Source organism: Triticum aestivum, chromosome 1D (genome assembly GCF_018294505.1).
Source record: "Triticum aestivum cultivar Chinese Spring chromosome 1D, IWGSC CS RefSeq v2.1, whole genome shotgun sequence".
NCBI lineage: Eukaryota > Viridiplantae > Streptophyta > Magnoliopsida > Poales > Poaceae > Triticum > Triticum aestivum.
In genome coordinates, this window is record NC_057796.1 from 441,769,703 (window position 1) to 441,841,791 (window position 72,089).

Consider the following 72,089-nt stretch of genomic DNA (forward strand, 5'->3'; position numbering starts at 1 on the left):
CTTATTTTATTTTTAGAGTTGTGTTGTGATATCTTCCCGTGAGTCCCTGATCTTGATCGTACACGTTTGCGTGTATGATTAGTGTAGGATTGAATCGGGGGCATCACAACTTAGTCTCAGGCTTAGATCCAGACTTGGGCTTCTTCACTTGAGCAGCAACTTGCTTGCCGTTCTTTTTGAAGTTCCCCTTCTTCCCTTTGCCCTTTTTCATGAAACTAGTGGTCTTGTCAACCATCAACACTTGATGCTTTTCTTGATTTCTACCTTCGTCGATTTCAGCATCACGAAGAGCTTGGGAATCGTTTCCGTTATCCCTTGCATATTATAGTTCATCACGAAGTTCTAGTAACTTGGTGATAGTGACTAGAGAACTCTGTCAATCACTATATTATCTGGAAGATTAACTCCCACTTGATTTAAGTGATTGTACTATTCAGACATTCTGAGCACATGCTCACTAGCTGAGCTATTCTCCTCCATTTTGTAGGCAAAGTACTTGTCAAAGGTCTCATACCTTTCGACATGGGCATCAGTCTGAAATACTAATTTCAACTCTTGGAACATCTCATATGCTCCATGGCGTTTCAAAAATGTCTTTGAAGCCCCGATTCTAAGCCATAAAGCATGGTGCACTAAACTATCAAGTAGTCATCATATCGAGCTTGCCAAACGTTCATAACGTCTGCATGTGCTCCTGCAATCGGTCTGTCACCTAGCGATGCATCGAGGACATAATTTTTCTGTGCAGTAATGAGGATAATCCTTAGATCACGGATCCAATCCGCATCATTGCTACTAACATCTTTCAACTTAGTTTTCTCTAGGAACATATCAAGAATAAAACAGGGGAGCTAAACGCGAGCTATTGATCTACAACATAGATATGCTAATACTACCAAGACTAAGTTCATGATAAATTAAAGTTCAATTAATCATATTACTTAAGAACTCCCACTTAGATAGACATCCCTCTAATCATCTAAGTGATCACGTGATCCATATCAACTAAACCATGTCCGATCATCACGTGAGATGGAGTAGTTTTCAATGGTGAACATCACTATGTTGATCATATCTTCTATATGATTCACGCTCGACCTTTCGGTCTCCGGTGTTCCGAGGCCATATCCGCATATGCTAGGCTCGTCAAGTTTAACCAGAGTATTCTGCATGTGCAAAACTAGCTAGCACCGTTGTATGTGAACGTAGAGCTTATCACACCCGATCATCACGTGGTGTCTCGGCACGACGAACTTTCGCAACGGTGCATACTCAGGGAGAACACTTGTACCTTGAAATTTAGTGGGAGATCATCTTATAATGCTACCATCGATCTAAGCAAAATAAGATGCATAAAGGATAAACATCACATGCAATCAATATAAGTGATATGATATGGCCATCATCATCTTGTGCCTTTGATCTCCATCTCCAAAGCACTGTCAAGATCACCATCGTCACCGGCGCGACACCTTGATCTCCATCGTAGCATCGTTGTCGTCTTGCCAACTATTGCTTCTACGACTATGGCTACCGCTTAGTGAGAAAGTAAAGCAATTACATGGCGATTGCATTTCATACAATAAAGTGACAACCATATGGCTCCTGCCAGTTGCCGATAACTTTGTTACAAAACATGATCATCTCATACAATAAAATTTAGCATCATGTCTTGACCATATCACATCACAACATGCCCTGCAAAAACAAGTTAGACGTCCTCTACTTTATTGTTGCAAGTTTTGCGTTGCTGCTACGGGTTGAGCAAGAACCTTTCTTACCTACGCATCAAAACCACAACGATATTTCGTCAAGTATGTGTTGTTTTAACCTTCAAAAAGGACCAGGCGTAGACACACTCGATTCAACTAAAGTTGGAGAAATTGACACCCGCCAGCCACCTGTGTGCGAAGCACGTCGGTAGAACCAGTCTCGCGTAAGCGTACGCGTAATGTCGGTCCAAGCCGCTTCATCCAACAATACCGCCGAATCAAAGTATGACATGCTGGTAAGCAGTTTGACTAGTATCGCCCACAACTCACTTGTGTTCTACTCGTGCATATAACATCTACGCATAAACCTGGCTCGGATGCCACTGTTGGGGAACGTAGTAATTTCAAAAAAAATCCTACGCACACGCAAGATCATGGTGATGCATAGCAACGAGAGGGGAGAGTGTCGTCCACGTACCCTCGTAGACCGTAAGCAGAAGCGTTATGACAATGCAGTTGATGTAGTCGTACGTCTTCACGATCCGACCGATCCAAGTACCAAACACACGGCACCTCCGAGTTCAGCACACGTTCAGCTCGGTGACGTCCCACGAACTCACGATCCAGCAGAGCTTCGAGGGAGAGTTCCGTCAGCACGATGGCGTGATGACGGTGATGATGATGCTACCGACGCAGGGCTTTGCCTAAGCACCGCTACGATATGACCGAGGTGGATTATGGTGGAGGGGGGCACCGCACACGGCTAAAAGATCAACTGATCAACTTGTGTATCTATGGGATGCCCCCCTCCCCCGTATATAAAGGAGTGGAGGAGGGGGAGGGTGCCGGCCTCCTAGGCGGGCCCCAAGGGGAGTCCTACTCCCACCGGGAGTAGGACTCCAACCCTTCCAAGAGTAGGAGTAGGAGGGAAGGAAGGAGGGGAGAGGGGGAAGGAAAAAGGGGGGCGCCGCCCTCCCCCCTTCCTTGTACAATTCGGACTAGAGGGGGAGGGGGCGCGCGGCCTGCCCTTTCCGCCCTTCCTCTTCTCCACTAAGTCCCAATAGGCCCATTACACTCCCGGGGGGGTTTCGGTAACCCCCCGGTACTCTGGTATGTGTCCGAACTTACCCGGAACCCTTCCGAAGTCCAAACATAGTCATCCAATATATCGATCTTTATGTCTCGACCATTTCGAGACTCCTCGTCATGTCCGTGATCATATTCGGGACTCCGAACTACCTTCGGTTCATCAAAAAACATAAACTCATATTACCGATCGTCACCGAACGTTAAGCGTGCGGACCCTACGGGTTCGAGAACTATCTAAACATGACCGAGACTCGTCTTCGGTCAAAAGCCAATAGCGGAACCTGAATGCTCATATTGGCTCCTACATATTCTACGAAGATCTTTATCGGTCAAACCGCATAACATCATACGTTGTTCCCTTTGTCATCGGTATGTTACTTGCCCGAGATTCGATCGTCGGTATCCCAATACCTAGTTCAATCTCGTTACCGGCAAGTCTCCTTACTCATTCCGTAATACATCATCCCGCAACTAACTCATTAGTTGCATTGCTTGCAAGGCCTATAGTGATGTGTATTACCGAGAGGGCCCAGAGATACCTCTCCGACAATCGGAGTGACAAATCCTAATCTCGATCTACGCCAACTCAACAAGTACCATCGGAGACACCTGTAGAGCACCTTTATAATCACCCAGTTACGTTGTGACGTTTGGTAGCACACAAAGTGTTCCTCCGGTATTCGGGAGTTGCATAATCTCATAGTCATAGGAACATGTATAAGTCATGAAGAAAGCAATAGCAACATACTAAACGATCAAGTGCTAAGATAACGGAATGGGTCAAGTCAATCACATCATTCTCTAATGATGTGATCCCGTTAATCAAATGACAACTCATGTCTATGGCTAGGAAACTTAACCATCTTTGATTCAACGAGCTAGTCAAGTAGAGGCGTACTAGTGACACTCTGTTTGTCTATGTATTCACACATGTACTAAGTTTCCGGTTAATACAATTCTAGCATGAATAATAAACATTTATCATGATATAAGAAAATATAAATAACAACTTTATTATTGCCTCTAGGGCATATTTCCTTCAAACTTTGCTGCAGGAAAAGCCTCCAAATCAAACAAAAGCATAGAGGCGGGAACTTACACCGTGTTTGGTGCACTTGTAAAACACCCAGCTATCATGGTCGTCAGTGGGGATGTAGAACTTCACTGGCTTGCCATAGTCAGGGAACACGATGATCGGCAATTCAACTGCCCCGCCGGCGGAGACCTGACTGGATCGAGCTTGAGGAGGACATGGCGAGAATGGAGACGATGGTGGCCGGCGATGGCGAGGCTGGACGAGGCGGTCGACGATGGCGGGCGTCGTCGACTGGCTTAGGAACTAGGGGTTTGGGAGGAGACAACAAATCAACTTTGCTGACCGCAAAAATTTTATTCTCATAAGACTAATGATTACTTCCAGTCGACCAGCCAAAGCCGACAGAGCTGCAACCGGCACGGCACACTGCTACAGGGGAGCGACTTGCCGGTGCTGGAGACGACATGGCACTGCTGGAACACCGCGTAGATGCTACGACCGGCAGACCAAGGAGTTGCAACCAGCGATCTAATTTGCTGGAACCGGCAAACGGTATCGCTAGAACTAGCGAGCGAGCCAACAACGAAGGAGCGCGAGAATGTTGCAACCACGGTGCAGAATTGCTGGAACCAGCAATGGCAGAAGCTGGGCCGGTAGACTTTTTTGCTACAATCATGGAGCGATGTTTGGGTAACAACGGGCGGCGGCGCGTTTTTGCAGCGACCGGCAAACGGAAATGGTACAACCGATGAGCTGTTTTGCTGCGATGGTGACCGTGGGAATGGTGACCCAGGAGACGACGGCGGTGCGTGTGGCGAGCGTCGACACGACAAGGACATGGAGGGTAGTGCACCATGCTGCAACCTTAGGGACGACGAGGTGCAACCGCTGTCGGCTGAGGCTACGTGTCAGCGCCATGCACGGCTAGAGTTGCGGGAGCTGCAAGCAGCCATGGCCGAACCAGCACCCGGCGACAACGGAGTGCTGCAGGGAGGGCGAGCGGGCAAAGAAGATGGATGACAAGGTGAGGGGGAGGGGGCGGCGAGGCACGGGGATCTGGGAAGCTGGGCAGCGCTCTCTCCTCTCCTCTTTTTTTTCCCTTCCTGTGCGCGTCGGGGAAGATGAAGTAAGGGGCGAAAGGATAAATCAGACGGTCAGCAGTTGGTTGATCTGACGCGCGCGATCGGCCTGAAATATTCGGTCGGCCGACCGGCACCTAGCGCGCGCCTTCTCATAACAACTAGCAAGATGCCCGCACGGAACACGAAGATGCATTTTTTTACAAAACACCTGTTGTGATTGACTCATGCGGGAGTAATCCCATGTGTAAAAACTAATGATATCTTGAGAAAGATGAGAGATAAGGTGAGGAGGAGTGGGACGTGGTGGTGATTGGTGGTTGGACTGAGCGGAGGCATGGGATGGACGACACCGGCAGCGGCCATCTTGCCAGATTGTTCCAGAGGCTTCCTTTTTTAATTGCTCAACAATGAGATTGTGTGAGATAAGGATGAACGAAGGAATGCCTTATCTGCAAATGTGGAAAGAGGTGCGGGTATGTTTTTTATAAAATTAACATAGTTTGCTTTCTATCCGTCAGATATAGATCGGACGGTCTATATTGCAAGCTAGCTGGCACACCATCATCATCAACTCGCTTTGTTATAAGAGTAGAGACAGAGAAATGTGTCACGTCAGCCAACGCATGCACATACGCGCGGGTGCTCAGTGACGCCCCGAACACGGCATGGATGCACGTTGCGTACCCGAGAGGGAAAAGCGCGTGTGTGATCCCGGCGCCGCGTCCGGAGCCCGCGGCGGGACGGCGCCAACGGGATCCACACCTCTCCCCCACCGTCTTCGTTCCACCAGGCGTGTGGACTTCGTCGAGCGAGCGCCCGGTCGCCGTCGCGATCGATCAGACGCGCGCGGTGGAATGGAACGGATATATAGCGCCGATTCTCGGGCACTGCTCCATCGCAGCTCTGGGCACGCCTCCTCCTGGCTCTCGCCAGTGCCAGCCGCCACCCACCACCTCGTCCGATCCTACTGTGGACTGTGGTGGTAGTTAATCAATGGAAGAGCTCGACGAGTTCGAGGTGCTCTGGCCGGAGTACTGCGCCGGCCTCGCGCACGCCGACGATGACCAGTACAAGACACCGGCGGCGGCATCGAGCGTGCAGAGCACGGCCACGTCGTGGCAGCGGCGCGCGGCACGGTCTCGGCCGGTGGACGTTCCTCCAAGCAGGGCCGCCGTGCTGTTGCTACGGTGGAAAGACGGTAATACCGAAGATGACTCAGTGGAGAAGGACGGCGGGGGCAAGATCATCGTGCCGCCGCACCTGCTGGTCTCCGGCAGGCGGCTGTCCGACGGGGAGGCCGCCGCGGCGTACACGCTGCTGCGGTCGGGGGCGGCAAGGCACGGCAAGCGGGCGCGCGACCTGCGCCACCTGCGCAACTCCGTGCTGCGGATGACCGGCTTCATCGAAGGATGACACGTTGACACGTAGTACCAGGTCGTCCTATGGTTTGGGGCACAAACACGTGCATAAATTTCTCAAAACTAAATTTCCTTGTGCGCTCAACGAATGTTATCAGAGTACCCAGAAAACGTGTTGCTACTTGCTATAGTACTACCAGTTTGTTAGTATCGGTTAATGAGAATGGCACCAAGTTTCGAACCTACTTGTCTTGCCGTGTGAAAAATCAGTCATCGGTCAAACGAAGCAAGTTTACATGGGAGAGTTCCACACTAAAGCTCATCCCTCTACGCACGTTCTTACTACATTCCAATGAGCACAACAATAGTCCGTGGCTCGTAGGGCTGGAGCGAGCGTGCACATCTGCATCAGCCGGCCCGGCGGTGCACGGTCCACGTGGCAGCCGAGGATAGGGTGCACCGCACTCCAACTCAACCCCTTCCTTCACGGCCACAGCCACAGCCACAGCTAGCAAAGTTTGTCCTAACCCGCCACTACTCCTCCGATCCAGTTGCCAACTCCCCAAGGAAGTCTGCTTGCTCACCAAGACACGCCAGCTTCTCCCTCTTCCGTCCACAGCACACCTACCTCCGCTCGCTATATATCCCGCTCGCCATGGCAGCCCCAGCCCTTGCCTTCCCGGACACACGGCCGGGGAGGCCATGGATCATCAGGAGCTCCAAGAAGCCGACGTCCTCTGGCCACAACACAACTCCGACCACCGCCGTGACGGCGCCGACGGCGACGACGGCAGCAACGTCGACGGAGACATGGCAAAGCTATCCTCGCCGGAGCTGTCTGCCCCGGTCCTCGTGCCTCGCCGGAAGCGGCGGTCTCGCTCCTGGTCGACGTCCGACGGGAGCGGCAGCGGCAACGACGACTGCAGCGACGGCGATGTCCGATGCACCGACGACGCAAAGAGGAACGTGCCGCCGCACGTCCTGGCTGAACGGCGGCGGAGGCTCGCCGGAAGGTCGACGGCGGCCTACTCCATGTGCACCGGCAAAGGGAGGACGCTCAAAGGGCGGGACCTTCGCAACATCAGGAACCTCGTCCTCAGGATGACCGGATTCATCGAGAAATGAAATGGACTCAACACCGTGGGATGTGGATACATTGCTTCGTCGTCCATGGACGTGTGTGAAAGTTTGTGGCAACCTAATTAAAGTTTTCAGTGAGCGCAGAGGTGAAGAAAGATAAGAGATGTAGTAATAACTCTCTGTTTAATTAATTAAATTTGTCTGTTTAGTCGAATTTTGCATGTGTAGTGTGCGAGCAGCTTGCTCAAGAATAAATGTACATTCATACTAAGAAACAGAGCAAAACGAAGGAGGATTAAAATGCTAGCTGGAGCCGAATAACAGATTAAAATGATATGTAAAAGCATTTGATTAGCTTGTAATCCTTATGTAAGCCAATTGTATGTAAGCGGGTGTTTAGTCGTTGCTAAATACCACCACCACCACCCCCCCCCCTCCTCCTAAATATTTGAACTACCACATACGGATGTATATAAACATATTTTAAAGTGTAGATCGTTCATTTTGCTCCGTATGTAGTCACTTGTTGAAATATCTGGAAAGACAAATATTTAGGATCATAAGGAGTATATTGAGAAGGTACTAAGTAGTGTAAAAAAAGGTAATGGCATTCTTCTGTAACATGGCCGATATGTATGTACCTTCATCGGATAGATCGTATCGTCCATGGCACCTGGCACATGGATTTACAGGTCGAGACCTACATTTTTTATAAACGTGACAAGAAAATTATAGAATTTATTACTTGGTGAACTCTATAGAAACTAGAAGACTTTAAAACACAAAGTGTAATTCATAATAGTACTGCAAATTATACCAACAAGTATTTTTTTTGTTACATTCACAAACAAAAAAAGTATTGTACGTTGAATTTGCAGTAAAGTGAAAATTGGTCCTTTTTAATTCCTTGCATTTTCTTTATTATTCTTTGAGAACTACACCTTCCAAAAAGATGTACTAACTGACAAAACTTATATTGCAATTATCTTACTTCCACAAATATGCCAATCGGCACTAAAGTTCCGCTCACGCCCTTTTAAACAGAAGGCAAAGCCACAAATGGTCGGACAGATACAAGGCACAAGAAGATAGCAGACGCAGTACAAGCAACAAAAAAGAGTGCAACTTGACAACACCCGATGTCTTCAAACACCTGAATGTTCATGGACCAAGTTTGACCCGGATGCAAAACCTAGAGGTGGTAGATGGTTGACCGCCGGTCGCCGGAAGAAGGGTTCTTTGTTTGCTTCATGCTTTAGAGCCACCATGTGTTGGACATGGAACATTGAGGATGAAGAACCGGGGAGTATACTGTTGAAATATTATTGTCTGCCTCTCTTCACGGGGGAGCATTCCGCCTTGGAAAGAAGAGCGTGAAAGCGGTTGTCGACGAAGCGGAAGCGAGAATGTCAAGTAATCTGGCACACATGACAATATAATGTTTTTTAATATAATTATGTAAGTTTATATATTGTCATTTTTTAAAATATAACTATGACCATTTTCAGGCAGAGGACATGTTTTGTGAAGGAGAGAATGTTTGCCTGCGAGAGATTTCTTGCGTAGGGCGTGGAGTTCCTCTCCAGCAATTCCGTGTCTTTGTTTGCCTAATAATTGAGGGGGCCAGTCTTTCAGGCAAATAATTTGGGGGGCCGTTGCTTGGCCTTGAGCTAGTGCGGCAGCTTGCGTGTACGAGAGAGCACTCGATATGGACTGTAGATTATTCGTTCAAGGAATATCATGTTACCAGATCGGGACGGAAGCGCGTCAGGTCTTGATCGCAACCGCGCGGACGCAGTTCCATCAGCACAGTCAGATATGTTAATGTTCTGCTGGGTTCTCAATAGAGTGACGCATGACTTGAGCTTTGCTAGGTCACTATCAAGCGCAAGATCACAGAAACCAAAAGCTTATAAAAAAAACAAGGAGAGACGAAAAGCTTAAAAAAAGAGAAAACGGAAGCAAAAAGCATCAAATTAAGACGAAAATTCAAAGCAAATCCAACACAAGAAAGTAGGAAAATGGGGCAAACGAAAACCAAACAAGCAAACAAAAATATTTAAATTTTGAGTTCAGGATCAGATGGTGAATCACGGGGATGCCCCAGTGTCGTAACAGGCTTATTGGGGCGGGCACCCCTCTCGCATAATTAAGCGAGCCTGTACCACTCCTCATTTCCCTTTGCTGCCTGAAGGATCATGCTCTTCCACGGCGCACCCCGTCCCCTCTTTAAGCACCTCGCCTCCACTCGCTCGCCCCCTGCGGGCGAGGTGGGACTAATAATCTTTCCAACCCCGCTGAACCCTCATGCCACGGGCCGTCAAGGCCTGTACAACAAGTCGGAGGATAATCTTGAATCACAGGCTGGCCCATCACCGCGCTTTAGTCCTGGCGTTGCAGCAGTAAATTATGATTAAAAGCTTTTGATCACATGTTCAACCAACGGGGATGTAGCTCAAATGGTAGAGCGCCCGCTTTGCATGCGGGAGGCACGGGGTTCGATCCCCCGCATCTCCAACTTGTTTTTTCGTCGCTGGTCTTTTTTCCTATAAATTTTCTCCTCTTGCCTTTTTTTTTTCATGCCACTGTTAAATTGATTTTCCCTCTTTAACTATTTTTCTCATATCTTCTCATGCCACTGTTACATTTCCTTTTTCCTATCTATTTTCTCATATCTTTTCTTGTCGCATCTCCAACTTGTTTTTTCGTCGCTGGTCTTTTTCTCTATAAATTTTCTCCTCTTGCCTATTTTTTTTCCATGCCACTGTTAAATTGATTTTCCCTCTTTAACTATTTTTCTCATATCTTCTCATGCCACTGTTACATTTCCTTTTTCCTATTTATTTTCTCATATCTTTTCTTGTCACTGTGAAGTTTCTTTTTCCATATCTTTTCATGATACTCTTACAGTCATTCCCAGATAATTTACCTATATATATATATATTTCCCCCTCTTGCCTATTTTATATTTTTTCATGCCACCGTTAAATTGATTTTCCCTCTTAACTATTTTTCTCATATCTTCTCATGCCACTGTTACATTTCCTTTTTCCTATCTATTTTCTCATAACTTTTCTTGTCACTTTGAAGTTTCTTTTTCCATATCTTTTCATGACACCCTTAGGGTCATGTTTTTATTGTTATTAGTGTCATCATTGTTGTTATTGTTCTCTTCCTCCTTTAGAGGTTTTTAGTTTTTACCGTTCGGGTTTCACCTATCTATTTTGTCATTTTTACCATGCCAGTGTCAAGCTTCTCTTTTCCTATCTTTTCATGCTGCCATTAAGTTTTGTTCCATCTATTATCTCATACCTTTTCATCCCACCATTAAGTTTCCTTTTCTCCTTGGTGGAAAAAAGAACTCCTTTTCCGAGTTTTTGTTGTCAACGTTGGTGTCCTTGTTTTCTTCCTCTTTGAGTGGAGATGTTTCCATGGTCTGTGGATCCAAGCCTCCAACTTCTTTCCATTTTCCTGTTGCTATGGCAAGTGATATTGTTTCTCTTCATCATGACATCCTGCATATACATAGGAATTGTAGAAAAGAAATCAATCCACGTATATAGAATCGTAAATTATTTTTTCTATCTCCATCAATACTACTAATAGCCTAGACAAACTAACGTCCAAACAACCATGCAAAAAAAACTAACATCCAAACATGTCACTCCATCACGCTCAACTTTGACTGGATTGACCCAACTGAAAAATATCCTTCTCCAACCACCTATGTCTATTTTGTCATATCTTTTTATGCTACCATTAAAAAATCATATCTATTTTCTCATATCTTATAATGTCACTGCTACCTCTTGAGCACTGCGTTGGTTTTCCCTTGAAGAGGAAAGGGTGATGCAGTAAAGTAGCGTAAGTATTTTCCTCAGTTTTTGAGAACCAAGGTATCAATCTAGTAGGAGATCACGCACGAGTCCCTCACACCTACACAAACAAATAAGAACCTCGCAACCAACGCGATAAAGGGGTTGTCAGTCCCTCCACGGTCACTTACGAGAGTGAGATCTGATAGATATGATAAGATAATATTTTTGGTATTTTTATGATAAAGAGAAATAAAGATGCAAAGTAAGAAGGCAGTAGAAATAACTAAGTGTTGGAAGAATAATATGATGGAAGATAGACCCGGGGGCCATAGGTTTTACTAGTGGCTTCTCTCAAGAGCATAAGTATTACGATGGGTAAACGAATTACTGTCGAGCAATTGATAGAATTGAGCATAGTTATGAGAATATCTAGGCATGATCATGTATATAGGCATCACGTCCGCGACAAGTAGACCGAAACGATTCTGCATCTACTACTATTACTCCACACATCGACCGCTATCCAGCATGCATCTAGAGTATTAAGTTCATAAGAACAGAGTAATGCTTTAAGTAAGATGACATGATGTAGAGGGATAAACTCATGCAATATGATATAAACCCCATCTTTTTATCCTCGATGGCAACAATACAATACGTGTCGTTTCCCTTTCTGCCACTGGGACCGAGCACCGCAAGATTGAACCCAAAGCTAAGCACTTCTCCCATTGCAAGAAAGATCAATCTAGTAGGCCAAACCAAACTGATAATTCGAAGAGACTTGCAAAGATAACCAATCATACATAAAAGAATTCAGAGGATATTCAAATATTGTTCATAGATAAACTTGATCATAAACCCACAATTCATCGGATCTCGACAAACACACCGCAAAAGAAGATTAAATCGAATAGATCTCCAAGAAGATCGAGGAGAACTTTGTATTGAGATCCAAAGAGAGAGAAGAAGCCATCTAGCTAATAACTATGGACCCGAAGGTCTGAGGTAAACTACTCACACATCATCGGAGAGGCTATGGTGTTGATGTAGAAGCCCTCCGTGATCAATGCCCCCTCCGGCGGAGCGCCGGAAAAGGCCCCAAGATGGGATCTCACGGGTATAGAAGGTTGCGGCGGTGGAAATAGGTTTTTTGGCTCCTCTTCTGATAGTTTGTGGGTGCGTAGGTATATATAGGAGGAAGAAGTATGTCGGTGGAGCAACGAGGGCCCCACGAGGGTGGAGGGCGCGCCTGGGGGGGGGGTAGGCGCGCCCCCCTGCCTCGTGCTCTCCTCGTTGATTGCTTTGCGTAGACTCCAAGTCCTCTGGATCACGTTTGTTCCAAAAATCACGTTCCCGAAGGTTTCATTCCGTTTGGACTCCTTTTTCTGCGAAACACTGAAATAGGCAAAAAACAGCAATTTGGGCTGGGCCTCCGGTTAATAGGTTAGTCCCAAAAATAATATAAAAGTGTATAATAAAGCCCATTAAACATCCAAAACAGAATATAATATAGCATGGAACAATCAAAAATTATAGATACGTTGGAGATGTATCAAGCATCACCAAGCTTAATTCCTGCTCGTCCTCGAGTAGGTAAATGATAAAAACAGAATTTTTGATGTGGAATGCTACTTAGCATAATTTTCAATGTAATTCTCTTATTTGTGGTATGAATATTCAGATCCGAAAGATTCAAGATAAAGGTTTAATATTGACATAAAAATAATAATACTTCAAGCATACTAACTAAGCAATTATGTCTTCTCAAAATAACATGGCCAAAGAAAGTTATCCCTACAAAATCATATAGTCTGGCTATGCTCTATCTTCATCACACAAAGTATTTAAATCATGCACAACCCCGATGACAAGCCAAGCAATTGTTTCATACTTTTGGTGTTCTCAAACTTTTCAATCTTCACGCAATACATGAGCGTGAGCCATGGACATAGCACTATATGTGGAATAGAATGGTGGTTGTGGAGAAGACGAAAAGGAGAAGATAGTCTCACATCAACTAGGCGTATCAACGGGCTATGGAGATGCCCATCAATAGATATCAATGTGAGTGAGTAGGGATTGCCATGCAACGGATGCACTAGAGCTATAAGTATATGAAAGCTCAACAAAAGAAACTAAGTGGGTGTGCATCCAACTCGCTTGCTCACGAAGACCTAGGGCATTTCGAGGAAGCACGTCATTGGAATATACAAGCCAAGTTCTATAATGAAAAACTCCCACTAGTATATGAAAGTGATATCATAGGAGACTCTCTATCATGAAGATCATGGTGCTACTTTGAAGCACAAGTGTGGAAAAAGGATTGTAGCATTGTCCCTTCTCTCTTTTTCTCTCACTTTTTCATTTTTTTTATTTGGGCCCTTTCTCCTTTTTTATGGCCTCTTTTTTTTCGTCCGAAGTCTCATCCCGACTTGTGGGGGAATCATAGTCTCCATCATCCTTTCCTCACTTGGGACAATGCTCTAGTAATGATGACCATCACACTTTTATTGCTTACAACTCAACAATTACAACTCAATACTTAGAACAAAATATGACTCTATGTGAATGCCTCCGGCGGTGTACCGGGATATGCTATGAATCAAGAGTGACATGTATGAAAGAATCATGAACGGTGGCTTTGCCACAAATACGATGTCAACTACATGATCATGCAAAGCAATATGACAATGATGGAGCATGTCATAGTAAACGGAACGGTGGTAAGTTGCATGGCAATATATCTCGGAATGGCTATGGAAATGCCATGATAGGTAGGTATGGTGGCTGTTTTGAGGAAGGTATATGGTGGGTGTATGATACCGGCGAAAAGTGTGCGGTATTAGAGAGGCTAGCAATGGTGGAAGGATGAAAAGTGCGTATAATCCATGGACTCAACATTAGTCATAAAGAACTCATATACTTGTTGCAAAAATCTAAAAGTTATCAAAGCAAAGTATTACGCGCATGCTCCTAGGGGGATAGATTGGTAGGAAAAGACCATCGCTCGTCCCCGACCGCCACTCATAAAGAAGACAATCAATAAATAAATCATGCTCCGACTTCATTACATAACGGTTCACCATACGTGCATGCTACGGGAATCACAAACTTTAACACAAGTATTCCTCAAATCCACAACTACTCAACTAGCATGACTCTAATATCACCATCTTCATATCTCAAAACAATCATCAAGCATCAAACTTCTCATAGTATTCAACACACTAATAAGATTTTTTTACTAATCTTGGATGCCTATCATAATTAAAGAAAATTACCATGCTGTTTTGTAGGACTCTCAAAATAATATAAGTGAAGCATGAGAGAACAATAGTTTCTATAAAACAAATCCACCACCGTGCTCTAAAAGATATAAGTGAAGCACTAGAGCAAAAATTATATAGCTCAAAAGATATAAGTGAAGCACATAGAGTATTCTAATAATTTCCGAATCATGTGTGTCTCTCTCAAAAGGTGTGTACAGCAAGGATGATTGTGGTAAACTAAAAAGCAAAGACTCAAATCATACAAGACGCTCCAAGCAAAACACATATCATGTGGTGAATAAAAATATAGCTCCAAGTAAAGTTACCGATGGACGAAGACGAAAGAGGGGATGCCTTCCGGGGCATCTCCAAGCTTTGGCTTTTTGGTGTCCTTAGATTATCTTGGGGTGCCATGGGAATCCCCGAGCTTAGGCTCTTGCTACTCCTTGTTCCATAATCCATCAAATCTTTTACCCAAAACTTGAAAACTTCACAACACAAAACTTAACAAAAAATCTCGTGAGCTCCGTTAACGAAAGAAAACAAAACACTACTTCAAGGTACTGTAATGAACTCATTCTTTATTTATATTGGTGTTAAACCTACTGTATTCCCACTTTTCTATGGTTTATAAACTATTTTATTAGCCATAGATTCATCAAAATAAGCAAACAACACGCAAAAAATAGAATCTGTCAAAAACAGAACAGTCTGTAGTAATCTGTAACTAACGCAAACTTCTGGAACTCAGAAAAATCTACCAAAATAGGACAACCTAGACAATTTGTTTGTTGATCTACTGCAATTGGAATCGGTATTTTATCACGTTCTGGTGATTTTTAACAATTGTTTTCGTGTACAGAAAGTTTCTGGAATTTTCAGCAAGATCAAATAACTATCATCCAAGAAGATCCTATAGGTTTAAATGGCACAAACACTAATTAAAACATAAAAAAAAATCTAACCAGAGGTTAGATTAAATATTTATTCCTAAACAGAAGCAAAAAGTAAAAAACTAAAATAAAATTGGGTTGCCTCCCAACAAGCGCTATCGTTTAACGCCCCTAGCTAGGCCTAAAAGCAAAGATAGATTTAGGTATTGCCATCTTTGGTAGGCAATCCATAAGTAGCTCTCATAATAGATTCATATGGTAATTTTATTTTCTTTCTAGGGAAGTGTTCCATGCCTTTCCTTAAAGGAAATTGGAATCTAATATTCCCTTTCTTCATATCAATAATTGCACCAATCGTTCTAAGGAAAGGTCTACCAAGAATAATAGGACATGAAGGATTGCAATCTATATCAAGAACAATGAAATCTACGGGCACATAGTTCCTATTTGCAACAATAAGAACATCATTAATTCTTCCATAGGTTTCTTAATGGTGGAATCCGCAAGGTGCAAGTTTAAAGAACAATCATCAAAATCACGGAAACCTAGCAAATCACACAAAGTTTTTGGAATCGTGGAAACACTAGCACCCAAATCACAAAAAGCATAGCATTCATGATTTTTAATTTTAATTTTAATAGTGGGTTCCCACTCATCATAAAGTTTTCTAGGTATAGAAACTTCCAACTCAACTTTTTTTTATAAGATTGCATTAAAGCATCAACGATATGTTTAGTAAAAGCTTTATTTTGACTATAAGCATGAGGAGAATTTAGCACGGATTGCAACAAGGAAATACAATCTATCAAAGAGCAATTATCATAATTAAATTCCTTTAAATCCAAAATAGTGGTTTCATTAATATCTAAAGTTTTGATCTCTTCAGTCCCACTTTTATCAAATTTAGCATCAAGATCTAAAAACTCCGAATTTTTGGAACGCCTTCTAGGTAAAGGTAACTCATCTTCAGTCCCATCATTATCAAGATTCATATTGCAAAACAAAGATTTAATAGGGGACACATCAATAACTTTTAGATTTTCATCTTTATTCTCATAAAAATTAGAAGAACACGCTTTCACAAAGCAATCTTTCTTAGCATGCATCCTAGCGGTTCTTTCTTTGCACTCATCAATGGATTCTCATGGCTTTGAGAGACTCATTGATATCATGCTTAGGTGGAATAGATCTAAGTTCCAAAGAATCAACATCAAGAGAAATTCTATCAATGTTCCTAGCCAATTCGTCAACTTTAAGCAATTTTTCTTCAAGCAAAGCATTGAAATTCTTTTGTGAATTCATAAACTCCTTAACACTAGTCTCAAATTCAGAGGGCATCTTATTAAAATTTCCATAAGAATTGTTGTAGGAATTACCATAATTATTAGAGGAATTACTAGGATACGGCCTAGGATTAAAGTTTCCTCTATACGCGTTGTTACCAAAATTATTCCTACCAACAAAATTCACATCCATGGATTCATTATTATTCTCAATCAAAGTAGATAAAGGCATATCATTAGGATCAGAAGAAACACTTTTAGTAGCAAATAATTTCATAAGTTCATCCATCTTTCCACTCAAAACATTAATTTCTTCTATCGCATGCACTTTTTTATTAGTAGATCTTTTGGTGTGCCATTGAGAATAATTAACGATAATATTATCTAGGAGTTTAGTAGCTTCTCCTAAAGTGATTTCCATAAAAGTGCCTCCCGCGGCCGAATCTAAAAGATTTCTAGAAGCAAAATTCAATCCGGCATAAACATTTTGTCTAATCATCCAAAGATTCAAACCATGTGTAGGGCAATTACGTATCATTAATTTCATCCTCTCCCAAGCTTGTGCAACATGTTCATGATCAAGTTGCTTAAAATTCATAATATCGTTTCTAAGAGAGATGATCTTAGCGGGAGGAAAATACTTAGAGATAAAAGCATCTTTGCATTTATTCCATTAAATCAATACTATTTTTAGGCAAAGATGAAAAGCAAGCTTTAGCACGATCTCTAAGCGAAAAAGGAAATAGCTTCAATTAACAATATCATTGTCCACATCTTTCTTCTTTTGCATATCACACAAATCAACGAAGCTATTTAGATGGGTAGCGGCATCTTCACTAGGAAGGCCGGCGAATTGATCTTTCATGACAAGATTCAACAAAGCAGCATTAATTTCACAAGATTCAGTATCGGTAAGAGGAGCAATCGGAGTGCTAAGAAAATCATTGTTGTTGGTATTGGTAAAATCACACAATTTAGTATTATCTTGAGCCATAGTGACAAGCAAGCAATCCAACACACGAGCAAACAAGAAGCGAGCGAGAAAGAGGCAAAGGGGAAAGAGAGGGCGAATAAAACGGCAAGGGTGGAGTGGGGGAGAGGAAAACGAGAGGCAAATGGCAAATAATGTAATGCGGGAGATAAGAGTTTGTGATGGGTACTTGGTATGTTGACTTTTGCGTAGACTCCCCGGCAACGGCACCAGAAATGGCTCGTTGTCGGGAGTTCAAATCTTGACTTGACTTTGCATAAGCCTCCCCGGCAACGGCGCCAGAAATCCTTCTTGCTACCTCTTGAGCACTGCGTTGGTTTTTCCCTTGAAGAGGAAAGGGTGATGCAGCAAAGTAGCATAAGTATTTCCCTCAGTTTTGAGAACCAAGGTATCAATCCAGTAGGAGGCCATGCTCAAGTCCCTCACACCTACACAAACAAATAAGAACCTCGCAAACAACGCAATAAAGGGGTTGTCAATCCCTTCATGGTCACTTACGAAAGTGAGATCTGATAGATATGATAAGATAGTATTTTTGGTATTTTTATGATAAAGATGCAAAGTAAAATAAAAGGCAATAAAAATAGCTAAGTGTTGGAAGATTAATATGATGGAAAATAGACCCGGGGCCATACGTTTCACTAGTGGCTTCTCTCAAGAGCATAAGTATTACGGTGGGTGAACAAATTACTGTTGAGCAATTGATAGAATTGAGCATAGTTATGAGAATATCTAGGTATGATCATGTATATAGGCATCACGTCCGCGACAAGTAGACCGAAACGATTCTGCATCTACTACTATTACTCCACACATCGACCGCTATCCGGCATGCATCTAGAGTATTAAGTTCAAAAGAATAGAGTAATGCTTTAAGTAAGATGACATGATGTAGAGGGATAAACTCATGCAATATGATATAAACCCCATCTTGTTATCCTCGATGGCAACAATACAATACGTGCCTTGCTGCCCCTGCTGCCACTGGGAAAGGACACCGCAAGATTGAACCCAAAGCTGAGCACTCCTCCCATTGCAAGAAAGATCAATCTAGTAGGCCAAACCAAACTGATAATTCGAAGAGACTTGCAAAGATAACCAATCATACATAAAAGAATTCAGAGGAGATTCAAATATTGTTCATAGATAAACTTGATCATAAACCCACAATTCATCGGTCACAACAAACACACCGCAAAAGAAGATTACATCAAATAGATCTCCAAGAAGATCGAGGAGAACTTTGTATTGAGATCCAAAGAGAGAGAAGAAGCCATCTAGCTAATAACTATGGAGCCGAAGGTCTGAGGTAAACTACTCACACATCATCGGAGAGGCTATGGTGTTGATGTAGAAGCCCTCCATGATCAATGCCCCCTCCGGCGGAGCGCCGGAAAAGGCCCCAAGATGGGATCTCACGGGTATAGAAGGTTGCGGCGGTGGAAATAAGTTTTTTGGCTCCTCTTCTGATAGTTTGGGGGTGCGTAGGTATATATAGGAGGAAGAAGTACATCGGTGGAGCAACAAGGGCCCCACGAGGGTGGAGGGCGCGCCTGGGGGGGGGGGGTAGGCGCGCCCCCTGCCTCGTGCTCTCCTCGTTGATTGCTTTGCGTAGACTCCAAGTCCTCTGGATCACTTTTGTTCCAAAAATCACGTTCCCGAAGGTTTCATTCCGTTTGGACTCCTTTTTCTGCGAAACACTAAAATAGGCAAAAAAACAGCAATTTGGGCTGGGCCTCCGGTTAATAGGTTAGTCCCAAAAAAAATATAAAAGTGTATAATAAAGCCCATTAAACATCCAAAATAGAATATAATATAGCATGGAACAATCAAAAATTATAGATACGTTGGAGACGTATCAGTCACCTTTAAGTCTCCTTTTCCATACCATTTCATGTCGCCCTAGAGTCTCTCTTTTCCATGTTTGCCTTTTCGTATGTACTCATGTCACCATTAAGTGTTGTTATTCCATGTTCATTGTTGGCTCATTTTTTTTCTCTTGCTCTCTTACTCTTTGAGGGTAGATGTTCTCACCATTAGGTTGATTCCTATATGTTTTGTCATGTATTTTCATGAAAAATGTGATGTTTATCGTATTCATGCCATCATTAAGTTTTTCTTTCCCTTCTACTGTGTCATATATTTTTGCCACCATTTATGTAATTCATGCACTCTGATGTTCAATAAAATTATAAAGTTTGCTCCAGGTTCATTGATGCAACTTTTGTACTTCCTTTTGAAATTGGAATATCACTCGGAAGGGAAAATGTAATGCATATTTCAAAACGTTGCCTCCAAGTTCATTGATGCAACTTTTGTACTTCCTCACTTTTTGAAATTGGAACATCACTCGGAAGGGAAAATGTAATGCATATTTCAAAAAAGTTGCCTCCAAGTTCATCGATGCAACTTTTGTACTTCCTCAATTTTTTCTATACACTTGGCCAAACTTTATATTATTTAAAAAATGAACAGAGGGCCCACTTTGGATTTTTTGAATGCCTCCATTGGATTTAACTCCATCATAATTCACAACACATGTAGATGTCACTTTTTCCTGTTGAAAACCGAGAATTTAATTGATTAGATAACAGGGTTGCAATCTGCAACAAATAAAACAACAACACTAGGGAGTCGTGTAGCCACATGTCAGTTGGATGATCCCTCCTTAAAAGTTTAGCTAAGAAAGCTACAACCCTGTTTTGAGTACAACCAGTCCTTACCAGATCAAGTTCCCAATCTCCTCTGACTAGTACCTTCATTTCCTCCACAAGGTGGCCAAGGCTGGATCGATCCAAACTGTTGCCCGACAGTGCCACTATAGTTTTGGCACTATCAATTTGTAACACCAATGGCAGGGGTGTATATGGTTTTGCTACCAGTATGCCCCCTTTGATTGCCAATAGATCCTCTTTAAAAGCATCATCACACCTAGGAAGATGTCTGCAGGCGCACACTACATCTCGCTTCATATTATTTATGACGATTACTCACAGACCACCATCTCTAGTAATTGCATCAAAAGATCCATCTACAGAAACAACATCCCAATCCGGGTTAGGGAGTGGCCATTTCGGTTCTATTTCATGATGATCATTTTATAACACGCTTGATTGTCATCTCATATGCAAGGACAATTTTTCCTTTGATTAGATCTCTGATTTATATTAAGTTACTCCAATAGCCGTTGAGAGATCTTTGGCGCAACTTCGACCGATGGGACATCCTTTCCATGGGTCAATTCATTCTAGAAAGCGTGACCATGAGAAAAGGAGGAGGTGAGGAAGGAGGATGAGGTTGGCCCCTCGATGTTGATCAACCTCGAGTCGGAGTAGGAGGAGGAGGAGGAGAGTTGAACTCCTCTAAGGAGGAGACCATGTCGCTTTGGAACTCCGTCGACACCGACTATATGTCGGACGATTAGAACCTTTATGTTTTATAGGTGATGAAGAAGTAGTGATCTTTATGTCTTAGGGTGATCAAGTAGTAGGATGAACTTTATGTTTAGGGTTTAAATCTTTGTAATGTTTGGATGTTTTAAATGTTTAAAATAAGCTATGCAATGTTCTTTCAAAAAAAGTTTGCATGTTTGGATGTGCCCTATTGTAAGGCACATCTTGGGTTGGACGTATTTTAGTGCCCAAAAAGCATAGTTCTCGTGTTGTAAAATTTACCCCAAGCAGTTTTTGGTGCCCTTAAAATAGGGCACCTATTAGAGAGGCCCTAACCTGATGTGGATGTAAGTGGTATTGGATCCCATTGAGTAAATTGCTCAGAACCACCATATTTATGGCTAGCGTAACAGGTTGCCACCGTTTTTTTTTGCCAAAATTCACAAATAATCACCAACTTTGCGACAAGTGAGTAACAAATTACGGGGCTGTTTGGTTTGTGACTAACTTTGCCAAAGATTGCCACATCTAAGGTTAGGCAAGTTTGACCAACTTAGGTGAGTGTTTGGTTCAAGCCACACCTTAGGCAAGCCACACTTAGGCCCTACATGGCATACACACAAAAAGTGTGGCAAGATTCCCTTAGGCTTGCCAACTTGTGGCTCTCATTTTGATGAACTAACCTTAGGCAAGTTTGCCAAAAATGTGTGGCAATACTAGGTCTAGAACCAAACAGCCCCTACATTGATCTGGAGTTGATCCATGACTAAACATGAAACTGACGGGCTAGTTCACCTGTGGGGCCCAGGCAAACGGAGGCGCGCAAACGACCATCACGACCGGTCAGCACCACACCCGCCTAGCAAGGCTGGCGCAGCAGCAACTGCAATGGGCAGCGGCGGCGCAAGCAGCGGCAAAACAACAGCCACAATGCACGCAGCGGCATCGGGAGGTGCCAAGCGTAGCGTGCAACAGCGACAGTGGGCAGTAACAAGCAGTAGCGACGGCGCAAGCATCAACAACGACGCACATAGCAGCAGCGGGCATCAACATCAGTGGGCAACAACAAGCAGTAGCGGTAGCGGCAAACAGTAGCAGCGGGCGGTGGTAGGTGCCTAGGCGGCAAGCATTAGCAATAGCACACTGCTACCTCTTGAGCATGCGTTGGTTTCCCCTTGAAGAGGAAAGGGTGATGCGGCAAAGTAGCGCAAGTATTTCCCTCAGTTTTTGAGAACCAAGGTATCAATCCAGTAGGAGACTACACGCAAGTCCCTAGTACCTGCACAAACAATCAAGAACCTTGTAACCAACGCGATAAAGGGGTTGTCAATCCCTTCACGGCCACTTGCAAAAGTGAGATCTGATAGAGATAATACGATAAATATTTTTGGTATTTTTGTTGTATAGATTGAAAAGTAAAGATTGCAAAATAAAAGGCGGCAGAAATAGCAAGTTGATAGGAAAATAATATGATGGAAGATAGACCCGGGGGCCATAGGTTTCACTAGTGGCTTCTCTCAAGATAGCATAATTTACGGTGGGTGAACAAATTACTGTCGAGCAATTGATAGAAAAGTGCATAGTTATGAGAATATCTAGGCATGATCATGTATATAGGCATCACGTCCGTGACAAGTAGACCGAAATGATTCTGCATCTACTACTATTACTCCACACATCGACCGCTATATATCCAGCATGCATCAAGAGTATTAGGCTGATAAGAACAGAGTAACGCATTAGGCAAGATGACATGATGTAGAGGGATAAACTCAAGCAATATGATATAAACCCCATCCTTTTATCCTTGATGGCAACAATACAATACGTGCCTTGCTGCCCCTGCTGTCACTGGGAAAGGACTCCGCAAGATTGAACCCAAAGCTAAGCACTTCTCCCATTGCAAGAAAGATCAATCTAGTAGGCCAAACCAAACTGATAATTCGAAGAGACTTGCAAAGATATTATAAATCATGCGTAAAAGAATTCAGAGAAGAATCAAATATTGTTCATAGATAATCTTGATCATAAACCCACAATTCATCGGATCTCGACAAACACACCGCAAAAAGAATTACATCGAATAGATCTTCAAGAAGATCGAGGAGAACTTTGTATTGAGATCCAAAGAGAGAGAAGAAGTCATCTAGCTAATAACTATGGACCCGAAGGTCTGTGGTAAACTACTCACACATCATCGGAGAGGCTATGGTGTTGATGTAGAAGCCCTCCATGATCGATTCCCCCTCCGGTGGAGCGCCGGAAAAGGCCCCAAGATGGGATCTCACGGGTGAAGGAAATATGCCCTAGAGGCAATAATAAAGTTATTATTTATTTCCTTATTTCATGATAAATGTTTATTATTCATCTAGAATTGTATTAACCGGAAACTTAGTACATGTGTGAATACATAGACAAACAGAGTGTCACTAGTATGCCTTTACTTGATTAGCTCGTTGAATCAAAGATGGTTAAGTTTCCTGGCCATAGACATGAGTTGTCATTTGATTAACGGGATCACATCATTAGAGAATGATGTGATTGACTTGACCCATTCCATTAGCTTAGCACTTGATCGTTTAGTATGTTGCTATTGCTTTCTTCATGACTTATACATGTTCCTATGACTATGAGATTATGCAACTCACGAATACCGGAGGAACACTTTGTGTGCTACCAAACGTCACAATGTAACTGGGTGATTATAAAGGTGCTCTACAGGTGTCCTCGATGGTACTTGTTTAGTTGGCATAGATCGAGATTAGGATTTGTCACTCCGATTGTCGGAGAGGTATCTCTGGGCCCTCTCGGTAATGCACATCACTATAAGCCTTGCAAGCAATGTGACTAATGAGTTAGTTGCGGGATGATGCATTACGGAACGAGTAAAGAGACTTGCCGGTAATGATATTGAACTAGGTATTGAGATACCGACGATCGAATCTCGGGCAAGTAACATACCGATGACAAAGGGAACAACGTATGTTGTTATGCGGTTTGACCGATAAAGATCTTCGTAGAATATGTAGGAGCCAATATGAGCATCCAGGTTCCGCTATTGGTTATTGACCGGAGACGTGTCTCGGTCATGTCTACATAGTTCTCGAACTCGTAGGGTCCGCATGCTTAAAGTTCTGTGACGATCGGTATTATGAGTTTTTGTGTTTTGATGTATTGAAGGTAGTTCGGAGTCCCGGATGTGATCACGGACATGACGAGGAGTCTCGAAATGGTCGAGACATAAAGATCGATATATTGGAAGCCTATATTTGGACATCGGAATAGTTCCGGGTGAAATCGGGATTTTACCGGAGTGCTGGAGGGGTTACCGGAACCCACCGGGGATTACTGGGCCTTGTTGGGCCCTAGTAGAGAGAGAGGGGCCGGCCAAGGCAGACCGCGGGCCCCCTCCCCTTGAGTCCGAATAGGAAAAGGAAAGGGGGGCGGCGCCCCCCTTGCCTCCCTCCTCCCCTACTCCTTCCTTCCCCCTCCTAGTGGGACTAGGAAAGGGGAGTCCTTCTCCCACTAGGAGGAGGACTCCTCCTCCTGGCGCGCTCTGCTAGGGCCGGCCAGCCTCCCCCTTGCTCCTTTATATACGGGGGCAAGGGGGCACCCCAAGAGACAACAATTGATCATTGATCTCTTAGCCGTGTGCGGTGCCCCCTCCACCATATTCCACCTCGGTCATATCATAGCGGTGCTTAGGCGAAGCCCTGCGTAAGTAGCTTCATCAACACCGTCACCACGCTGTCGTGCTGACGAAGCTCTTCCCCGAAGCTCTACTGGATCGTGAGTTCGCGGCACGTCACCGAGCTAAACGTGTGCTGAACGCGGAGGTGCCGTACGTTCGGTACTGAGGATCGGTCGATCGTGAAGACGTAAGACTACATCAACTGCGTTGTTATAACGCTTCCGCTTACGGTCTACGAGGGTACGTAGATGACACTCTCCCCTCTCGTTGCTATGCATCACCATGATCTTGCGTGTGCGTAGGAACTTTTTTGAAATTACTACGTTCCCCAACAGTGGTATCCGAGCCAGGTTTATGCGTAGATGTTATATGCACGAGTAGAACACAAGTGAGTTGTGGGCGATACAAGTCATACTGCTTACCAGCATGTCATACTTTGGTTCGACGGTATTGTTGGATGAAGCGGCCCGGACCGACATTACGCTTGCGCTTACGCGAGACTGGTTCTACCGACGTGCATAGCACACAGGTGGCTGGCGGGTGTCAGTTTCTCCAACTTTAGTTGAACCAAGTGTGACTACGCCCGGTCCTTGTTGAAGGTTAAAACAACACTAACTTGACGAACTATCGTTGTGGTTTTGATGCGTTGGTAAGAACGGTTCTTGCTCAGCCCGTAGCAGCCACGTAAAACTTGCAACAACAAAGTAGAGGACGTCTAACTTGTTTTTGCAGGGCATGTTGTGATGTGATATGGTCAAGGCATGATGCTATATTTTATTGTATGAGATGATCATGTTTTGTAACCGAGTTATTGGCAACTGGCAGGAGCCACATGGTTGTCGCTTTATTGTATGAAATGCAATCGCCATGTAATTGCTTTACTTTATCACTAAGCAGTAGTGATAGTCGTAGAAGCAATAGTTGGCGAGACGACAACGATGCTACGATGGAGATCAAGGTGTCGCGCTGGTGATGATGGTGATCATGACGTTGCTTTGGAGATGGAGATCAAAGGCACAAGATGATGATGGCCATATCATATCACTTATTTTGATTGCATGTGATGTTTATCCTTTATGCATCTTATTTTGCTTTGATTGACGGTAGCATTATAAGATGATCTCTCACCAAAAATTTCAAGGTACAAGTGTTCTCCCTGAGTATGCACCATTGCCAAAGTTCGTCGTGCCGAGACACCACGTGATGATCGGGTGTGATAAGCTCAACGTTCTTATAAATGGGTGCAAGCCAGTTTTGCACACGCAGAATACTCGGGTTAAACTTGACGAGCCTAGCATATGCAGATATGGCCTCGGAACACTGAGACCGAAAGGTCGAACGTGAATCATACAGTAGATATGATCAACATAGTGATGTTCACCATTGAAAACTACTCCATTTCATGTGATGATCGGTTATGGTTCAGTTGATTTGGATCACGTGATCACTTAGATGATTAGAGGGATATCTATCTAAGTGGGAGTTCTTAAGTAATATGATTAATTGAACTTTAATTTATCATGAACTTAGTCCTGGTAGTATTAGCATATCTATGTTGTAGATCAATAGCTCGCATTTAGCTCCCCTGTTTTATTTTTGATATGTTCCTAGAGAAAACTAAGTTGAAAGATGTTAGTAGCAATGATGCGGATTGGATCCATGATCTGAGGATTATCCTCATTGCTGCATAAAAGAATTATGTCCTTGATGCACCGCTAGGTGACAGACCGATTGCAGGAGCAAATGTAGACGTTATGAACGTTTGGCAAGATCGATATGATGACTACTTGATAGTTTAGTGCACCGTGCTTTACAGCTTAGAATCGGGGCTTCAAAGACGTTTTTGAAACGCCACGGAGCATATGAGATGTTCCAAGAGTTGAAATTAGTATTTCAGACTCATGCCCATGTCGAAAGGTATGAGACCTTTGACAAGTACTTTGCCTACAAGATGGAGGAGAATTGCTCAGCTAGTGAGCATGTGCTCAGTATGTCTGAGTACTACAATCACTTGAATCAAGTGGGAGTTAATCTTCCAGATAAGATAGTGATTGACAGAGTTCTCTAGTCACTATCACCAAGTTACTAGAACTTCGTGATGAACTATAATATGCAAGGGATAACGGAAACGATTCCCAAGCTCTTCGTGATGCTGAAATCGACGAAGGTAGAAATAAAGAAAAGCATCAAGTGTTGATGGTTGACAAGACCACTAGTTTCAAGAAAAGGGCAAAGGGAAGAAGGGGAACTTCAAGAAGAACGGCAAGCAAGTTGCTGCTCAAGTGAAGAAACCCAAGTCTAGACCTAAGCCTGAGACTGAGTGCTTCTACTGCAAAGGGACTGGTCACTGGAAGCGGAACTGCCCCAAGTATTTGGCGGATAAGAAGGATGGCAAAGTGAACAAAGGTATATTTGATATACATGTTATTGATGTGTACTTTACTAGTGTTTATAGCAACCCCTCAGTATTTGATACTAGTTCAGTTGCTAAGATTAGTAACCTGAAACGGAAGTTGCAGAATGAACAGAGACTAGTTAAGGGTGAAGTGACGATGTGTGTTGGAAGTGGTTCCAAGATTGATATGATCATCGTCGCACACTCCCTATACTTTTGGGATTAGTGTTGAACCTAAATAAGTGTTATTTGGTGTTTGCGTTGAGCATGAATATGATTTGATCATGTTTATTGCAATAAGATTATTCATTTAAGTTAGAGAACAATTGTTGTTCTGTTTACATGAATAAAACCTTCTATGGTCATACACCCAATGAAAATGGTTTGTTGGATCTCGATCGTAGTGATACACATATTCATAATATTGAAGCCAAAAGATGCAAAGTTAATAATAATAGTGCAACTTATTTGTGGCACTACCGTTTAGGTCATATTGGTGTAAAGCGCATGAAGAAACTCCATGCTAATGGGATTTTGGAATCACTTGATGCTTGCGAACCATGCCTTATGGGCAAGATGACTAAGACTCCGTTCTCCGGAACAATGGAGCGAACAACTGACTTATTGGAAATAATACATACTGATGTATGCGATCCGATGAGTGTTGAGGCCTGCGGCGGATATCGTTATTTTCTGACCTTCACAGATGATTTGAGCAGATATGGGTATATCTACTTGATGAAACATAAGTCTGAAACATTTGAAAAGTTCATATAATTTCAGAGTGAAGTAGAAAATCATCGTAACAAGAAAATAAAGTTTCTACGATCTGATCGTGGAGGAAAATATTTGAGTTACGAGTTTGGTCTTCATTTAAAACAATGCGGAATAGTTTCGCAACTCACGCCACCTGGAACACCACAACGTAATGGTGTGTCCGAACATCGTAACCGTACAATATTAGATATGGTGCAATCTATGATGTCTCCTACCGATTTACCAATATCGTTTTGGGGTTATGCATTAGAGACAGCTGCATTCACGTTAAAAAGGGCACCATCTAAATCCGTTGAGACAACACCGTATGAACTGTGGTTTAGCAAGAAACCTAAGCTGTCGTTTCTTAAAGTTTGGGGTTGCGATGCTTATGTGAAAAAGTTTCATCCTGATAAGTTCAAACCCAAATCGGAGAAATGTGTCTTCACAGGATACCCAAAGAAGACAGTTGGGTACACCTTCTATCACAGATCCGAAGGCAAGACATTCCTTTCTAAGAATGGATCCTTTCTAGAGAAGGAGTTTCTCTCGAAAGAAGTGAGTGCGAGGAAAGTAGAACTTGATGAGGTAACTGTACCTGCTCCCTTATTGGAAAGTAGCTCATCACAGAAAGTTGTTCCTGTGACTTCTACACTAATTAGTGAGGAAGCTAATGATGATGATCATGTAACTTCAGATCAAGTTACTACCAAACCTCGTAGGTCAACCAGAGTGAGATCCGCACCAGAGTGGTACGGTAATCCTGTTCTGGACCATGACGAACCTACGAACTATGAGGAAGCGATGATGAGCCCAGATTCCACGAAATGGCTTGAGGCCATGAAATCTGAGATGGGATCCATGTATGAGAACAAAGTGTGGACTTTGATTGACTTGCCCGATGATCGGTGAGCCATTGAGATTAAATGGATCTTAAAGAGGAAGACGGACGCTGATAGTAGTGTTACTATCTACAAAGCTAGAATTGTCGCAAAAGGTTTTCGACAAGTTCAAAGTGTTGACTACGATGAGAGTTTCTCACTCGTATCTACACTTAAAAGTCTGTCCGAATCATGTTAGCAATTGCCGCATTTTATGAAATTTGGCAAATGGATGTCAAAATTGCATTCCTTGATGGATTTCTTAAAGAAGAGTTGTATATGATGCAACCAGAAGGTTTTGTCACTCCAAAAGATGCTAACAAAGTGTGTAAGCACCAGTGATCCATTTATGGACTGGTGCAAGCATCTCGGAGTTGGAATATACGCTTTGATGAGTTGATCAAAGCATATAGTTTTATACAGACTTGCGGTGAAGCCTGTATTTACAAGAAAGTGAGTGGGAGCACTACAGCCTTTCTGATAAGTATATGTGAATGACATATTGTTGATCGGAAATGATGTAGAATTTCCTGGAAAGCATCAAGGAGTGTTTGAAAGGAGTTTTTCAAAGAAAGACCTCGGTGAAGCTGCTTACATATTAAGCATCAAAATCTATAGAGATAGATCAAGACGCTTGATAAATTTTGTCAATGAGTACATACCTTGACAAGATTTTGAAGTAGTTCAAAATGGAACAATCAAACAAAGAGTTCTTGCCTGTGTTGCAAGGTGTGAAGTTGAGTAAGACTCAAAGCCCGAGCACGGCAGAAAATAGAAAGAGAATGAAAGTCATTCCCTATGCCTCAACCATAGGTTCTATAAAGTATGCCATGCTGTGTACCAGACCTATTGTATACCCTGCCCTGAGTTTGGCAAGGAAGTACAATTTTGATCTAGGAGTAGATCACTGGACAGCGGTCAAAAATTATCCTTAGAGGCCTAAGGAAATATTTCTCGGTTATGGAGGTGATAAGGAGTTCGTCGTAAAAAGTTACATCGATGCAAGTTTTGACACTGATCCAGATGACTCTAAGTCTCAATCTGGATACATATTGAAAGTGGGAGCAATTAGCTAGAGTAGCTCCATGCAGAGCATTGTAGACATAGAAATTTGCAAAATACATACGGATCTGAATTTGGCAGACCCATTGACTAAAATTCTCTCACAAGCAAAACATGATCACACCTTAGTACTCTTTGGGTGTTAATCACATGACGATGTGAACTAGATTACTGACTCTAGTAAATCCTTTGAGTGTTGGTCACATGACGATGTGAACTATGGGTATTAATCACATGGTGATGTGAACTATTGGTGTTAAATCACATGGCGATGTGAACTAGATTATTGACTCTAGTGCAAGTGGGAGGCTGAAGGAAATATGCCCTAGAGGCAATAATAAAGTTATTATTTATTTCCTTATTACATGATAAATGTTTATTATTCATGCTAGAATTGTATTAACTGGAAACTTAGTACATGTGTGAATACATAGACAAACAGAGTGTCACTAGTATGCCTTTACTTGACTAGCTCGTTGAATCAAAGATGGTTAAGTTTCCTAGCCATAGACATGAGTTGTCATTTGATTAACGGGATCACATCATTAGAGAATGATGTGATTGACTTGACCCGTTCCGTTAGCTTAGCACTTGATCGTTTATTATGTTGCTATTGCTTTCTTCATGACTTATACATGTTCCTATGACTATGAGATTATGCAACTCACGAATACCGGAGGAACACTTTGTGTGCTACCAAACGTCACAACGTAACTGGGTGATTATAAAGGTGTTCTACAGGTGTCTCCGATGGTACTTGTTTAGTTGGCATAGATCGAGATTAGGATTTGTCACTCTGATTGTCGGAGAGGTATCTCTGGGCCCTCTCGGTAATGCACATCACTATAAGCCTTGCAAGCAATGTGACTAATGAGTTAGTTGCGGGATGATGCATTACGGAACGAGTAAAGAGACTTGCCGGTAACGAGATTGAACTAGGTATTGAGATACCGACGACCGAATCTCGGGCAAGTAACATACCGATGACAAAGGGAACAACGTATGTTGTTATGCGGTTTGACCGATAAAGATCTTCATAGAATATGTAGGAGCCAATATGAGCATCCAGGTTCCGCTATTGGTTATTGACCGGAGACGTGTCTCGGTCATGTCTACATAGTTCTAGAACCCGTAGGGTCCGCACGCTTAAAGTTCTGTGATGATCGGTATTATGAGTTTTTGTGTTTTGATGTACCGAAGGTAGTTTAGAGTCCCGGATGTGATCACGGACATGACGAGGAGTCTCGAAATGGTAGAGACATAAAGAACGATATATTGGAAGCCTATATTTGGACATCGGAATAGTTCCGGGTGAAATCGGGATTTTACCGGAGTGCCGAAGGGGTTACCGGAACCCCCCGGGGATTAATGGGCCTTGTTGGGCACTAGTGGAGAGAGAGAGGGGCCGGCCAAGGCAGGCCGCGCGCCCCCTCCCCTTGAGTCCGAATAGGACAAGGAAAGGGGGGGGGGGGGGCGGCGCCCCCCTTGCCTTCCCCCTCTCCTACTCCTTCCTTCCCCCTCCTAGTGGGACTAGGAAAGGGGAGTCCTACTCCCACTAGGAGGAGGACTCCTCCTCCTGGCGCGCCCTGCTAGGGCCGGCCGGCCTCCCCCCTTGCTCCTTTATATACGGGGGCAGGGGGCACCCCTAAAGGAAATATGCCCTAGAGGCAATAATAAAGTTGTTATTTATATTTCCTTATATCATGATAAATGTTTATTATTCATGCTAGAATTGTATTAACCGGAAACTTAGTACATGTGTGGATACATAGACAAACAGAGTGTCACTAGTATGCCTCTACTTGACTAGCTCGTTGAATCAAAGATGGTAAAGTTTCCTAGCCATAGACATGAGTTGTCATTTGATTAACGGGATCACATCATTAGAGAATGATGTGATTGACTTGACCCATTCCGTTAGCTTAGCATTCGATCGTTTAGTATGTTGCTATTGCTTTCTTCATGACTTATACATGTTCCTATGACTATGAGATTATGCAACTCCCGAATACCGGAGGAACACTTTGTGTGCTACCAAACGTCACAACGTAACTGGGTGATTATAAAGGTGCTCTACAGGTGTCTCCGATGGTGTTTGTTGAGTTGGTATAGATCGAGATTAGGATTTGTCACTCTGATTGTCGGAGAGGTATCACTGGGCCCTCTCGGTAATGCACATCACTATAAGCCTTGCAAGCAATGCAACTAATGAGTTAGTTGCGGGATGATGTATTACGGAACGAGTAAAGAGACTTGACGGTAACGAGATTGAACTAGGTATGGAGATACCGACGATTTAATCTCGGGCAAGTAACATACCGATGACAAAGGGAACAACGTATGTTGTTATGCGGTTTGACCGATAAAGATCTTCGTAGAATATGTGGGAGCCAATATGAGCATCCAGGTTCCGCTATTGGTTATTGACCGGAAACGTGTCTCGGTCATGTCTACATAGTTCTCGAACCCGTAGGGTCCGCACGCTTAACGTTCGGTGACGATCGGTATTATGAGTTTATGTGTTTTAATGTACCAAAGGTAGTTCGGAGTCCCGGATGAGATCGGCGACATGACGAGGAGTCTCGAAATGGTCGAGAGGTAAAGATCGATATATTGGACGACTATATTCGGACATCGGAAAGGTTCCGAGTGATCCGGGTATTTTTCGGAGTACCGGGGGAGTTACGGGAATACGGGAGTACATATGGGCCTTAGTGGGCTTTAGGGAAAAAATAGGAGAAGCCACGAGGGCTGGCCGCGCGCCCCCCATGGGCCTAGTCCGAATTGGACTAGGGGAGAGGCTGCGCCCCCACTTTCCTTCTCCTCCCCCTCTCCTTCCTTTCCCCTCCCAGTAGGACTAGGAAAGGAGGAATCCTACTCCTACTAGGAGGAGGATTCCTCCTCCCTTTGGCGCGCCTAGAGAGGCCGGCCGGCCTCCCCTCCCTCCTTTATATACGGGGGCAGGGGGGCACCCCAAGACACACAAGTTGATTGTTCCAAGCCGTGTGCGGTGCCCCCCTCCACCATAATCCACCTCAATCATATTGTAGCAGTGCTTAGGCGAAGCCTTGCGTCGGTAGCAACATCATCACCGTCATCACGCCGTCGTGCTGACGGAACTCTTCCGCGAAGCTCTGCTGGATCGGAGTTCGTGGGACGTCATCGAGCTGAACGTGTGCTGAACTCGGAGGTGCCGTGCGTTCGGAACTTGGATCGGTCGGATCGTGAAGACGTACGACTACATCAACCGCGTTCTCATAACGCTTCCGCTTTCGGTCTACGAGGGTACGTGGACAACACTCTCCCGTCTCGTTGCTATGCATCACCATGATCTTGCGTGTGCGTAGGAAAGTTTTTGAAATTACTACGTCCCCAACAACCCCAAGAGACAACAATTGATCATTGATCTCTGAGCCGTGTGCGGTGCCCCCCTCCACCATATTCCACCTCGGTCATATCGTAGTGGTGCTTAGGCGAAGCCCTGCGTCATTAGCTTCATCAACACCGTCACCACGCCGTCGTGCTGACGAAGTTCTTCCCCGAAGCTCTACTGGATCATGAGTTCGCTGGACGTCACCGAGCTGAACGTGTGCTGAACGCAGAGGTGCCGTAGGTTCGGTACTGAGGATCGGTCGATCGTGAAGACGTACGACTACACCAACTGCGTTGTCATAACGCTTCCGCTTACGGTCTACGAGGGTACGTAGACGACACTCTCCCCTCTCGTTGCTCCCCTGTTTTATTTTTGATATGTTCCTAGAGAAAACTAAGTTGAAAGATGTTAGTAGCATTGATGCGGATTGGATCCGTGATCTAAGGATTATCCTTATTGCTGCACAGAAGAATTATGTCCATGATGCACCGCTAGGTGACAGAACTATTACAGGAGCAGATGCAGACGTTATGAACGTTTTGACAAAAGCTCGGTATGATGACTACTTGATAGTTTAGTGCACCATGCTTTACGGCTTAGAACCGGAACTTCAAAAGTGTTTTGAATGCCACGGAGCATATAAGATGTTCTAAGAGTTGAAATTGGTATTTCATACTCATGCCCGTGTCGAGAGGTATGAGACCTCTGACAATACTTTGCTGACAAGATGGAGGAGAATAGCTCAACTAGTGAGCATGTGCTTAGATAGTCTGGGTACTACAATTGCTTGAATCAAGTGGGAGTTAATCTTCCAGATAAAATAGTAATTGACAAAGTTCTCTAGTCACTATCACCAAGTTACTAGAACTTCGTGATGAACTATAATATGCAAGGGATGACGAAAACAATTCCCAAGCTCTTCGCGATGCTAAAATCGGCGAAGGTAGAAATCAAGAAAATATCAAGTGTTGATGGTTAACAAGACCACTAGTTTCAAGAAAAAGGGCAAAGGGATAGAAGGGGAACTTCAAGAAGAACGGCAAGCAAGTTGCTGCTCAAGTGAAGAAGCCCAAGTCTGGACCTAAGCCTGAGACTGAGTGCTTCTACTGCAATGGAAATGGTCACTGGAAGTGGAACTGCCCTAGATACTATGGTGGATAAGAAGGATGGCAAAGTGAACAAAGCTATATTTGATATACATATTATTGATGTGTAATTTACTAATGTTTATAGCAACCCCTCGGTATTTGATACTGGTTCAGTTACTAAGAGTAGTAACTCGAAACGGGAGTTCCAGAATGAACAGAGACTAGTTAAGGGTGAAGTGACGATGTGTGTTGGAAGTGGTTCCAAGATTGATATGATCATCATCGCACACTCCCTATACTTTCGGGATTAGTGTTAAGCCTAAATAAATGTTATTTGGTGTGTGCGTTGAGCATGAATATGATTTGATCATGTTTATTGCAATACGGTTATTCATTTAAGTTAGAGAATAATTGTTGTTCTGTTTACATGAATAAAACCTTCTATGGTCATACACCCAATGAAAATGGTTCGTTGGATCTCGATCGTAGTGATACACATATTCATAATATTGAAACCAAAAGATGCAAAGTTAATAATGATAGTGCAACTTATTTGTGGCACTGCCGTTTAGGTCATATTGGTGTAAAGCGCATGAAGAAACTCCATGCTGATGGGCTTTTGGAATCACTTGATTATGAATCACTTGATGCTTGTGAACCATGCCTCATGGGCAAGATGACTAAAATTCCGTTCTCCGGAACAATGGAGCGAGCAACAGATTTGTTGGAAATAATACATACTAATGTATGCAGTCCGATGAGTGTTGATGCTCGTGGCGGGTATCGTTATTTTCTGACCTTCACAGATGATTTGAGCAGATATGGCTATATATACCTGATGAAACATAAGTCTGAAACATTTGAAAAGTTCAAAAGAATTTCAGAGTGAAGTGGAAAATCATCGTAACAAGAAAATAAAGTTTCTATGATCTGATCGTGGAGGAGAATATTTGAGTTACGTGTTTGGTCTTCATTTACAATGCGGAATAGTTTCGCAACTCACGCCACCTGGAACACCACAGCGTAATGGTGTGTCCGAACGTCGTAACTGCACTTTATTAGATATGGTGCAATCTATGATGTCTCTTACCAATTTACCACTATCATTTTGGGGTTATGCATTAGAGACAGCTGCATTCACGTTAAATAGGGCACCATCTAAATCCGTTGAGACGACACCATATGAACTGTGGTTTGGCAAGAAACCAAAGTTGTCGTTTCTTAAAGTTTGGGGTTGCGATACTTATGTGAAAAAGTTTCATCCTGATAAGCTCAAACCCAAAATCGGAGAAATGTGTCTTCATAGGATACCAAAAGGAGACAGTTGGGTACACCTTTTATCACAGATCCGAAGGCAAGACATTCGTTGCTAAGAATGGATCCTTTCTAGAGAAGGAGTTTCTCTCGAAAGAAGTGAGTGGGAGGAAAGAAGAACTTGATGAGGTAACTGTACCTGCTCCCTTATTGGAAAGTAGTTCATCACAGAAATCTGTTCCTGTGACTCCTACACCAATTAGTGAGGAAGCTAATGATGATGATCATGTAACTTCAGATCAATTTACTACCAAACCTCGTAGGTCAACCGGAGTGAGATCCGCACCAGAGTGGTACGGTAATCCTGTTCTGGACCATGACGAACCTACGAACTATGAGGACGCGATGATGAGCCCAGATTCCACGAAATGGCTTGAGGCCATGAAATCTGAGATGGGATCCATGTATGAGAACAAAGTGTGGACTTTGGTTGACTTGCCCGATGATCGGCAAGCCATAGAAAATAAATGGATCTTCAAGAGGAAGACGGACGCTGATAGTAGTGTTACTATCTACAAAGCTAGACTTGTCGAAAATGGTTTTGACAAAGTTCAAGGTGTTGACTATGATGAGATTTTCTCACTCGTAGCGATGCTTAAGTCTGTCTGAATCATGTTAGAAAATTGCCACATTTTATGAAATCTGGCAAATGGATGTCAAAACTACATTCCTTAATGGATTTCTTAAAGAAGAGTTGTATATGATGCAACCAGAAGGTTTTGTCGATCCTAAAGGTGCGAACAAAATGTGCAAGCTCCAGCGATCCATCTATGGACTGGTGCAAGCATCTCGGAGTTGGAATATACGCTTTGATGAGTTGATCAAAGCATATAGTTTTATACAGACTTGCGGTGAAGCCTGTATTTACAAGAAAGTGAGTGGGAGCACTACAACATTTCTGATAAATATATGTGAATGACATATTGTTGATCGGAAATAATGTAGAATTTTCTGGAAAGCATAAAGGAGTATTTGAAAGGAGTTTTTCAAAGAAAGACCTCGGTGAAGCTGTTTACATATTGAGCATCAAGATCTATAGAGATAGATCAAGACGCTTGATAAGTTTTTTCAATGAGTACATACCTTGACAAGATTTTGAAGTAGTTCAAAATAGAACAGTCAAAGAAGCAGTTCTTGCCTGTGTTGCAAGGTGTGAAGTTGAGTAAGACTCAAAGTCTGACCACGACAGAAAATAGAAAGATAATGAAAAAGTCATTCCCTATGCCTCAGTCATAGGTTCTATAAAGTATGCCATGCTATGTACCAGACCAATTGTATACCCTGCCCTGAGTTTGGCAAGGGAGTACAATAGTGATCTAGGAGTAGATCACTGGACATTGGTTAAAATTATCCTTAGAGGACTAAGGAAATATTTCTCCGTTATGGAGGTAACAAAGAGTTCGTCGTAAAGAGTTGCGTCGATGCAAGCTTTGACACTGATCTGGATGACTCTGAGTCTCGATCTGGATACATATTGAAAGTGGGAGCATTTAGCTAGAGTAGCTCCGTGTAGAGCATTGTAGACATAGAATATTTGCAAAATACATACGGCTCTGAATGTGGCAGACCTGTTGACTAAACTTCTCTCACAAGCAAAACATGATCACACCTTAGTACTCTATGGGTATTAATCACATAGCGATGTGAACTAGATTTTTGACTCTAGTAAACCCTTTAGGTATTGGTCACATGACGATGTGAACTATGGGTGTTAATCACATGGTGATGTGAACTATTGGTGTTAAATCACATGGCGATGTGAACTAGATTATTGACTCTAGTGCAAGTGGGAGACTGAAGGAAATATGCCCTAGAGGCAATAATAAAGTTGTTATTTATATTTCCTTATATCATGATAAATGTTTATTATTCATGCTAGAATTGTATTAACCGGAAACTTAGTACATGTGTGGATACATAGACAAACAGAGTGTCACTAGTATGCCTCTACTTGACTAGCTCGTTGAATCAAAGATGGTTAAGTTTCCTAGCCTAGACATGAGTTGTCATTTGATTAACGGGATCACATCATTAGAGAATGATGTGATTGACTTGACCCATTCTATTAGCTTAGCATTCGATCGTTTAGTATGTTGCTATTGCTTTCTTCATGACTTATACATGTTCCTATGACTATGAGATTATGCAACTCCCGAATACCGGAGGAACACTTTGTGTGCTACCAAACGTCACAACGTAACTGGGTGATTATAAAGGTGCTCTACAGGTGTCTCCGATGGTGTTTGTTGAGTTGGCATAGATTGAGATTAGGATTTGTCACTCCGATTGTCGGAGAGGTATCTCTGGGCCCTCTCGGTAATGCACATCACTATAAGCTTTGCAAGCAATGCAACTAATGAGTTAGTTGCGGGATGATGTATTATGGAACGAGTAAAGAGACTTGCCAGTAACGATATTGAACTAGGTATTGAGATACCGACGATTTAATCTCGGGCAAGTAACATACTGATGACAAAGGGAACAACGTATGTTGTTATGCGGTTTGACCGATAAAGATCTTCGTAGAATATGTGGGAGCCAATATGAGCATCCAGGTTCCGCTATTGGTTATTGACCGGAAACGTGTCTCGGTCATGTCTACATAGTTCTCGAACCCGTAGGGTCCGCACGCTTAACGTTCGGTGACGATCGGTATTATGAGTTTATGTGTTCTGATGTACCGAAGGTAGTTCGGAGTCCCTGATGAGATTGGGGACATGACGAGGAGTCTCGAAATGGTTGAGACGTACAGATCGATATATTGGACGACTATATTCGGACATCGGAAAGGTTCCGAGTGATCCGGGTATTTTTCGGAGTACCGGGGGAGTTACGGGAATACGGGAGTACATATGGGCCTTAGTGGGCTTTAGGGGAAAAAGAGGAGAAGCCACGAGGGCTGGCCGCGCGCCCCCCATGGGCCTAGTCCGAATTGGACTAGGGGAGAGGCTGCGCCCCCTGTTTCCTTCTCCTCCCCCTCTCCTTCCTTTCCCCTCCTAGTAGGACTAGGAAAGGAGGAATCCTACTCCTACTAGGAGGAGGATTCCTCCTCCCTTTGGCGCGCCTAGAGAGGCCGGCCGGCCTTCCCTCCCTCCTTTATATACGGGGGCAGGGGCACCCCAAGACACACAAGTTGATTGTTCCAAGCCGTGTGCGGTGCCCCCCTCCACCATAATCCACCTCGATCATATCGTAGCGGTGCTTAGGCGAAGCCCTGCGTCGGTAGCAACATCATCACCGTCATCACGCCGTCGTGCTGACGGAACTCTCCCGCGAAGCTCTGCTGGATTGGAGTTCGTGGGACGTCATCGAGCTGAACGTGTGCTGAACTCGGAGGTGCCGTGCGTTCGGTACTTGGATCGGTCGGACCGTGAAGACGTACGACTACATCAACCGCGTTCTCATAACGCTTTCGCTTTCAGTCTACGAGGGTACGTGGACAACACTCTCCTCTCTCGTTGCTATGCATCACCATGATCTTGCGTGTGCGTAGGATTTTTTTTGAAATTACTACGTTCCCCAACAACCCCAAGAGACAACAATTGATCATTGATCTCTTAGTCGTGTGCGGTGCCCCCCTCCACCATATTCCACCTCGGTCATATCGTAGCAGTGCTTAGGCGAAGCCCTGCGTCAGTAGCTTCATCAACACCGTCACCACGCTGTCGTGCTGACGAAGCTCTTCCCCGAAGCTCTACTGGATCATGAGTTCGCGGGACGTCACCGAGCTGAACGTGTGCTGAACGCGGAGGTGCCGTATGTTCAGTACTGAGGATCGGCCGATCGTGAAGACGTACGACTACATCAACCGCGTTGTCATAACGCTTCCGCTTACGGTCTACGAGGGTACGTAGACGACACTCTTCCCTCTCGTTGCTATGCATCACCATGATCTTGCGTGTGCGTAGGAATTTTTTTGAAATTACTACGTTCCCCAACAACGGGTACAGAAGGTTGCGGCGGTGGAAATAGGGTTTCGTGGTGCTCTCGGATGGTCAGGGTATATGAGTATATATAGGCGAAAGAAGTAGGTCGGTGGAGCCACGAGGGGCCCACGACGATGGGGGCACGCCCTCTTGCCTCGTGGCTTCCTCGGTGCTTCCTTGACGTCCACTCCAAGTCTCCTGGATTGCGTTTGTTCCAAAAACGATCCTCGCGAAGGTTTCATTCCGTTTGAAATCCGTTTGATATTCCTTTTCTGCGAAACACTGAAATAGGCAAAAAAACAGCAATTTGCACTGGGCCTTCGGTTAATAGGTTAGTCCTAAAAATAATATAAAAGTGCATAATAAAGCCCATTAAACATTCAAAACAGATAATATAATAGCATGGAACAATAAAAAATTATAGATACGTTGGAGACGTATCACACACGCAGCAGCATCAGCAGTGGGCAACACCACGCCCTACGCGCAACCACGATCAGCCACTTCCACGGCCGACGCAGCCAAGGCCGCAGCAGCCACGACAGGCCACCACCATGGTCGGCGCACAAGGGCGTGATTGTTTTTTTAAAACTAACAGGGACCTGATTGCTGTTTAAAAAACTATTAGGGACTTGATTTCCTTTTTAAAAACAAACAAGGACTTGACTGGTTTTTTTAAATTACAGGACCTGATTGCTTTTCTAAAAAGTTATAGGGACCGGTTGCTTTTTTTTTTTCAAGGGACCGATATGTGAGCTTCACCTGTCATAACTAAACCTGAGAATGGTTATTAAAAAACTGGGTGAAACGGTTCGGTTCTTGCTTTGGGTTTGATTGGTTCAAGTTTTACTGAGCTGAATCTTTTTTAGCTTGGTTTTGGTTTGGGTATGTGAAGAAACCAATTTGGGTATAGTTGGTTATGGGCTTAAACAGTTTGGTTATTAACGGCTATAAACTATGGGTCCAAACCGGTTTCTGAGCATTGGTTATGTGCAATAAGCAACTACGCATCGACAACGAGTATCTTTGATCCGCGTACATGGTGCGATGCACTATGTAATTCTGTATTATGGTGAAACACCACATGCAAATCGAATGTGTTTGCTTGTGCTTTAGCTAAGCAATTGGTTTTAATACACTTGTGAGTGAGCTTTTCAGTCGTGGGCATTGTCTTTTTGACACTTGTCGTGTGTTGACCGTATCTCAATGATAACTTTGTTCCTAAATTGTTGTAAATGCACTTATGCCTTTTCTATGTCATTTGCTTCTTGACATGTCGACTTGTGCAATCATATATACATTGAAGCAAACCCATAGTTATGTATTTGGTTTAAACCCACGGTTATGTATTGGGTTTAAATTGGTTTGGGTGGGAAAAAAATAGAGGGTTTAGTTTTGGTTTGGCTGAAAATGGCATTAAACGGGTATGGTTCAAGTACGGTTTTGAGAGAGACATGTATGGGTATGGTTCAAGTATGGTTTAAGTGTGAAACCATTCTCAGATTTAGTCATAACGGTCAACCTGACGGTCAAAGTTGACAAGTGGACCCCACAACAGGCCAACCATGTTAGTTTCGTTTTTAGTCGTGACTCAACTCCGAATCAGTGTGATTTTTTACTCACTTGCCGCAAAGTTGGTGGTTATTTGTAGCTTTTGACAAAAGCGGTGGCAACCTTTTATCCTAGCCATAAATATGTTCTTTTAACAAGTCCACATATGGAATCCATAAAAAAGAGACCAATGGTGCTGTTTTTCTTTTTTGAGAAACTCGAATGGCGCTGGTTTTTTTTTTTAAATCACCAATGGCGCTGGTGGACATGGAGAAAAAAATAACCGGCCGGCTCAAGTAGACAGCCCAGAAAAGCCCATGAGCGCCAGCGGCCGACCAGAACAATTCCCGAACCGCACCGCGTCAGGGTGACCTCCCTCCACCCGCAACGCGTTCGCCGCCGGCGCCGCCATCTCCGCCGACACCGCCTCCCCCTTCCAATCCTCCCTCCTTCCCATGGCGTCGCCGTCGGGAAGCGCCGGGGTCCGAGCCGAGCCTTGCGTGGGCGCCTCCTCTACTATCTCCCCAATCCGGCCGACGCTCTCTTCAGCTCCTCCTCTTCTCCCCCCAGGTAAAGACCCCCACCCCTCTGGATTCGTCTAGAACAGTAGCTTTTCGCTTGTGCTAGAATAGCAGCTTTCCGCAGGGCATCCATGGATCGTTCGTGAGGGAGGCCCTTTTGTGATCCTTCAGGTCGAGAGGTAGCTCGACATGTGTAGTACTAGGAGTAGAGGTACCAGGAAGGGCATGTGACATGGATTCCTGGAGAGTAGCTAGCTAGCTAGTACTACTTTTTTAATCCATGGAGCTGCAAGTAATGTATCAGACATTGTTTTGCGGTTTGAATGATTTCGTGGTTTGAATACAGAAAAGAAGTTCTTGAAATTCAGTCAGAGACACTAATATGTCATTCCCCATGATATTAACACACTGGATCACACACAAACTAGTATGTTGTCCTTCAAAAGTTAGCAAAAATCTCAAATAATACGTGGAAAATGATTGCCTGGAACTACCGTATGTCATGGAAATCATCCAGTAGATCCAAATATTAGTCAGGAACAGGACAGGCAATTAAACTTACATGTTCGAGACAGTTTACCTTTGACACTAAGCAATGAAAATCAGCACCTGGTTACCAAAGCACTTGGTAGGTGCGCTCCAGATACATATTTTTTTGGTCAAATTCCAGATCACTTGCACTTTCTGTCAATGCCGCAGATTGAGATGGTTTGCTTACTCGCTCGCTAGTACATATATAGTGTTATACTACTATACTAGTAGATAGTTTTGCAATAAAGAATAAACCCCTGTTAGTTACCTGAGAACAAAGGCCGGATGTATGTAGCCTTGTGGTTTGTTCCCATATCCCACTTAACTGTAAAGGGGATCGATTGATAGCCAGAATCATCTCCTTTGGGTTCAGCTTTGATTACATCTTGATATAGACACCACTGCCTTTCATATGCATGCATGCTGGTCATGTTGCTTTGCTTCGGTTCCTTCTTGAGTGATTTCGCTAGGACCACAAAGTAGGCAATGTAGTTAGTCCCCCGAGCAATCGCACGCATCAGCGTCCAGAGCCCGACCCACCAATCGCCGTCTCCCGAACTTGGGGTCCTTTGTATTAACTTGAGATGAGGGTATTGAGATGGAGGTGGTTCAGCGTGAGTTTGTGGTTTATCGGGCTTATGATTTTGACCTGATTTGATGATACGAGTCATCTGTTATATTTTCTGTAATATAGGTTTTGTTCTATGCAAATAGCAGGTTATTGTTCATATTATTATTATTTATTGCCTTGCATTGGATGGTTATGTAGTAAACCTGCTTCTGTGAGCAAACGTTACTGTTTAGATCCGGACATGGCAAAAGGGCAATCGATGTATCATATCCTTGCCCACTCATGAAGCTGATAAATAGTTTGACATTCTTGGAATGGATTATGTATTTCACTACAGTAAAGCTATAATTTTATGATGGTTCATTTTCACCAAAATTTGGCTGCACCTCGACAGAAGACTACGTGATAATTTGTAATAGAGTTTATAGAACTGAGCAACACACAGTTCCCAAAAGTGTGCACCATGCTGTTACTGAGATAAATCTCCTGATGCAGTATGGAGGGAATTTGTGTGGGGAGCAATTGCAGGCGCATTTGGAGAAGGCATGATGCATCCAGTTGACACCCTGAAAACAAGGCTTCAGAGTCAAGCTATAATGTCAGGTGCTAAGGTGTGGGATCGTTTTCCTAAAAATTTCCATTCACTTTACATGGCCATGAGCTGTAGAGTTTCTTGTTTTATTGAATGATTTTGACACATGGATGCCATGCCTTTCTTCACTTGTTCTGAACAGGCTCAGAAGAATATTTTTCAGATGGTCAGGACAGTTTGGGCTTCTGATGGACTGAGAGGTTAGCAACCCCTCTGATTTTTAGTGAAAAAAGAGAGTGAAAATCCTGGAACACTGTAGTATTAGCTTTGTGAAAATCAGAAAAAATCTCCCTGTGTCTGAGCCCTGAGATTTGATTGACCTTATTCAGAGCTCCAATAGTCATCTTGTAAACTTCAGTACAATTGCCATATTTCAGGTTTCTACAGAGGAATTAGTCCAGGCGTTACTGGTTCACTTGCTACAGGTGCAACATATTTTGGTGTTATTGAATCAACAAAGACATGGCTGGAGAACAATAATCCCAATCTTAGTGGTCATTGGTCTCACTTTATTGCTGGAGGAATTGGTGAGAAATTGTTTACTTTACGTGTACTGTATTTTACCCCCCAGAAAATCTGCATGATGCTGCTTAAAATTTGTGAATGCTTTTATGAGCATGTTACTAGGATTTAGAGGCAGAAACTGATTTTTACACGCTGTCTACACCGAGTTCTCAATAAGTTATTCTTTGTCATTTTTGGTGTCACGCAATGCATGAGGTCTCTGCATATTCAAGCTTCTCTGTTCTTCTGCTTTGTCACTCATGTAATGCTGTACTGATACAATTTGCCTTTCATTGGAATAATGTGCTGCTTCATTGACACCATATAAACTTTTGAATGCCCACTCCAGGAGATACACTTGGATCTTTTATCTATGTGCCTTGTGAAGTTATGAAGCAGAGGATGCAAGTCCAAGGCTCCAGCAAATCTTGGGCATTAAATGCTACAAAAGGAAATGTTTCTCAATCTCCTGGCACTCAGATGTATGGGTACTATAATGGAATGTTCCATGCTGGCTCTTCTATCTGGAGAGATCATGGTGTGAAGGGACTCTATGCAGGGTACTGGCACTGACTGCTTGTTGCTTGAATAACATCTTCTGTTTTCTGATATAGAGAGAAAACATGAGCTTTTTTGGTCTAGCATACGGAAACATATAGTATCTTCAAGGAGCAGATTAGCAGATTGTTCAGTCAATAGTTTATTTTCCTCCATTCTAAAATCGAATCCAAGGAAGTATGCTAGCACACTTGAATACTGTGATACAAGTAGGAGTATCAATTTTAAAATTTATCACAATTTTTGAGTTATTTATGCACACATTTTTTTAAGCATGAATGTATGGTTGTTCATGGAACAAACTTGGTTAACTTCTGTGTAGAAAAACCCTGATACCATTCCCACATGATGATAATTTATTTGTCACACATTTTAGTTTTGCTTCAGTCACACAACCAATTATTTCTCGCAGATATGGGTCTACGCTTGCCAGGGATGTCCCGTTTGCTGGCCTAATGGTAAGTGAGAATTCAGCTTATGCTTTCTCATTGTTCTTGTAACTTTGGAAACCTGTTCGCCTCTTGAAAGAAATGTTTGTCTTTATGTTTGGCCAACTCCTATAGCTAGTAGGTAGTAAGATGGCTAGATCTTGGTCATGACATTCAACTCCAGATGTTGTGGATATTGGTTTTGTCTAACAGTATTATGTCATGGCCGGATCTGTTCATTTAAAAAAAAACCTGCTTGTGGGCTGCAGAAAATTAAGATATTTTGATCTTTGGCATCTCCAGGTAACTTTCTATGAAGGGTTGAAAGAACTTACTGTGTATGGGAAGAGGAAGTATTTGCCAGACAGTGATTTACAAGTCAGCAACTCTTTTGAAGGGCTTGTTCTAGGAGGATTATCAGGCGGTAGGTCTGGTCTATTATATATATTTGATAAATCACATTGTTGGTTATCATGTTTCTTGAGAATCCCAAAGTGTTTAGCCTGTTGATTTACCACTCTTTTCCAATGTGTTTTGCAGGTTTTAGTGCATACTTGACAACCCCCTTGGATGTCATCAAGACAAGACTTCAAGTACAAGGATCAACAACTAGGTACATGGCAAAATCGGACCCTTGTGATTGACACACGCATCTGTTCTTCTGCTAGCCAGTTTGATATTTATTCGATGCAATCTTTCTGTTAACCTCTAGAACCATTAATTCTCTACACATCACCGTGGCAAAGTTCATTTCCCGTTCCGTTTGATAGCATGTGATTTGTCTCCCAGGCTACTAAGTCTCTTCTGTTTTGTAATACGACAATCAGGTACGATGGATGGCTGGATGCTATAAAAAAGACATGGAATGCTGAGGGAGTGAATGGCTTATTCAAGGGAAGCGTCCCTCGGATAATATGGTATATACCCGCATCTGCATTCACGTTCATGGCGGTGGAATTCCTGAGGGAGCATTTCAACGAGAAGACCGATACAGATGCGGAGACGGCCTTGAACTAGCCTACCTGCTGAGTCTGAGGCTGAGGTGCAAGAGAGAATTGACCCAGAGGATTTTTTGGTTTGTCTGACAGCGAAGTTCCATTTGGCTAATGCAGGAGTAGATATGCATTTTCAGCAATGCAGAAACATATGTAGGTAGAAGAGAGAAGTAGAGCTGGCTGTCCTTCGTTAAGTCGGAGATTTTTGGGAGTTAGAGACCAGCCGTCTTGGAGCTAGTTGCCTGTAGCAATTCCATTTGTAGCCCCTACCATTTTTGCCACATTGAAGATTCTAAATGCAGTTACGATTCCTTGTGTTTGGTTTCTGAAGCTCTTAGTTTTCGAAGATCATATGCAAACGTTCAGTGTTCATGCGTCTCAGACATTTTCTACGTATAGAAATCTGGGCGGATTCTAGGCTCGTCTTGAGTCGTTTGCCTGCTGGGTTCTGGGCTTGGGCCTCGGCATGCAGTACAGTAGCTGGCCGGCCGGACTAGCGAGGCGACACACGGAATCACTAATTAAGAGCATCAGCCCCTAAAAAAAAAAACTAATTAAGAGCATCTCCAGCCGTTGGCTCCCCAGGGCACGTAAAATCGCTGCCTGGGGGCGAGCCGGCGCTAAAATCGGCGTGGGGGCTTTCGAGTTCCGAGCCGCCGGCCTCAGGGTCGCCCCCAGAAGCTGTTTAAAAAAAAAGGAATTCGGCTAAAGTTCGGCAAACTGGACAAATATTCGAGATTACATACGGGTCGAGGAACGCGCTGAGCACGGTGAAGTCGCCGACGTCGCCGCCATCCTCGCCGTCGGTGTTATCCTTGTTACATTTCTTCAGACAACCATAATACACTGCTAAAAGTCATTATATGCATCAACGCGGCTCTAAATTAAATGCCCTGTACTGCTGGATTAATTATCTGATATGTCGATGATTGCTGACTGCACTTTTTTCTTGCTTGTGTGCAAGGAGACAGCATAATAATATTAACAAAGTTGCTTTGCATAGATTGAACTGTTGCTGATCCTTCTGTTCGAACCATGTCATCCAGATTAAACACTTGCCTGTTGGAGATGCTCTTTGGATTGCTCGCCATAAAGAACTTGACACGGATTATGTTCTTGATTTCATTGTTGAAAGGAAAAATGTGGATGATTTACTCGGCTCAATTAAAGATAACAGATACAAAGATCAAAAACTAAGACTGAAGGTACTATCTGAAAATAGCTTTGATTTTTGTCATTAATATTATAAACCTTCCATCTTAACTTTCCCAGTTCTTCATGCTTTCAATTTCTCACTGATAGTAAAAAAGGGCAGCCTGGTACACGTAGCTCCTGCTTGCGCAGGGTCCGGGGAAAGGTCCGACCGCTTTGGGTCTATAGTACGCAGCCTTTCTCTACATTTCTGCAAGAGGCTGTTTCCAGGACTTGAGCCCGTGACCTCATGGTCACAAGGCAACAGCTTTACCGCTGCGCCAAGGCTTTTCTCACTGATAGTGATAAAAATATTGTATCGTAGATTACCATTTGTTTCTTGTGACAATCCTGATCAGCAGTTGTGGCAACACAACACATTGTTTTGGTCATGTTGCAAATAAGTTGATGGGCATAGTCATTAGCCTGTTTGGCGGCACAGGTATGGAGGAATCTCTAAACAGTTAGATAAAGAAGATTTTATTTTGACGAAGAGCAGCAGCGCATCGGATCTGTGCTTCTTTCTTTTAGATGAAGAACTTTGTGATATCTTGTTTATTTTAGATTTCAATTGGGTTCCAGACATGCTGAATACGAAAGGAATGTTTCCCTGCAACATGCTGAGTGTCTTTTGATCAGCCATGTTTTATGCCCGCATGCCATCCCATGTGATTTGATGTTGCTTGAGTCTAATCTTAGCCGAGGAGATTTTTTTCCCTTATTCTTTGTTATCATTAATTGAAAAGCATAGCCCATATTTGGGTATGAGATGATGAAGGACGATGTTATTAGCAGACATAAGCTTGAGCCTGTAGATTGTGCATCTCTTCCCAAAGAAACCGTATTTCTTGTCCATATATAAGGGTTTGCTGTGGTTATTTTAGCAACAATACGACATGATACCTCCATTTCTTATATCTAGTTGAAGGGGATGTAAACACTGTAGATGGATCAGAGAGCGTTAAAACAGTGTATGTACTCTTCTCATGAAGCCTGGACGATCATGTTAACCCCTGAATGGCAGTGCTTTTTTCTCGTTGTTTAACATTATTAAGTATCATTCCTTCCGTTCAGGATGTCAGTTGTATGCCCTATTAACTGCTCCATATGCCTTCTATTTCAGCTGCTTCACCATTGAGGTTCTTGAAGGATTTGATGTCCAAAGAACCACTGGGTATGCTGACACTGAAAAGAAATACGGCCACCTCACGGGCTCTATAATTGATTACAACCGCAGAAACTTCTCTGCTGGTGCTGATACCTCTCGACTTTGCCTGATCTACGACGAGTTTGTGAAGAGGTGTTCTGACCTTGAGAAGGTCACTATGAGCGATATATTCGCCCTTCAGCTTATGAAGGTAACTGGCCGAATACGGCCACCTCCACCAAAGTTTGCCGGGTAGTCCATTTCATGCAGTAGTTTTCTCATTTATTGTGCATGTAAATCAGGTGCCACAAGTGACGGATGAAGCTGCTCTTGCTGTCACGAGTCTCTACCCCACCCTTCTCTCGCTTGCTAAGGCGTACACCATGCTTGTGAGTCCTCTTTTCCTTTCAACTTGTACAATGTTCTTTACATATACAACTTATACAATCTTACTTACTCATTGGAACAGTTGTGACCAGTGTATGTACACACACATCCTTACCTGCTCCTCGCGCAATTGATGTACAGAACAATTCAGCATGTTTGTAGAATTAAAAGTTTATCCTTGTAACTTTGAAGGATCGCGATAGGCGTGCCCAGGAGGAGATGCTGAAGAACAAGAGCGACATGGTCAACGCAGGAGCTAGCAAGAACATCTTCAAGCTCATCTGGGCGGAAGGATGAACACCCCGTACTTAGCCGGTCTTTTGGTCACCATCGCGGTGATTTCGGATCACCTACGCAAGTTCCCAAGGTGAAGACAGGAGGGACCCTTTTTGTGCTGTGCCTGGTGCCTGGTGCCTTGGAGAACCGAAAGTCACTGAACATGTAACCACCACCTAAAAGAACGCCTTGGCGTAGCCTCACTCCCCGTTTAAATTACTAGTACGTCCTAGAATTGCATGCCGCAAATTATGGAGTCGTCGTGTTAATGTAGTGCATTAGCGCTTCGTGTGTATATATATAATATACCAATATGTTGGGATATCCTCCTCATGTGGGCTATGAGGAGATGACCATTTGAGGCCTTTTAGGCAGCCCAAAGAGGTGCATAAGCCCACTACCCATTAGGGTTATGACCTAGGGTCATTTTGGACTTTGCACATGTGTAGATGGGGATGCTTTACCCTCCATCCAGCAGCCACCACCAAGAGTGACGAAAATCAGTTCATCCTCCAAGAGAGAAGAAGAGAGAAAACCAAGAGAGCAAGGGAAGAAGAGGAAGATTGAAGGAAGAAGCAAGGGAGCTCCTCCCCAAGGTTGTGATGGTCCAGATCCACTACCTTGTCTCCTTCAAGCTTCAGTTCCACCATCTTTGGTGAGATTGTTCCAATCCCTACTTCTTGAGCCCCAAATCTTGTTGTGTTCATCCAAGATTCAGAAATCTTGATGTACGAGATCCTCTAGTGCTGTCTAGAGAAGAACTTGTTGTATCCCACGTTTGATAATAGTGGAAGAGGATTTGGGTGGCTTCGGCCCGTGGTTTTTCCCCTCAAGTTGAGGGGTTTTCCACGTAAAAATCTGGTGTCTCTTTGTTGATGCTTGATGCTGTCAGGAAAACTTACTCCTACCACAAGACACTAGGCTGCGGAGTGTCTTGCCTGCAGAGTAACATTTTCTGCCTCCATATATGCTGCTGCATATGTTTCCTTCCATGCTAAGCAACAATCCTTGAATTAGTACAGGATGTGGTGCTGAGATTACTTGTTTCCGTTGCAGTTTTTAGTTAACCACAAGTGTATTTTGTGTGCTAATTCCCAACAGAGTGGCATCAGAGCCTTGGTTGCTTAGAAGGTTGCAAATTCCAGTTGCTTGATTGTTGCTGGAAGTGCTGCTCACAATGGCTTTGGAAGAAAGCGCTACTACAAGTGGCATGATAAAACTTGATTCTTCCAATTACTCGTTATGGAAGCCCATGATGGAAGACATCCTTTATTGCAAGGATTTGTATGAGCCAATTGTCAAAGACAAGATACCCACAGGTGTCACGGAAGAAGAATGGAGAGTGTTGCACAGAAAGGCAGTAGGTATGATTCGGTTACATCAACCACAATATTTTCCACCATGTTGCAAATGACACAAATGCATATGAGATGTGGCAGAAGTTGGAGTCTATGTATGAGAGGAAGACATCAATGAACAAGGGCTCGGTGATCAAAATACTTGCAAAGCTTGAGTACCGAGATGGCACAAGTGTGATTGAGCACTTAAATGTCTTGCAATGCCATATAAGTCAACTTTCAGCCATGAAGATCAACTTTGAGGATGAGGTGCAAGCATTGTTGCTGCTGAGTTCCATGCCTGATAGTTGGAACACGCTTGTTGTGTCACTTAGCAATTCAGCTCCGGATGGGAAGCTGACTTTGGAGATGGTGAAGAACAGTATGCTGAATGAAGAAGCCAAAAAGAAGGAAAAGGGTGATGCCTCTTCTTCTGATGCGTATGTGGCTGAAACCCATGGGAAGAATGAGAACCGTGGAAGCAGCAATACAAGATTTTAGCAAGGCAAAAGCAAACCCAGGGGGAGATCAAAGTCAAAACAGAGAAAAGATATTACTTGCTTTCATTGTGGCAATCTGGGACACATAAAGAGCGAGTGCAGGAAGTACAAAAGAGAGCTTGCAGATGGGAAGCTCACAAAGAAAACCGAGCAAAAGGCTGAGAGCAGTTCAGCCATGACCGCAACAGATGAGGACTATCTAGTCATTGAAGATGAAGATTGCTATAGTGCTGTTCTTGATGATGCCATGAGTTGGGTTGTGGATTCAGGAGCGTCCTTCCACATCACATCACACAAGGAGTATTTCACATCTTACAGTAGTGGTGTTACTGGCCAAGTGAGGATGGGAAATAGTGGTTCGTCAGCAATTGTTGGCAAGGGCTCTATATGCATTGAAACAAACACAGGTTGCAGATTGGTGCTCGATGATGTGAGGCATGTTCCCGACATAAGGCTGAATTTGTTGTCAGTGGGCAAGCTTGATGATATCAAACATCCTAGTTATTTTGGTGAAGGAAAATGGAAGCTCACCAAAGGCTCTTTGATTGTGGCTCGAGGAAGTAAGCAAGGTAATCTCTATGTGACTAAAACCAAGTTGTGCAATGAGGTGTGGAATGTTGCTGAAAAAGACACTTCGGTTGAATTGTGGCACAAGAGGCTTAGGCATATGAGTGAGAAGGGCATGCATGCTCTTGCTCGCATTGAGTACCTCCCTGAGTTGAAAGGTATATCCTTGAAACCCTGTGCACATTGTTTTGCTGGCAAACAACATAGGGTTGCATTTCGTACACTTCCTCCACATCGTGCAGAAAATGTTCTTGATATTGTGCACACTGACGTTTGCTCCATGACTGAAAAATCTCATGGTGGAGCATTAGGTTTTTGTGTATGTGCTGAAACACAAATACCAAACGTTTGAAGCCTTCAAGGAGTTCCATGCCAAGGTTGAAAGAGAAACTGGCAGGAAATTGAAGTGCGTGAGATCAGACAATGGTGGTGAATACAGAGGTCCTTTTGAAAGGTATTGCAGAAATGTTGGCATCAGGCTTGAGAAGAGTCCACCAAAGACACCCCAGCTCAATGGTCTTGCAGAGAGAATGAACAGGACACTCACAGAGAGGGTCACAGCTATGCTCTCTCATGCTCATTTACCTAATTCATTTTGGGCTGAAGCATTGATGAATGCTATGTATGTGGTTAACCTATCTCCCTCAGTTCCTCTTGCAGGTGATATTCCTCAGAGAGTTTGGTCAGGGAAGGAGGTATCATACAAGCACTTGAAGGTTTTTGGTTGCAGGGCATTTGTACATGTTCCAAGGGACGAGAGATCCAAGCTTGATAGTAAGACAAAGCAGTGCATCTACCTCAGCCAACCAAGTGAAGAGTTTGGCTACAGGTTGTGGGATCCAGCCAATAGAAAGATTGTGAGAAGTCGAGATGTGGTGTTCATTGAAGATGAAACAGTAAAAGATATTGGGAAACCAGAGAAGCCAATGACCAGCACACCTCAGGTTGATATGGATCCAATTCTTCCTCCTCTCCTGCATGACAATCATGGGGGAGATGATGACACTGAAGACAGTGGAGATGCAACTGATCAAGGCAATACAAGTCAAAGTGGCAAGCAGCCATCAAGTGATGATGATGATGAAGTTGGTAATGATGATGCCAACGAAAATCCACCTGATTCACCACCAGTGCAGCAGCAAAGAAGAAGTGAAAGAGGTCACATTCCTTCTTCTAAATATCCACCACATCAATATGTGTTGATGACAGATGCAGGTGAGCCCTCATGCTATGAGGAGGCAATGTCTGATGAGAACAAGGAAGAATGGTCAGAAGCCATGCAAGATGAGATGAATTCCCTGTATGAGAATGATACTTTTGAGTTGGTGAATCTGCCAAAAGGCAAGAAAGCACTCAAGAACAAGTGGGTGTACAGAGTGAAGACTGAAGAAAACACCTCACATCCAAGGTACAAGGCTAGATTGGTTGTGAAAGGATTCAGTCGCAAAAAGGGCATTGATTATAGTGAGATATTCTCTCCAGTGGTCAAGATGTCTTCGATCCGAGTTGTGCTTGGCATGGCTGCCACCATGGACTTGGAAATTGAACAACTTGATGTGAAGACATCTTTCATGCATGGTGACCTAGAGGAGGAGATATACATGGAGCAGCTAGAGGGATTCATGGTTGCAGGCAAGGAGCACTTAGTTCGCAAATTGAAGAAGAGCTTGTATGGCTTGAAGCAAGCTCCTCGGCACTGGTACAAGAAGTTTGAGTCTTTTATGACTGGGCTTGGTTACCATAAAGCACAACCTGACCATTGTGTCTTTATGAAGAGGTACGCCGAGGGTGACTTCATTATTCTCTTGTTGTATGTTGATGATATGCTGATTGTTGGAAATGGCACAAAGAGGATTGCTCTTCTCAAGAAGGCATTGAGTAAATCATTTGCCATGAAGGATTTAGGACCAGCTAAGCAAATACTTGGCATGAAGATCTCCCATGATAGATCAAAGAAGCTGCTTTGGCTCTCACAGGAAAGATACATTGAGAAGGTACTTGAAAGGTTCAATATGAAAGATGCAAAATCTGTTATCTCTCCGCTTGTAGGCCATCACAAACTGAATTCTAAACAATGTCCTACAAGCAAGAAGGAGAAAGAAGAAATGAGGAAAGTACCTTACCAATCTGCTGTGGGCAGTTTGATGTATGCCATGGTATGCACTAGGCCTGACATTGCCTATGCAGTTGAAGTTGTTAGCCGGTATTCTACAATGTTTTTTTCCCTTATTCTTTGTTATCATTAATTGAAAAGCATAGCCCATATTTGGGTATGAGATGATGAAGGACGATGTTATTAGCAGACATAAGCTTGAGCCTGTAGATTGTGCATCTCTTCCCAAAGAGTATTTCTTGTCCATATATAGGGGTTTGCTGTGGTTATTTTAGCAACAATACGACGTGATACCTCCATTTGTTGTATCCTTTGCAGAAATGTGGGCTAAGGAAGCTAATATATCTAGTTGAAGGGGATGTAAACACTATAGATGGATCAGAGAGCGTTAAAACAGTGTATGTACTCTTCTCATGAAGCCTGGACGATCATGTTAACCCCTGAATGGCAGTGCTTTTTTCTCGTTGTTTAACATTATGAAGTATCATTCCTTCCGTTCAGGATGTCAGTTGTATGCCCTATTAACTGCTCCATATGCCTTCTATTTCAGCTGCTTCACCACTGAGGTTCTTGAAGGATTTGATGTCCAAAGAACCACTGGGTATGCTGACACTAAATAGAAATACGGCCACCTCACGGGCTCTATAATTGATTACTACAGCAGAAACTTCTCTGCTGGTGCTGATACCTCTCGACTTTGCCTGACCTACGACGAGTTTGTGAAGAGGTGTTCTGACCTTGAGAAGGTCACTATGAGCGATATATTCGCCCTTCAGCTTATGCAGGTAACTGGCCGAATACGGCCACCTCCACCAAAGTTTGCCGGGTAGTCCATTTCATGCAGTAGTTTTCTCATTTATTGTGCATGTAAATTAGGTGCCACAAGTGACGAATGAAGCTGCTCTTGTTGTCACGAGTCTCTACCCCACCCTTCTCTCGCTTGCTAAGGCATACACCATGCTTGTGAGTCCTCTTTTCCTTTCAACTTGTACAATGTTCTTTACATATACAACTTATACAATCTTACTTACTCATTGGAACAGTTGTGACCAGTGTATGTACACACACATCCTTAGCTGCTCCTCGCGCAATTGATGTACATAACAATTCAGCATGTCTGTAGAACTAAAAGTTTATCCTTGTAACTTTGAAGGATCGCGATAGGCGTGCCCAGGAGGAGATGCTGAAGAACAAGAGCGGCATGGTCAACACGGGAGCTAGCAAGAACATCTTCAAGCTCATCTGGGCGGAAGGATGAACACCCCGTACTTAGCCGGTCTTTTGGTCACCATCGCGGTGATTTCGGATCACCTACGCAAGTTCCCAAGGTGAAGACAGGAGGGACCCTTTTTGTGCTGTGCCTGGTGCCTTGGAGAACCGAAAGTCACTGAACATGTAACCACCACCTAAAAGAACGCCTTGGCGTAGCCTCACTCCCCGTTTAAATTACTAGTACGTCCTAGAATTGCATGCCGCAAATTATGGAGTCGTCGTGTTAATGTAGTGCATTAGCGCTTCGTGTGTATATATATAATATACCAATATGTTGGGATATCCTCCTCATGTGGGCTGTGAGGAGATGACCATTTGAGGCCTTTTAGGCAGCCCAAAGAGGTGCATAAGCCCACTACCCATTAGGGTTATGACCTAGGGTCATTTTGGACTTTGCACATGTGTGGATGGGGATGCTTTACCCTCCATCCAGCAGCCACCACCAAGAGTGACGAAAATCAGTTCATCCTCCAAGAGAGAAGAAGAGAGAAAACCAAGAGAGCAAGGGAAGAAGAGGAAGATTGAAGGAAGAAGCAAGGGAGCTCCTCCCCAAGGTTGTGATGGTCCAGATCCACTACCTTGTCTCCTTCAAGCTTCAGTTCCACCATCTTTGGTGAGATTGTTCCAATCCCTATTTCTTGAGCCCCAAATCTTGTTGTGTTCATCCAAGATTCAGAAAACTTGATGTACGAGATCCTCTAGTGCTGTCTAGAGAAGAACTTGTTGTATCCCACATTTGATAATAGTGGAAGAGGATTTGGGTGGCTTCGGCCCGTGGTTTTTCCCCTCAAGTTGAGGGGTTTTCCACGTAAAAATCTGGTGTCTCTTTGTTGATGCTTGATGCTGTCAGGAAAACTTACTCCTACCACAAGACACTATGCTGAGGAGTGTCTTGCCTGCAGAGTAACATTTTCTGCCTCAATATATGCTGCTGCATATGTTTCCTTCCGTGCTAAGCAACGATCCTTGAATTAGTACAGGATGTGGTGCTCAGATTACTTGTTTCCGCTGCAGTTTTCAGTTAACCACAAGTGTATTTTGTGTGCTAATTCCCAACACAATATTAGCTCTTGACTCAATTGCTTGGATCATGTGTTGTCTCTGTTATCTCGACCTGAGGGAATCTGTTATCTCGACCTTGCTTGCATGGAAGCAGACAAGGCAGGTATTAGAATTTAGCCTGCTGGCAAAGTGACATAGACTCGCTAGACCCCATGGTTTTTGTCTTTTTGATCCATGTGCTTGATGGAACCTGCACACGTTCTTTTGTCGACGGCATGTCCATGTTCTGCAAGAACGACATGTTGAGCAGATTCTGTTTTGTGAAGATTGTGGTGTTGAGGAGATGATTGAACGTCGTTGCTTCCTTCCGGTCAGGATCCCTTCTCTTCATCCGGATTCATGGGCTGTAGATATTCTTGATGGCAATCAAGTTTCAGAACTGCATGCTGCTATCATTTTGTGTGGGTGCAGGACGATTTGAATTGAAAGAAACAATAGGAGACATGGAGAACTTCAAATGGGCGGACGATTTGGACTGAAAGAAATAATAGGAGACATGGAGAACTTCAAATGGGCGGACGATTTGGACTGAAAGAAACAATAGGAGACATGGAGAACTTCAAATGGGCCATTGGTACCATCCACGATCTAGCTGCGCTAGTGGGCTCAAAGACGACATGAGAGCCAAGGGAGAAATCGGTCTGGATATGCCCCGAGATCATCAAGGTCAATGTTGACGCGAGCTATTACGAGAAAGATGGCTATGGTAGTATGAGAGTTGTTCTTCGGGACCAAGCAACTTGGTATTGATTTGCACAAAATGCAAGCACTATGGAAGCCTTGGCACTCCGTGATGGCATTCGTCTTACTCTTGAACATTTCAAGGTGATCATCGAAAGTGATGCTCAAGATGTGCGAATGCTAAATGAGGCAAATTTTTCAAGAGCAGATCTGGCTCCATTGTCCATATCAGCCGAAAAGCAAATGTGGACGCGACACTAGTAGAAAAAGGGGCTTTCGTTCGGTCCTGGCCAGCCCATTAGTCCCGGTTCTGCCACGAACCGGGACCAATGGAGGCATTTGTCCCGGTTCGAGAGCCCAGGGGGCCGGCCGGGGCCTCGTGGGCATTGGTCCCGGTTCGTCTGGGCCCATTTGTCCCGGTTCTTGGCACGAACCGGGACCAATGGGCCTCGCTCCTGGCCCACAACCATTGGTCCCGGTTCATGGCAGGAACCGGGACAGAAGGAAGGCCTTTAGTCTCGGTTCCACCCACGAACCGGGACAAATGAGTTGCCTATATATACCCCATCGCCGGCGAGCAGAGCACTCCACAGTGCTCTGTTTTTTGCTGGCCGGCGAGGGGGAGGGCATTGGGTGCTCTAGCTCACCTCCTATGCACATGAGGTGTTCGATGAAATGCCCGAGCCACACTAGTTAAGCTTTCTCCTCTCGAAGCTCGACCTCCGAGCTCCATTTTTCCCGAGATTTGTCTAGGTTTATATTAGCGGTCCATCACGCCCCGTCCCCGTCTTCACCGCCGTCGATCGCCCGCGCCGATCTCGTCGCCGGGACCACCGTGGTGAGCCTCTTGTTCTTATCTTCTTTCTGAAAAAGAAAATTCTTACTTTACATAGATACTTATCTAATTTTCTTACTATTGACACACATAATTATATATAATGCACACAGATGAACCGGCAATGGATGTACGGTGACAGACACACCTCCGAGTACATTAAGGGCGTGCATAATTTTCTTGAAGTGGCTGAGGCAAACAAGCAGAATGGTTTTATGTGTTGTCCATGCCCTAGCTGTGGGAATACGAGGTCTTACTCTGACTTGAAAACCCTTCACACCCACCTGCTTTATAAGGGCTTCATGCCACACTATAATGTTTGGACCAAGCACGGAGAAATAGGGGTTATGATGGAAGACAACGAAGAAGAAGAGGACGATGACAACTATGTGCCCCCTGAATACGGTGATGCTGCAACGGTGGAAGCTGCTGAAGATCAAGAGGAACCAGACGATGTGCCCGATGATGATCTCCGCCGGGTCATTGTTGATGCAAGGGAAAAGTGCGAAAGTGAAAAGGAGAAGTTGAAGTTCGATCGCATGTTAGAGGATCACAAAAAAGGGTTGTACCCCAATTGCGAAGATGGCAACACAAAGCTCGGTACCGTACTGGAATTGCTGCAGTGGAAGGCAGAGAATGCTGTGCCTAACAAAGGATTTGAGAAGCTACTGAAAATATTGAAGAAGAAGCTTCCAAAGGATAACGAATTGCCCGACAGTACGTACGCAGCAAAGAAGGTCGTATGCCCTCTAGGAATGGAGGTGGAGAAGATACATGCATGCCCTAATGACTGCATCCTCTACCACAGTGCGTACAAGGATTTGAACGCATGCCCGGTATGCGGTGCATTGCGGTATAAGATCAGACGAGATGACCCTGGTGATGTTGAGGGTGAGTCCCGCAGGAAGAGGGTTCATGCGAAGGTGATGTGTATGCTCCTATAATACCACGGTTGAAACGACTGTTCAGAAACGAAGAGCATGCCAAGTTGATGCGATGGCACAGTGAGGACCGTAAGAAAGACGGGAAGTTGACAGCACCTGCTGACGGGTCGCAGTGGAGAAAAATCGAGAGAAAGTACTAGGCTCAGTTTGCACGTGACCCAAGGAATGTATGGTTTGCTTTAAGAGTGGATGGCATTAATCCTTTCGGGGAGCAGAGCAGCAATCACAACACCTGACCCGTGACTCTATGCATGTATAACCTTCCTCCTTGGATGTGCATGAAGCGGAAGTTCATTATGATGCCAATTCTCATCCAAGGCCCTAAGCAACCCGGCAACGACATTGATGTGTACCTAAGGCCATTAGTTGAAGAACTTTTACAGCTGTGGAATGGCAACGGTGTACGTGCGTGGGATGAGCACAAACAGGAGGAATTTAACCTGCATGCGTTGCTGTTTGTAACCATCAACGATTGGCCCGCTCTCAGTAACCTTTCAGGACAGACAAATAAGGGATACCACGCATGCACGCACTGTTTAGCTGAGACCGAAAGTATATACCTGGAAAGATGCAGGAAGAATGTGTACCTGGGCCATCGTCGATTTCTCCCGACCAACCATCAATGTCGAAAGAAAGGCAAGCATTTCAAAGGCGAGGCAGATCACCGGAAGAAGCCCGCCATGCATACCGGTGATCACGTACTTGCTATGGTCTCTGATTTACACGTAATCTTTGGAAAGGGTCCCGGCGGACTAGCTGTTCCGAATGATGCTGAGGGACGCGCACCCATGTGGAAGAAGAAATCTATATTTTGGGACCTACCCTACTGGAAAGAGCTAGAGGTACGCTCTGCAATCGACGTGATGCACGTGACGAAGAACCTTTGCGTGAACCTGTTAGGCTTCTTGGGCGTGTATGGGAAGACAAAAGATACACCTGAGGCACGAGAGGACCTGCAACGTTTGCACGAAAAAGACGGCATGCCTCCAAAGCAGTATGAAGTATTTTGTTGTAAGTAGAAACAGAACAAAACAAAATAAATAAAGCAAAAAAGAAAACAAAAAACTAGGAAAAAATAAAAAAATTTGCCACCTACTGGCCCACCACGGCCTGAATACGACTAGAAACCCATACATGGGCCAGGGTTCAGGCCCGCAGCAGGGCCAGCAGGCCCATCAGGCATAGCAGTAACACGTAGGCCCGTAAGCCTGCAATGGAGAGCAGGTTGAGAGGGGTGTGGCAGTGGGGCTTATAAACCACTGCGCGCCCCTCTCAACTAGCGAGGTGGGACTAAACTCCCACCACCATGCCGCTGTGCAAGGGCATTTAGTCCCGGTTGGTGCCACCAACCGGGACTAAGGGGTGTATTAAAACCGGTTCTTGGTAACAACCGGGACAAATGCCCCCTCTTTAGTCCCGGTTGGTGCCACCAACCGGGACCAAAGGCCTCTGCTTCCCGCCCTTTGGGCTGCTGAAAAGAGACCTTTGGTCCCGGTTGGTGGCACCAACCGGGACTAAAGAGGGGCATTGGTCCCGGTTGGTGCCACGAACCGGGACCAATGCTCTGTCTATATATACAACACTTAGGAATTTTCCCCCACCTCCCATTCTCCTCTCGACGCTGACGCCCTGCCCCGACGCCGATCGACGCCGACGCCGCCAGGCTACTGCTGCGCCGCCTGATACGTCTCCAACGTATCTATAATTTATGAAGTATTCATGCTATTATATTATCCATCTTGGATGTTTTATGGGCTTTACTATGCACTTTTATATTACTTTTGGGACTAAGCTATTGACCCAAAGCCCAGTGCCAGTTTTTGTTTTTTCCCTTGTTTCAGTGTTTCGCAGAAAAGGAATATCAAACGGAGTCCAAACAGAATGAAACCTTCGAAAAAGTTATTTTTGGAACGAAAGCAATACGGGAGACTTAGAGTGCACGTCAGGGGATCAACGAGGAGAGCACGAGGCAGGGGGCGCGCTCACCCCCCTGAGCGCGCCCTCCACCCTCGTGGGCCCCTCGTGGCTCCCCTTACCGACTTCTTTCACCTATATATTCCCATATACCCTAAAACCTTCGGGAACAGAATAGATCGGGAGTTCCGCCGCCGCAAGCCTCTGTAGCCACCAAAAACCAATCGGGACCCTATTCCGGCACCCTGCCGGAGGGGGGATCCCTCACCCACTACTAGGAAAAGGCCTACTAATGGCGCACCTAATTTGGCCATTAATGGCGCATTAGTGGTGCGCCATTAGTGCCACGCCATTAGTATATTTTACTAATGGCGCACCACTGGTGCGCCATTAGTATATACAACAGTGCGCCATTAGTATGCCTCCCAGGGGGCCATCTATACCCAGGTGCTTTGGCATACTAATGGCGCACAACAACAAGATGCGCCATTAGTAACTTCGGCATACTAATGGCGCACTGTTTAGTGATGCGCCATTAGTATCCTTTGGCATACTAATGGCGCACTATGATGTGATGCGCCATTAGTATGAATATTAGGTTTTTTTATTTTTTAATTTTCTGTTTTTTGCACAGATTACAAAATGTATAATTGGACAAAATATAGACAGCACACATCAACAACAGATTCATCGAATACAATAGAAGATTAGTCTCTGAATACAATTCATCATTTTAGTCTCCGAATACAATTCATCATATTAGTCTCCGAATTGAAAAGACCGAACAAAGATAGAACATTATATTACAAGTCTCGAGACCGCGAGTTTGTCTTCACATTACAAGTCGATATCGATCATCTAAACTACCATCACATAGAAGAGAGCTGCGGTCATCACGATGAGCATCATCACGATGAAACTCGTCTTCATCCGGTTCCTCCAACGCTCCCTCCCCTCTCCCGCTAGATAGCGGGCGTATCTAGATTCGGCCTCGGCCCTAGTGGCGTACCCTTTGTAACTGTTACCGCTGAATCGGTGAACCTGTCTCCGACACTCCTCCCAGTCGTCGTAGACTCCGGGAACCTTACCCTTGTACACGACATACCACGGCATCGCTATGCAGTAGCCAAACGAAACGTTAGTACCAATTCACAGACAATACATAAGCAATATATAAGTATGCAACAGAACGATCGGAAGAGAAAAGCAAGACATTAATAGCATCGATTACATCTAAGTTGAACGACTCTCGAAACCAAAGAGACATACTACAAGTTCATTAAAGTTTAATTACAACATGAGCCAATCGATGTTTTAGAACTAGACACAGCATCACTGCTTTCGACTCGACTCAAGGGACCGGAGCATGGATGAAGCCGCCGTCTATCGTGGGAGTCATGAAACAATGGGCGTTGTCAGCCTGCATTTGTAGGATTGTGTCGATGTCACTGTTGGACGGTTGATTTCTGAGGTAGAACTGCCCCGAGGTACGAAGGACATCTTGATGGATGATTTCCGCAAACTCCGACTGGATGCGAAAGAATTCTTGTCTGATGTCCGCGTCCTGGATTGCCGACACGCTCGCGGCCCAATCTTTGAGTCTACTCGGTAGCAGAAGTTGATGATGGTCCCGTACGATCGCCCGCATGTGATGGATGGCGTAGTAGGCACCCTTCTGACCGCCAGGCGGCTGCTTGACGCAGCAGAACGTCGTATTGTGGGAGAACACGTGCTTGCTGTACTTACGAATAGGCCTGGTGAAGGTGCCTCCAGATTTGACGTAGCCGGGGAGAACATCATCAAGAACCTTCTTGACATTTGTGTAGTCTACGTTCGACTGACGGTCCGGGTCGAAATACGTGGCCATGGAATATTTGGGGCTTAGGAGGATGAGCGTGCAATGTGTGTCACTGCAGAAAACACGGAATGTTAAAAGAAAAACGATCGAAATCTAAGAATTCATATGTTACGAGGCGGTTGAGGGGAGGACTTACTCGGGAAAGTAAGGCATGAGGAAGTTATCCTTATCTTGGTTTGCCAGAATGACGCCTTCGAGGTAAGAACTCGCGACTTGCCGGTCCCCAGCGCTGCCCAAGATCTTGGCACGCATGTAGAAGGGGTCGACTATCACGATGTCCGGGGTCTTGTCGCGAATGATCCGCATCTCCATACTCAGCGAAAATAGCCGAACGAAGGTGTAGTGCAGCGGATGAAGGTTCAACATAGCGTGGATGTCATCAAACCGCAGGACGATCATACCCCCGATGGAGTTATCCACAAAGCCCTTGCCCTCTGGCACCTTGGCCGCGAAAACCGGGTATGCCACATCCTTCTCTCCGAGACGCCGCTTCTCCAAAGAAAGAACACTGTCATGCAGACTCCGCATAGCACCGGTTGCAGCATCGAGCATATTTCTCGGTAGCATCGGCCTACCCGCCACATGCACCCTCCTCGAGATATCCTCAGTTGAAGGTGGCCCGTCCTGAGCACGGATCGTACTCAGTGCCGGCTGGCCCGCACCCTTGTTAGTCTTTCTTTTGCGTGCCTTCTTCTTCTCCTGTAATGGGACCGAGTTCTGCTCACAGACCGCCTTCTTGAGTGTGTTGGGGCTGATCATATTTCGCACCTCGCCTATCTGAGGCTCGGTGAAGTCGGCAGCTGGAGGCGTCTCCCGAGAGCTGAACTGCAGACGACGCCTGTTGCAACTTGGCTTCTCTGCGGTACCAGCTAGATCGCGCACGTCTTTTGTTGGGTTGGGTTCTTGAGAAGGAGGCCCCATGAAGTCGCCACCGTACCCATGATCGGCAAAGTACTGATCGACGTTGGCTAATGTATCGTCGTCGTCGTCGTTCTGATCCTGTGCCATATGCATGTTTGGATCCAGTGGCATAGGGATGTCCGGCACCGTTGCGGCGGTCTTGCCATGGGGCCGACTTGGCGCCGGCACGACTGGCGGTGTTGTCTTTGGGGTGGTGTCCCCCGCCCCCAAACGAATCTGGCTCTTCGGCCAAAGCAGGGGCCAGCTCAGGCACGCGCTGAGGGTCATCACGTCATCATCGTCGGCCCCGATGGGTCGAATCGGAGGTAACAACTCGTCGCAGCCTGGCAGCACCCGAACCAGTTGAACCCTAAACAAGTTGGGTGGCATCTGGGTACCGTGGAACAAGGGGTTGCCCGGTTGAACGATTTTGCCCTTGGCGACATCGACCAACTCGTTGTTCACGAAGTGCAGGAGAGTGCACGGAACGTCGGCGGCGCCCTGCGAAAACATGTAGGGCGTTAGGGATGCCCAGTCAAAGGCAAGGAGATGAAGTCCTCGGCCGAGAGAGGCTTAATTAGTTACCGTGATGATGGCGTCGAGCTCGGCTAATGTCGAGGCACCGCCAACGGCGGGCGTGCAGTTGACGGAGGGGCCGCTTGCTGCAGAGGTGCCGGCCGGCGTACACCCGGGTGCATTAAGCTCCCGTGCCGGCGTCGGAGACACCAATGCCGCCTCCGCCGGAGACACCAATGGCCCCGCCATCGCGTTCTGCGAGTTGCTGGCCGTGAAGCTAGGAATCGGGGGTGGCCCCGGTTGGCCGCCCGCAATCCACGCACTAATCCCCTGGATCAAGGTAGGCACAATGGCGGTGATCGTCACTCCGAGTTGTTGTTGCACTTGCTCTTGGACAATCTCCGGAATCCGCGCCACCTGTGCCCTGAGTTCTTGAACCTCGCGCGCCTGGCTTTCCGAGCTGGTCTTTTTCTCCTTTCGCCCACCAGTGTTATAGTATGACGACCATTTTGTCGACAAGCCTTTGCCGGCCACACGACCAGCTGACGTCGGCTTACTGAGTGGTGTCCCAAGGGTTGCTCTTAGTCGACCCCTCGCTACTGCTTTCAGTCGCCTGCGGAAGGAATGTGAACCATTTAGAAATTTGGCTTCATTAATTAGAATGCAACCATATGGAGCTAATTACGCGGGGGTGTATTCCTTACCAGAACAAGCTCAAGCGCCCTGGTCTTCGGATCCGTGGTAAGCTCCTTTGTTTTCGGGTCCTTCTTGTACCGGGCCCTGACAAAGTTCTTGGTCTGCTTGTCACCGTATTTATCGAAGAGGGGCGGTAGGCCTTGCTCGGCACGGTCCGCCTCCTCCTTGTCCCATATAGGCTCCGCCACTCTGTAACCGCCGGGACCGAGTGTGTGTTCCCCTAAGTTCAGCTCCCGCATTTCTTTCCCCCACTTACTTGATTCGGAGTTTGCGGTGCTCGAGCAATTGATCTTGAAGTCGTTGTAGTCATCTTCGGTGATCGAAGGATTTTTCTCCTTGATCTTCTCATAACTCTCACCTTTCTCGATCATTCTCTTCACATTGCTTTTCCAAGTAGACAGGGCCTTGCTCATCTTCGTGAGGGCAGCATTGTTCACTTTATTCCCTTTGAGGCTTGTGTTTTCAAATTCAGCGGGGAACTTGTATCGTTCGTGCAGCTTCGTGAAGAGGAGGTTGCGCAAATTCCCTCGGTCAGGATGCCTAAGGTTCTCGGTGTTGATCGAGACGGTGCTCCGGAGAATGCACCCGAGCTGAAGCGAGTACCCCTTGACTATTCGTTCGGGCGCCGTTGGATTCCCGTCGGAGTCCACTTCAGTAACTTCCTCCTTGAGGGTGCGGAGCACGGTCGGGCGCCGGTCCTTCCGTTGCCTCTTCGGTTGGCTGCCATCTGTGCGTGCGCCGCCATCATCAGTGGTGGCATCCTCGGCGGCACCATCAGTGGTGGCATCAGTGGGGTCATCCTCGGCGGTACCATCAGTGGTCTCAGGATCGGTGGGGAAGGCGGCGTCCTCATACAAGTGAGGTTGTTCCTCCATCTCCTGGGACAGCTTCCAGAATGCCTTGACGCCCGAACCCCCGGCCTCATCGTTGTTGGCCATGTTTCTCTCTAAATAGGAACAAAGTTTGGTCAAAAAGTTGGTTATTGTCAAGGAACAAGATCATGGTCTCATCATTTAGGGTTTGTCGACACCGAGGCATCCTAAAAGCTAAGCTTTTATCATTGAGGGTTTTTCGACGCCGAGGCACCCTAAAAGCCTAAGCTTTCATCATTTCGGTTTTTATCGACACCGAGGCACCCTAAAAGCCATGCATTAGTCACAAGTACGCCGGGGCACTTGATCCTACTTAATTAACTACTAAGATACCCCGGCCCATGCATTAGTCACAAGTACCCCATATGTCCTATTTTTAGCAAAGTCATGCTAAAATTCACGGAAAATTTCAGCATGACCTTTGCTGAAAATAGGACATATGGAGTACCCGAATTTGCCGGAACGGAAGTTAATCGACATTCCGGCAAACTCAAGGGCCTCTCGGGTGGACAAGGCAAAAAAGGCCTCCATCACAACATGGAAAATACATTGGCATGTGAAGAGGTGAAACAATATATGCATCTCCAAGCAGTATCATTCAACATTTTGGACAAAACACTACAAGCAACATGAGACACTGAAAACAATTGCTACCAATGAATCTACACTTCTATAACAAAATAAATCAGAAACTTAGTCTGTCATCATTAGGCAGCCACCATTAGTTATTCCGTTATGTTAAAGCAGAAATAGAAAAATAGACTGAAAACACTAAAATCAGAAACAAATCCAACTGTACAGGCCAATGCATATAGGAAAAGTGAGGGGTTGAACTTCATTTTTTTCCAGGTTTTCTTGGGTGTATGAGGTCTGCTCTAATTTGTTTTGAAAAGTGAACCTGCTGTACTGGCCAATGCATATAGGAAAAGTGAACCTGCTGTACAGGCCAATGCATATAGGAAAATTAAGTCATGGAGAGTTGTTCATGATGTTCCTTGCCTTTTTTTGTGATACATAAGGTAAGGTTCAACAGCTTCAGAACTTTTTCTGTGATACAAATACTGCTTCAGTTTAAGAACATGTCTTAGTTTTGAATTCTCTTAGTGAAAACCTACTTCAGAGCATCAACACAAGTTGGGATACACAGCCAGACAGACGCACATGAACATAAATGAATTCAGATCTAAAAAACTCATACAAAATTCGTTTTGCAGGAATTCGTTTACTCCCTATGCACACTCTATCAGTATAACAAACTTCCAACTAAACAAAGAAAGAAACTACGGGTGTTGGTAGCAAGAAACAATGCAACCACCTGAAAACTTCTTATGTTTCAGTCAATCATCACAACCAATATGATTTGCTTGGAGATTTAGAGCACAACCATGATACTGAGGATATCAGAGTGGTGGAGACATTGACTGCAATAAAGATGACTAAAAGAGAACTTTTCTGCCTCCTTAGATCTATCAAACGAAAAAGTGTACAAAATGGGCTGTCTTTGAGTGGAATGCATTTTCTCAAGGTAAAACAATCCAAGGTAAACCAGATATAAAGTTGTATTCCTTTATGCTGATCTTGACCATCAAAACTACTCCTCGAAAACAATTATAATGACCTGGTGTTTATAGTGATTCCATCAGGACTCATGCATAAGCTACTCATAGTGTACAAGCTGATTTCTCTTGCTAACCCCATTCTCTTTAAAAGGCAACCGAAACAAACAAGACAAGAAACACAATTATGTTCCTGAGCTTTCTTAGTTTTCCCATGAGCACAAGAAATGAGACGCTACTAAATCAAACAAGAATTAGCAATTGTCATAATGAACATGAAGCAATAGCCAAGTCCGGGTGGTGGTAGAGCTCACGGGGGCGGTGGTGTGGACGGGGCGACGAGGTCCGGGTGGTGGTGGTGCGACGAGGTCCGGGAGGCGACGAGGTCCGGGTGGTGGTGGTGCTCCGAGGAGACGAGGAGAGCGGCGCCGAGGAGACGAGGACGACGGGGCGGCGGGGCGGCGGCGTCGGGAGAGGAGAGGGCGGCGTCGGGGCGTCGGGGCGGAGACGAGGACGACGGGGCGGCGTCGAGGCGGCGGGGCAGCGGCGTCGGGAGAGGAGAGGGAAGGGGATCGAGGGCGAGGGCGAGGGAGAGAGAGGGGATAGGTTTGGGCCGGGGATAGGAGAGGGGAAGGGGATCGAGGGCGAGGGCGAGGGAGAGAGAGGGGATAGGTTTGGGCCGGGGATAGGAGAGGGGAAGGGGATCGAGGGCGAGGGCACAATACTAATGGCGCACCACCCCTCGGTGCGCCATAAGTACATCCATACTAATGGCGCACCTCACCCTGGTGCGCCATTAGTATTTTTTTTTGATTTCTGCTCGAGCCAACAGGTTATCTTCCACCTGACCTGATCCACACCAAGTTCCCTCTACTAGCTCGACTGGTCAGCAGCCAGTTCTCACACCAGGAGGTCCTGGGTTCGATTCCCAGGCTCCACAAATTTTTTTATGCATTTAAAATGCTGTTTGATATTTATTTGTGTTTAAATATGTTCAAACTTGTTTAAATCATAACAGTAATATTTTTTATAAGACAGTAATAATTTTTTAAAAAATATCATCAAACAGTAATGCCGGTGGAGCGGGGGAGGGTGCGCGGGGTGCGGGGGGCCGGTGGACCGGGGGGTGCTCGGCGGCGAGGGGGACCGGATCTGGCGAGGTGGGATAGCGATCGAGATGGAGGGGGATCGAGATCGAGTGTCCATGAAATTTAAAAATATTCATGATAGTTCAAAAAGTGCCCATGAAATACAATCGAGAAATGAAGGCTACGATTTAAATACAATCGATCTTAGCTAGCTATCTGTTCACAATCTTCTTGCCCTTCTTTTTCGCAAATGGAGTTCTTCTGTGGAACGGACGTCCTTTAGGTAGGGTGGTCCTGCTTCTTCTTGTGGTGTATGCTGCTACTTCATCATCGTCGTCATGTTCGATTCTCGGGTCGCCGTACTTGTCGAAGTCTTGCTCATTGGCTACTCCATCCATTCCGATGATCTTCCTTTTGCCTCTCCTCACGACAACACGACTGGGCTTTGACGGGTCGGTAATGAAGAAGCATTGGTCCACTTGGGAAGCCAGTACCCATGGCTCATTTTTCGCGGTGACGTTTGCGCCTGCGGTCTTGGATTTGGCTTTGGGTATAACCATGGTGGTGAAATACCGGTCTTCTTTTAGGACGCTCTTGGCCCATCTGACACGGAACATCGGGACCTTCTCTCCAGCGTAGCTCAGCTCCCAGATCTCCTCGATCCTTCCGTAGTATCTGTCCTTGTCGTTACCGGTGTAGGATTCCATCGTTACCCCGGAGTTCTGATAACCATCACTCTTCATGTCCTTGGCCTCGGTGTAGAATGTGTAGCCGTTGATATCGTACGCCTCATAGGTCATCAGGTTGTGCTCGGCGCCCTGTGACAAGGCGAATATGAGTTGTTCTTCCGCGGAAGAATCCTCATGTAAAGGGTACGACAGAAGCTTCTGCTTGAACCAACGCGTGAAACATGAGTTGTGCTCTTTGAGTATATCTCCGTCCGTCCTCTGTTGGCCTCGGTCATTGTACGTCTTCTTAATAAAGGTTTTGTGCTCTACCACCCAAGGATCGACCACGTCTATGTGTTGTAGCGCGACTAGGTTTGCTCTTTCAAAGTCGGCGAGTCGACCCTCGAAGTCGACATGCATTTCGCGGCGACCCTCACGGTGACCCCATCCAGCGAGCCTGCCGAGGTGCCTATTGACGGGCAGACCAACGGGGTTCTCGATGCCTAGATAATTCGTGCAGTAGGAGATGCACTCTTCGGTCAGAAAGCCCCTGGCTATGCTTCCCTCTGGACGTGACATGTTGCGAACGTATCCTTTGATGACACCATTCATCCTTTCGAACAGCATCATGCTGTGCAGGAACGTCGGCCCAAGTTGGATGATATCATCCACGATATGGACCAGCAGATGCACCATAACGTCGAAGAATGCGGGCGGGAAGTACATCTCAAGCTCGCATAGTATCACCACGATCTCTTCCTGTAGCCTTCTGAGTTGCCTCACGCCAACAGACTTCCGAGAGATGACGTCAAAAAAGTTGCATAGGCCAAATAGCGTTTCACGGACGTGCGCGTTCATGATCCCACGGATTGCAACTGGAAGTATCTGCGTCATCAGCACGTGACAGTCGTGAGACTTCATCCCGCTGAACTTCAGCTTCGCTAGGTCTAGGTATCTGCTTATCTTCCCCGCGTAACCGTAAGGAAGTTTTACTCCTACGAGGCAGGTGAAAAACTGCTCGATCTCCTCCTGACTTAGAGTGAAGCACGTGGGAGGGTAGTCATTTCCGGTCTTCTTGGCCTTTTTGCCTTTGCGACGACTTTCCGTGTCCTGCTTCGCCTCATCATCATCATCATCATCATCATCATCATCATCATATATAGCGTGAAGCTCCTGCCTGATGCCCATTGATTTCAAGTCTGCCCTTGCTTTCGGCCCATCTTTGGTCCTCTCTGGCATGTTGAGCAGGGTACCAAGCAGACTCTCGCACACGTTCTTCGTGATATGCATGACATCAAGGCTGTGAGGCACACGGTGGATCTTCCAGTACGGCAAGTCCCAGAAAACAGACCTCGTTTTCCATACCTTCAGCAGCGGCTCTGGCGCCTTTCGCTTCTTTCCCGGCTCTGGCGCCTTTTGCTTCTTTCCCGGCAGTGGGCAGTCTTTCCAATTTTTCAACAGCTCGTCTATTTCCTCGCCGCTCCTCGTACGCGGGCGTCCTCGGGGTTCGGTTTCACCATCGAATAGATCCTTGCGTTTTCTCCACGGGTCATCATCGCGAAGCCACCTTCGATGTCCCATGAACACGGTTTTCGAAGACCCGGGATCTCTATCTAGCTGGCGATACGTTGTGTCATCCATGCACCTGACGCATCCAGAAAATCCGTGGACCACCTGCCCCGCGACATATCCGTAACCGAGATAGTCGTGCACCGTCGTGAGCAGCGCGGCTCTCATAGGGAAATATTCTTTCTCTGCGGCGTCCCACGTATTGGCTGGCGTTTTCCACAGCGTGTCAAGCTCCTCTTTCAGCAGCCCCAGATACAGATTGATGTCGTTCCCTGGTTGTTTCGGTCCTTCAATTAGCATACTCATGTGAATGTACTTCCTCTTCATGCACAACCAGGGGGGAAGGTTGTACATCCACACAAACACAGGCCAGGTGCTATGTGTGCTTCTCTGGCTGCCAAACGGATTGACTCCATCGGTGCTCGCGCCCAGCACGATGTTCCTTGGATCGTTCTTAAATTCTAGGTCTTCGAAGTTCAACGCTTGCCACTGGCTCGCATCCTTAGGGTGACTCAGCATCTTGTCTTTTTTATCTATCTCCGGATCATTTGCGTCATCTTCTCGCTTCTTCTCCTCCCTATCCGCGTGCCAACGCAGGAGCTTTGCTACCTTAGGGTCCGCGAAATACCGCTGCAGACGAGGAGTGATCGGAAAGTACCACACCACTTTTCGAGGAGCTTTCTTCCTCTTCTTGTATCGAGTGACGCCGCACACCGGACATATGGTAGACTCCGCGTGCTCGTCCCGATAAATGATGCAATTGTTCATGCACACATGGTATTTCATGTGCGGTAAATCCAGAGGACACACGATTTTCTTCGCCTCCTCCAAATTGGTCGGGCACTTGTTCCCTTTGGGAAGACGTTCATGCCAGAATGACATGTTCTCGTCGAAGCATGCGTCGGTCATTTTGTGTTTTACCTTCATCTCCAGAGCCATGAGCGTTACTTTCAGGCGGGTATCCTCGGGCCTGCATCCTTCATACAATGGAGTAACCGCGTCTAACTCAAGTTGATCCATCTTGGCTTTCTCTCGGGCGGCAGCTCTTGCGTTATCCGTCTGCTTGAGAAGCAACTCTTGAATATGAGGGTCCTCCACCCAGCCCATCGATGGTCCAGCGTCGTCTGCTCCGCCGGCATCATCATCTTCATGATCATGCCCGTCGTCTGCTCCGGCATCTTCCTCATCATCATGTCCTGCATCTTCTACATGATGACTGTGTACAGCATCACCGTCGTGATCATCTCCTGGGGATTCTTCGTCTTCTCGCCCGCCCGAGCCGCGGTGGTTATCTTGCTGCCCTTCCTCATTTCTTGCCCGGCCCCCATGGACGACTTCGTAGTCATCTTCATCACCTAGCCACCGATAGCCATCCATGAAACCACGCAAGAGCAGGTGGTCCCGCACCTGCCCAGATTCCGGGTCCGCAATAAGGCTCTTCAGCTTGCATCTTCGACACGGACATCTTATCTCCGTCTCGTTCTTTTGAAGCATCTCGGCCTTCGCGGACCTCAAAAACCTATTCACGATGCCTTCGGTCATCATGCGGACCATGGTCGCCTGCGGGGTAGAGCAAAACGATATTTTAGAACCAAGAAAAAATTTGGCATGACTTTCCCTAAAAATAGGACAAAAAAGAATGCTTAATGCCAAAATTCTCGCCGAAACGGAAATGAATCAAATTTCCGGCAAAATATTGGCAACTATCGCATTTCAAATACCGGTACACCTCCAAACACAAACACATATGCAACACCACAAACATATGCAACACCACGAACATACATAGATCTAGCTAGGCCATAAAAAGTGCATGTGCACATTGTTGTAGGGAGAACAACATAAATATAGCTTCCCCCCTTACTTACCTATCAAAACAAGGTAATTTAACCACTTAAATTGAATGAATCTATGGTGGAAATGAGGTGAAAAAGAGGAGGCACCCGAGACAAGGAGGAGGTGGAGAGAATGAAGTGGGGAGAAAGTGAGTGTGGGTAGGAGAGGCTGTCCAAAATATCTTGTTGCTGCCCACTTACTAATGGCGCACCAACTCTAAATGCGCCATTAGTAATCCAGGTTACTAATGGCGCACCTTCTGGTGGTGCGCCATTAGTAGTTTTGCAAAAAAAAAAACATACTAATGGTGCACTGTTCCATAGTGCGCCATTACTAGTTTAAACTAGTAATGGCGCACGGTGGAAAAGTGCGCCATTAGTAGTTTTGCAAAAAAGGGAATAAAAAATATAATAGAAAAAACAACATTAGTGGCGCACTTTCCGGCAGGTGCGCCATTACTAGTTACAACTAGTAATGGCGCATTGTGTCTGGATGCGCCATTAGTATGTTTGGACAGGCGCACTAGTTAAATTTTTTTTGATACTAATGGCGCACCCTGGGCCA

The 72,089-nt window shown here is 44.9% G+C and overlaps 3 protein-coding genes, 2 non-coding genes and 1 pseudogene across 5 annotated transcripts; 5 read left to right on the forward strand and 1 right to left on the reverse strand.

Annotated features, from left to right (window-relative positions):
- Nucleotides 1-5,801: 5,801 nt before the first annotated feature.
- LOC123182746 (uncharacterized) lies at nt 5,802-6,985 on the forward strand. The gene has a single exon (XM_044595406.1). It carries the CDS (start codon nt 5,913-5,915, stop codon nt 6,330-6,332), a length of 420 nt encoding a protein of 139 aa, XP_044451341.1. The 5' UTR covers nt 5,802-5,912; the 3' UTR covers nt 6,333-6,985.
- On the forward strand, nt 6,832-7,663 carry LOC123182744 (uncharacterized). The gene has a single exon (XM_044595405.1). The coding sequence runs from the start codon at nt 6,980-6,982 to the stop codon at nt 7,400-7,402; it is 423 nt and encodes a 140-aa protein (XP_044451340.1). The 5' UTR covers nt 6,832-6,979; the 3' UTR covers nt 7,403-7,663.
- A 1,768-nt stretch (nt 7,664-9,431) lies between these two features.
- On the reverse strand, nt 9,432-9,537 carry LOC123183789 (small nucleolar RNA Z279/snoR105/snoR108). The gene has a single exon (XR_006492805.1). It is a non-coding gene; the product is annotated as a small nucleolar RNA Z279/snoR105/snoR108 (small nucleolar RNA).
- A 264-nt stretch (nt 9,538-9,801) lies between these two features.
- Nucleotides 9,802-9,874, forward strand: TRNAA-UGC (transfer RNA alanine (anticodon UGC)). The gene has a single exon. It is a non-coding gene; the product is annotated as a tRNA-Ala (tRNA).
- A 31,503-nt stretch (nt 9,875-41,377) lies between these two features.
- Nucleotides 41,378-46,055, forward strand: LOC123182747 (mitochondrial substrate carrier family protein E). Its single transcript, XM_044595407.1, has 9 exons — nt 41,378-41,610; nt 43,159-43,274; nt 43,398-43,455; nt 43,633-43,782; nt 44,109-44,319; nt 44,730-44,775; nt 45,049-45,169; nt 45,286-45,358; nt 45,573-46,055. The coding sequence occupies exons 1-9, from the start codon at nt 41,496-41,498 to the stop codon at nt 45,760-45,762; spliced, it is 1,080 nt and encodes a 359-aa protein (XP_044451342.1). The 5' UTR covers nt 41,378-41,495; the 3' UTR covers nt 45,763-46,055.
- A 604-nt stretch (nt 46,056-46,659) lies between these two features.
- Nucleotides 46,660-54,516, forward strand: LOC123160265 (crossover junction endonuclease MUS81-like; annotated as a pseudogene).
- The last annotated feature ends 17,573 nt before the right edge of the window (nt 54,517-72,089 follow it).

What these genes read in the sequence shown, in the direction of transcription:
- LOC123182746 (XM_044595406.1), top strand. Translation starts at nt 5,913, where the DNA reads ATGGAAGAGCTCGACGAGTTCGAGGTGCTCTGGCCGGAGTACTGCGCC.
- LOC123182744 (XM_044595405.1), top strand. Translation starts at nt 6,980, where the DNA reads ATGGATCATCAGGAGCTCCAAGAAGCCGACGTCCTCTGGCCACAACAC.
- LOC123182747 (XM_044595407.1), top strand. Translation starts at nt 41,496, where the DNA reads ATGGCGTCGCCGTCGGGAAGCGCCGGGGTCCGAGCCGAGCCTTGCGTG. An exon ending in CTTTATTGCTGGAGGAATTG is followed by an intron (nt 43,783 to 44,108) that starts GTGAGAAATTGT and finishes TGCCCACTCCAG; the next exon opens with GAGATACACTTGGATCTTTT. An exon ending in TCCCGTTTGCTGGCCTAATG is followed by an intron (nt 44,776 to 45,048) that starts GTAAGTGAGAAT and finishes TGGCATCTCCAG; the next exon opens with GTAACTTTCTATGAAGGGTT.